Source organism: Mastomys coucha, unplaced genomic scaffold (assembly GCF_008632895.1).
Source record: "Mastomys coucha isolate ucsf_1 unplaced genomic scaffold, UCSF_Mcou_1 pScaffold9, whole genome shotgun sequence".
Taxonomy (NCBI): Eukaryota; Metazoa; Chordata; class Mammalia; order Rodentia; family Muridae; genus Mastomys; species Mastomys coucha.
In genome coordinates this window covers 24,918,221-24,990,309 of record NW_022196915.1, presented here as the reverse complement: position 1 = coordinate 24,990,309, position 72,089 = coordinate 24,918,221, and the positions used below count along the sequence as shown (strand labels likewise).

The 72,089-nt window shown below is 37.6% G+C and overlaps 1 long non-coding RNA gene across 1 annotated transcript; it reads left to right on the top strand.

Moving 5' to 3' along the window:
• Positions 1 to 62,581: 62,581 nt before the first annotated feature.
• On the top strand, positions 62,582 to 68,797 carry LOC116085249. Its single transcript, XR_004116463.1, has 3 exons — positions 62,582 to 62,680; positions 64,365 to 64,589; positions 68,611 to 68,797. It is a non-coding gene; the product is annotated as an uncharacterized LOC116085249 (long non-coding RNA).
• Positions 68,798 to 72,089: the final 3,292 nt, after the last annotated feature.

Here is a 72,089-nt window from a genome sequence, read left to right as displayed (position 1 = left end):
AAGTCAGGATCTTGTTTTTGAGGCATGTTAAGGTATCCATGGCTTGCCTCTTTCGATCTGGTCATCTCTGATGTTAACTGACCTTGGTGTCTTTGACTAGAGTCTGTCCCTTCTTGTGGGAATGTGGAACTCTGTGAGCTTGGTTAGAACATACCTTCTTGGAGGCAAACAGTGCTATGTCTGGTAGGGGGAGGGTCTTCTGTTTCCCTGGTTATGCCAGACCCCCTGAGAGTCAGGCTGTATCTGGGTATGGGTGAGGGTGTGGAGCTGAAGTGCCTGGTCTGCAACAGGCTGAATTGTGGACTGGAAGGAAGATGTGTCTCTGGCAACACAAATAAGTCCACATCTGCTGGGCTCCACAGCAGTCCCAATTATGCCAGATATTGGGGGTACTCACCTGTGAGCCTGGTTATGAAAGAATTCCTGGCTGTGGAATTGTCTTTGGGTGCGGGCAGGTCTGCTGGATTGTCTGAACTGCCACAGGCTAAGTTGTAGATATTTATTCATGGAAAAAGTAAATGATCTTAAAATTCAGATGAAATTAAATAAGATGCAGAAAAACAAAAACAATGTTGAGGATAACAAATAACAAAAAATGAATTTCGTATCACAACAATAGCAGAGTTCCAAATATACTAGGTAGTTATTGTAACTAACACGCCATGACAGTAACATTAATTCAGACTTATAAAACATTGAAATAGAATAGAGGATTCAGAAATTATCTATGTTCATATCTCTAATTTATCATTAATAGTGTTGTCAATAATGCCCAGTGAAGAAGACAATTTTGTTGATAAATACTATGTCAATATGTAGGAGAATGAAAGAGCATTGGTTTTTCTCATTGTATAGAAACCCAACAAAAAATAGATAAAAACCTCAATTCTAAACCTGAAGCTATGTAATTATTATAAAAATACATGTAAGAAATACCTTCAAATTTTAATGTAAGTGATGATTTATTTTAGATATTCCTAAAAAGTTATAGCAACTTATTAGTTTCCACAGCAAAGAATAACAAACAATAGTTAAGATACAACCCACAGAATGAGGGAAATATTTGCAAAGCATTTATCCAGGACCCTTGATAAGAAGACCACACATGGAACTCAAAAAAGATGAGTGCCCCCAAATCCATTGAGAACAAGACAATTCTCAAAAGAAGACATACCAGCTAGGGATGTTAGCACATCTCTTTGATTCTAGTGCTTAGCAGGCTGGGTCAAAAGTATTCGAGGCACTGTGTTAGTAGATGTACATCATTTAGAGATGACACCATTATGACAAAAAGGCAACCACACTCCTATGCTGACTGTAACACTATTCATAGTAGCAAAACCACACTATATTAATCCTGATGCCATTCAGTTAAAAAAAAAATGGATAAAGAAAATGTGAACACACCCATAATGTTCATATGGTGTGTGTGTGGGTGTGTGTGTGTGTGTGTGTGTGTGTGTGTGTGTGTGTGTGTGTGTGGTGTGTGTATGTATGTGAAAAGAGTAAAATGCTGCCATTCAACATGTATGATACTAGATGTTCCTAGGTAAGTGGACAAGCCTATGTAAAATACTACATTTTGTACATCATATGTGCAAACTAATTATCTTTGCTGAACAGCTGAGCAGCATAATTCTCACAACAAAGCAAGAAGAGAAAAGTGAGTATGTTAGAGAGATTCAGTAAGAGGCACTGATATAGAGTGTAGGAATTTTGTTTTTCCTGTAGCTCAATAGCTACCATTGATAAAAGCTATTATACACTTTAAAATGACTATTTATAGTCTATGAAGTTCACAATGCATAAGAAATTATGAACATTTGAAATGATAGAAGTGCTTATTGGTGTGATTTAATTATTATACATGTGATACATATGACTAATCACCATATCACATAAAGATATATAGTTGCATATCAGTAACAACTTTTAAAATGTATCAATATAGTATATGAAGATAATAAAAACAAAAAAAGGGTTTTTACTGAAAATGCTACTTAGGAATCAATGAAAAGAAAATGTATTTTAACAATAATCATAAGATTTATATTATGTTGGAAATTATGAGTCATTAGGGATTATTTAAGGTACAAAGGAAGACATGCATAAGTTGTGTGAAAATACTATGACATTTATGGATTTGAGTAATTACAGGGTTCTCTGCACCAATCATCCATGTATACCAGACAATGACTCTGTGTACATAGTAGTTTATGTAGATGTGCATATATTAAAGTGGTTTAAATCACTAATGCTTTTGAAAAATAAGTTTTCCAATGCTATTCATCTTCATCTTTTGCAAATGTAGGAGTTGAACTCAAAGACTTATGCCTGCTAGACAAGCACTGTTGGCTACACTACCTCATTTATAAATACAACTCTTTTGTATAAGTTCAATTTCTTCTATGTGTAGGAAGGTATATGTCTGGTGGTCTATATCTACATCTCATGTGCGCAGTGTCCATGAAGAACAGAAGAATAAATGACAGCTGTTGAAAGTGGAGTTACAGGCAGTGTGTTTTCTTGTTTTGTTGTTGTTTTAAGGAAGGCAATTCTATGTAGGCAACATTGAAGATTTTTTTTCTCACAGAGTAGGTGTGCTGAGAATGTAGCCCGGGTTCTCTGGAAGGGCACTAAGTACACTAATCCCCTAAGCAACTCTTTAGCTGCATAAATGTAATTTCTAATTACAGACGTGTATACGTCTACACAAACACAACTGATTTTTTCCTTTTTTGTAAGTTAACACTGCTTGCTGTTTTAAACTTTTCTAGAACTTCAAATCTCTTGAAGATACCCCAGTAAGTCCCTGTTGTAGGAGGATGATCAGCTTATCAACACTTCTCAACCAGCATGCAGTTTTATTTTTGCTTGTTGTAAAAAGTAGTACCATCAGCACAACAATAGGTAGAAACAAAGAGACTCACCTTTGTCTTCTCAATATCAACTGGTACAGGCCTCGACATCAATATTACTGTTTTTGATTACTGAATAATATTGATTTTTGTTTTAATTTTTAGAAACTAGTTGTTTTAAACACAGAATTCCCATTTCACCTGTCCCCAATCCTACTTTGGAAACTCTGAATGATTTCTATTCTCTGTTGCTTTTTCAAGAATTACAAAGCTGATGCTCTGTTGCTAAAGTTCAGGTCCATGCATACACAGAACTGAATTAACTTGCTCTACTATAGAGTTCTGTGTGCACCAATAAAATCACCTGTTTCATTCAACATAGCCACTTGTCTATTGGCTTCTATAAATCATTCCCAAAAGTCATTTGCACTTCTTGTTCACATGCTGTAATAACATTTGTATTTTAGGACAATCAGTGGCAGAGAGAAAAGTGAGTCTTACATGTAATAAGGACATATGCTCCACTATGTTCATAGCAGCCTTATTTATAATAGCCAGGAGCTGCAAAGAACCCAGATGTCCTTCAACAGAGGAATAGATACAGAAAATGTTGTACATTTACACAATGGAATACTAGACGGCTATTAAAAAGGATGAATTCATGAAATTATTAGGCAAATGGATATCATCCCGAGTGAGGTAACCCAATCACAAAAAAACACACATGGTATGTACTCACTGGTAAGTGGATATTAGCCCAAAAGCTCCAAATAATTAGGATACAATTCACAGACCACATGAAGCTCAATAAGAAGGAACACCAAAGTGTGGGTGCTTCCATTCTTCTTAGAAGGAGAACAAAATACTCACAGGAGCAAATATAGAGATAAAGTGTAGAGCAGAGACTAAAGGAAAGGCCATCCAGAGATTGTCCCACCTGGGATTCATACCATATATAGTTACCAAACCCAGACAATATTGTGGATGCCAAGAAATACATGCTGAAAGGAGCTTTACATGGCTGTCTCCTGAGAGGTCCTGACAGAGCCTTACAAATGCAGAGAAGGATGTTAGCAGCCAAACATTGGACTGAACACATGGTCCTCAATAAAGGAGTTAGAGAAAGAACTGAAGGAGTTGAAGGGGTTTGCAACCCCATAGGAAGAACAACAATATCAAGCAACCAGGCCCTTCAGAACTCCCAGGGACTAAGCCATCAACAAAGGAGTACATATAGCTCCAGCTGCATATGTAGCAGAGGATGGCCTTGTCATGCATCAATGGGAGAAGAGGTCCTTGGTCCTATGAAGGCTGGATAGATACCCCAGTGTAGGGGATCTATTGAAGCAGGGGGAGGGAAGATGTGATAGGGTGTTTCCAGGAGGGAGGGAAAGAAGAAAAGGGGATAACTTTTGAAATGTAAATAAAGAAAATATCCAATAAAAAATGGAGTCTTAGCTATTTTTCTATTGTGAAGAAACACCATGAGAAAAGCAACTTATAGAAGAAAGAGTTTATTAGGGGAGTACAGTTACAAAGGGTTAGAGTCCATGATCATTATGGTGTGTGTGTTATGTACAGAGAGAGGGCATCAAAGCAGACTAACAGGCATGTCATTGGAGCAGTAGCCTCAAAGACCTGCTCCAGTGATATAATTCTTCCAACAAGGCCACACACCTTCTCATCTTTCCTAAACAGTTCTACCAACTTTGGACCAAGTATTCAAAGATATGAACCTATGCAGTATTTTCATCAAACCAACACAATAGTCTTCACATATACATGTAACTATGGAGAAAATATTACCAAACATTTTTTCTTTATGACCAGTCACAAATTAATAATTTTAGACATACATACTGACCACAGAAAATTTTGTTAAAGAAAACATTTAGCTGAGGCTTGCTTACAATTTCAGAGGGTTTATCCATTATCATCATGCCAGGGAGCATGTTGGTATGCATGGTGCTGGAGAAGTAGCTAAGAACTACATCCTGATATACAGTCTAAGAGAGATATTGGGCCTGACATGGGAGTTGAAACCTCAAGTCCCATCCCCAGTGACTCTCTTTTTCAAATGTATGAGCCTATGGAGTTCATTTTTATTCCAATCACTACAAATACCATATACTTTTAGTAAGCAAATTCTTAACTATTTTATAGTTTTGGTTATCATAGAAATGGGATCATTTTACACATAAATATCTCATTGCCTTTTAATTGTTCAGAAAATTATGAGTATAAAAGTATAGCATGCAATTACTGCTTGCACGTAAAATACTGTAATTATTCCCCTAAATTCAAATGCAACCTCAGAATAAGGGCAATATAAACTCTATTCAAACACCATAAATATTTTATTAGGCATTCAATTTCTCATTTATATTTTTGTATTTCTTTCAGAGACAAGGCCATCAGTACTCACTTTGAAGAAGAAAAGATTTTCTCTAGTTTGTACTGAAAGTTACTCATGCAAGTTAATCATGGAACTTTACCCTCAATTGAACACTTTGCATTTTACAGATGAGATATTTAAACACTGATAAAGATAAGAATACAATATTGCCACTGACATGTAAAATTTGTAAAACTACTAAGTATTTTATTAGCCAATGTGCAGTAGGTTTTAATAATATTGATGGAGGGGGAAAGCCAACAAATAAAAAGAAGAAATGATCCAGCATTCCTGGAAACTAGAACCAAGTGGAACAAGAAGCAATCACAGAACCAGTAGCACACATGCTCACTGTAATTAACAACCAGGAATGACCACTCACTTGCACATTTCTGTGGGTACTTCAGGGACTTGACTGAAACTCTTCTAAGTCTACTGCCAAGATTTATTGCCAGGTGAATTCTAGCAGATATTCCATCAGTGAGAGAGGTTGCCAAGTGATCCAGGAAAAGGAACAGTAGCTTGATCATTGTTACATCTGTAGCAGCTGTGCGGGTGGGATCAGCAGCTGTGCAGGTGGGATCAGCAGCTGTGCTTCTCTGTACCCCTGCAGGGAATCAATAGCTTTTGTTCAGGTTCTACAGATTCACTGGACTCCTTGCTTTCTGAAAATCACTGCATTTTCTGACCTCCCCAATGTCTTCCCATACAAATAAATGTCTAAGTTCTTGCATTAAGAAGTCCTTGAAAGTCTTTCTTTTTTTTTTACCAACTCTGATACAGGATTTGGCATTACAGCATGTCTAATATTCATTAACGCTTGAAACCTAAGAATGATTAGGTGGCAGACAGTCTTTTACTACTATCTTTGTTGCTTCGAAACAATTATATGCTTAGCTGTTCTAAGAGATAATAGGAAGAAGTCATTGACATTGCTTCTACTCTAAACTCCAGGATGGTAAAGGACTACCAAATGTTTTCTTCCCTGCCTACATATTTTCCTATAGGCAACTAGAATTATTATTAACTTGACTCCCTAGAATAATGTCCTAAGTTAGTGAAGTCAGGTCTCAATCCATATCAAGAGTGATTTTATGAATTACTTCATAAAATTTGAATACATACAAATGATTTCATAAGTACTTGCCACATATAATAATATAGGTGTAAAAATAAGACTACAGAGCCTTATTTGCTGTTCAAACAAATCAAAACAGCAAGAATCAGATATCCATGGTTTTCTTTTAAAAATATGTATTTGTTGTGCTTTACTGATGGTGCCTAGTGACAAGGTTGATAAAATCATTTCATTCAAATATATCATGAAATTTGACTTTATTGGTGCTATTTATCATTCCACTTGTTGCTTTTCTTCCCCAGATAGTTTTATTTCAGTTTTCATGTCTCATCCATCATCGTATGTATGCATGAGTGATTTTATATATCTACATAAAATCTGATATATACAAAGTAGAGAAGACAAGGATTTTGTCTGTTTATTCCACAATATTATATTCTCAAGTTTCATCAGTTTTCAATCAAATTTCTAAATATAACTTGCTTATATATAGTTACATTTTCCTCATTCATTCATCCTTTGACACAGACCTAGGCAGATTCTATAACGTGGCTACAACAAGTGATACCATAATATACATGGATGTGCAAATACCTGTGGTGTATATAAACCTTTTACAAAGAGTTTGTTGGAATATAATCAGGAGTGACATAGTTCATAATATTTCCTATTTTATGGAATCTTGTGGATGGCCCTGGTGCTGTGTGTATTTTGATGTTAATTCTGCTTTTCCAGGAGGGGTTGTCTAGACTGAGGGATGAGTCATAAACTCAGGTGACTTCTTCTGAACTTTCCTCTACTGATTAAAGAACACAATCACTGGGTGAGTAGGCAGAACTTTCAGGTTGGACAGAGGAAGAGAGGAGGCAGGAGAGACAGAGTTTTGGACGGGGACATTGGGAGGACAAGATGTAGCTACTAGTGACCCCTGGTTTAGATGGTGAATCTGCCAGGATTTGCCACATGAGGATTTAGATTTAATATGGCTTACAAGATTAGGATTCTAGTTGTTGCGCCCAGCGATTGAGTTACCCATGATTCTGAACTAAGTTTGTGTGATGTTTTCCTTCACACAGTGACTCAACTGGGTTCCAGAGAGAAAGGTGCGGTGGCAAAGCGTGTGTTTGCAAGAAGTGCACTCCAAAGGCCATGGGAATTTTGACTATATTATGTATTAATAAAGTTCTGGACATAGAAGCCTGCCCACACCCATGCCACACAGCACAGGCAGGAAAAGAAGCCCAGAGGCCCACCTGCCAGCACACAGGACGGAAGGGTGAATTGTGGACAGAGACCTGGTTATTACCACACCACATGGCATGGGAAGGGGAAAAACCCAAAGGCCCACCAATAATTTGGCCCAGCCATCGCAGGAGCCACAACAATGTACAATTATGTGGTGCACAGATGGGAGAGAGTGAGGAACAGAACGATTTAAGCATTATGAAGAGAGACGGAACTAGAGATGAGAATATGTAAAAAAATAGCCTATTGTGAGTTGCCAACTCCACCACTTGAACATGATGAGGTTGCAGCCCATAGTGCCACTGAGGGCTATGTGTGGGTCAGCAGCAAGGGTCTGTGTTGATGTCCCTGTGACTCATATTACCACAAGGGACCATGAAGACATCCCTAGTCCGGTTAGCCACCAGGGACCAAGGGCTGCTCAGAACTAACCTCACACCTCACTGGCTGTTACCACTCTGGAGAGCTGGCTCCACTTCTCATCCACTGCATTGCAGCTTGCCCAGCATAGTGGAACTGGCCCTGGTGACGGGGGAATGGGTGAGCCAGGCACCTAGGGAATAAGTACAGGAGTTCTGGCCCCACCACACACCTGCTGTAAGGTAGTGTTGGCATAGGTGTGATGCCCTCCACCCCCTTGCCCCTTGCTACCTGTGACAGTCAGAAAATCTGGCCCCCAGTGTTAAGAGACCAGAAGAGCTAGCCCTGCCCCTTACTCACTTGGGAGAGTGGGCCCTGTGCCTCTACTGGGTAGCACCGTGGAGCTGGCTGTCTTGGCATGAGAGTGTAGGTAAGCTAGTCTTAAAGGTATGAGAGTGGAAGAGCTAGCCCTTCCAACCCTGCCAGTGAGGCATTAAGTGAGCTAGCTGGGACAGTACTGGATGTAGATGGTGGTGCGGATATGGGAGAGCTGGCAAGCTGACCAACACAGCTAGGCTCAGATCTCGGGCTTTGAGTTGGCCGGCCCCCAAAATCTAACTCATTTATGAATTCCTGAAGGATGTGAAGGGGAAGGTCCTGCAGATCCTCCATGACACAAGGAAACAACAGTATAACTGAGAGGAGTCCCAGTGAGGATCCAATATTGATGAGGTGATAGAAACCAGAGGCCTTGAACCAAACCAACGACTAATTGCAATGAACATTTGGAAGTAAAGAAGTGTGGACAAAATGGCACACTGGGATACATTATGACATGCTACAGTTTCCCCCATGAGATGTTTTCTATGCTTTGTTTATTTTATTTATTTATTTATTTATTTATTTATTTATTTATTTATTATTCTTGATTTCTTTTGGGGGAAAGCTTACAACAGCAGAGTGTGCATATTCAGAGCCAGGTAGATGAGTGAGCCTGGGGTATATGATGAGAAACTCATAAAAAATTCAATAAAGAGTTTAAAAAAGAGAAAGTTCTGTGTTTATCATTTCATTCAACATTTGATTATACCAGCTGTTTTTCCAAGAACTAAAGTCTCTCAGAGAATGACAGTCTTGGAGGTTTCAATAGTAAAAACTTTTTCACCCTTCTGGAGATGAGAAGTCACGACCCAGGTGAAGGTCATATTTATTCCATGAGGAGTATCCCTCGTCAGTGGCCAGCTCTCTGTGCTGTATCCCCATGTGACTGCTGTTTGTATTCATGGAGAAAAGCTTTGGTATCTTCCTCTGACTATGAAGAGCTGATCAACCCTGGATTTGAGACTAACCAAAATCCATTTCTTAAAGGACCTATGTCTAAATATAATCAGATTGAGTGCTGAGGCTTCAGACATCAGAGGGTGGCTTATTTTGATCATAATGTCATTAAAGCATAATTATCACACAAGTTTAATTTCTCTAATGAAATTTACATTCGTAGAAATCTAAAATGTTTGGTTTTGAGAAGGAAGCAAGAATTAGAGATTTTAAATTGTTTCAGGTATCTGCCTCCAGTTGCTTCAGACAGACAGTTGGCTTGCTTGTTGCTGTAGCATGAATATCCCCTCATCCTAGAAGCCACTGAGGTGCCCTGCCAGGTGGTCCTCTCAGTAGGGCCTTCAGAACACAGAAGCATGTCTCACTCCAGTCTGCTAAGGGTAGAAGCCAGTGAGAAGGCTTGGCTGGAGCCTATGCTTGCTAGAAAGCTGGAGGATCTAGGTTCAGTTCCATGTACCCACATGGTGAAAGGAGAGATCGAATATCCTCAAGCTACCCTCTGACTTGCATGTATGTACCATGTCACACATATGCCCACACACATGGTGTTGCTCATTCACATATACATTCAAATACATACATTTTTTTAAAAAAAGCAAAAACAACAAAACATAAAAACTATTGCTAGAGAAATAATTCCAAATGCTTAAATTCAGATTTTTAATAATTAAAGAGTATTTGTAGATTATACACTAGGGGGTTTCTGAACTTGATGTAAGTTTTCCTAAATTTTATGCTATGACCCATGATTAATTGTGTCACCAGTATTTGCCTACTTTCAAGATTTTAAAGTGTACCTTCACAGCTGAGTATCTTTAGAGAAAGTAGCTAATTCATTCAACTAGTGGAGTATAAACCAGCACTCACAGGTTATTTGAAAGGTCAGAGGCTTTGAATCATTTATATTAAGCAAGGACTGAAACAAAGTATGTGTGTGACATTTTGTTGGACCAGCAAATGTGAATGAAATCTCTACTCTCTTGACTATACATATTGTATGAACTGGAGTCATTAACTATGCTTACTTTGGGGAAGTATTCAATCCATTCTTATTCTGACACATGCCAAGGAATATATACAATATAACTGAATTGCCAATTTTTTTAGAATAAGACATAAAAAACTGCAAGAAGAAATTTTTTTATTCTCAAAACAGCTGTGATATTTTAATCAGAAAGATTTAGTATAAAATGTAATGGCCCTTAACTCTATAAAAAAAAACAAAGACAAAAATATTTGCTTTCCTCTCAGCTTTTTATTCTATGGCCAAATGATATAAAGTTGAAAATTCAGGATCATCTGCAATCTCTAACTCTTCCTTGAGTCCAATTAAAAACCTTCTCCTTTTACTTTCAATGAAATTTTAGGTGACTTTTTTTTCTATGCTATGCTTAGTGAGTGTACATTCTTTTCTTTGTTACATCACCACAAAAAGGACAAGAAGTGAGAAGTTTTCCATAGCTTATTACCTATTTAGGTCAAAATATGGTGCTTTTTCTCCCCTATACTTTCTCGAGAAGCATCATTTCTCAAATGCTCTGTTTCCCTTAGCAGTAGGCCAAGGAGAAAACATATTGTTCGTCTCTTTCCCAGGAATCTCTATTTCATGTCTGAAGAGAGTTTTCACTTTTTGAGTCTGTCTTGCAGGTCCCTATTCTTTTTTATTATTATATCAGAGTAATTTCTTCACATCCCTCTTCAGATCCATTTTCTTTTATCACTTATATCCTTCAATATATGCTTGAATGTATACCTTGTGCTGTTAATCTTACCAACAAGCTGTACCCTGTGGAGCAGACTCAAGTCCTGTATTGCTCCTGAGTCATTTACATATATCCGCTACAGTCCTAATTCTGGGGACAAGGTCCTGCTTTGTGCCATTCTGCTGTGTATTTCCATACTAAAATCCATCCTATTAGGCTTCATCGATACTGACTTCACCATTCATTGTATTGGCTTTCTACTGCTGTGCATTAAGTCACCTTGGACTATTCATATTTATTTTTTTCATACTTCCCTTGGATCTAGGAACTGCTCATAGTAAGTGCACTCTGATTGGGAACTTCATGACTGCAATCAAGATATAAGATGAGTTTTGTTCTCATCTATAGGCCCGAATGCAGAAAACACATACTCCAAGTTCTTTCAGATTGTCAGTAGTAACTAACTTCCTTGTAGGTAAAGCACTATGATCCTCCTAATATGGAAGGGCCTGGTAGTTCTTGCCAAGAGTCTTTTCCTGATATCAGCCTTTTAATGTCTGCAAAACTTCCTTGCTCAAGTCTTACTTCAGTCTGTTAAGAGAGACTCCCCTGCAGTAAGATAAAATTATAGTATCGTCATTATTCCCTTTGTCTTCATTACAGATTATGATCTATCCAAGGCAATGACATTTCATCTCCTGTGTTAAATAGTCTTGGTTAAATACAAGGCAATTATTCTAATACTGAAAAGGAACCAACTCACTAGGTTGTCACACTATAGAGTCAACAACATGAAGGCTGCCTTGGACTTTACCCAACTCAAAGAAGTTCCTCTAATAGTACCTTTCTGTATTTGGCTCTTCTAGACAAATCCTTCTTTTCATAGAACCCCTGGATATTATTCTGGTTTCTAGAGCACTTGCCAATTCAGATATACTTCTTCATCAAATTTCCATGCCAGTCTAAGGATTTAACCTTAAATCTTTTTAGATCTATCACAACTTGTTCACTGCATCAATACTTCCTATGCAGTGAGAGAACTTCAAAGTTAACAAGCTTATCTTCTCATCCTGGTTTCAAAAATTATAGAGTGTGTGAAAATTTAGAAGTCGTTTGATAATCCTACTTTTAGTGCAAAATCTATAACACGAGGACAAGAAAAACCCAGGAGGATATACTCCTGTCAAAATGACTTTTATAGGTGGCCTGCAAGTATTCCTTTGATAGTTATTCTCCCTTTATTAATATACCTCCTCTATGTATGATGGTATTATATGAGTCTAAATTGGTGTTAGCAAAAAAAAAAGCCACACAAATATCTAGATTTGTTTTCTACCAGTAAGGTGACAGTACTTTCTTTGCTTTTCAAATCAAACTTTGAATCACTAATGCTGCACTCAAATATTTTTCTTCAAGCAAATGCACCTATTGTTGCTTCCTCTACCAAAAAAAAAAAAAAAAAAAAAACCAATTCCAAGTTTTAGAGGTTAATACTACTGTACATTAAGTGGATTATTTGTTGCAATTTTCATCAAGTTAGAAACAGATCTATACTGTATATAAATGTTAAACTAGAAGTCTAAAAAGTTAAAATTACTTAGAAAACTAGGATGATTTCTTTTTATTTCTTAAATGTATGAGCACAGTCGAATTTGAGAATTTATACTACATCAAAATTACAGCTGATGCAACTTTAATTTCAATAAAAAATTATATTCTTACAGCAGAACCTAAAAAAGTGAGCTTCTATTGCCTATTTACCAAATTTATCTAAGAAGGGCAACTGAACCATGTTGTGAGTCCCAAGAGAAAGCCCTCTATTGTTCAGACTGGGCAATCTTTACCATGCTTTATACTTTGAATCATTTTCCCCCTTGCTAATTTTGAGGCTTCATTTTCTCTGTTTAAGTACTGTCTCCTTCCACTGAAGGTTTCTGTCCATTTTGTGATTGCTAAAAAGTAAACAATCTATTTCCTATGTACTATATAGGAAGAAATTCACTCTGAGAGTTAGACGCAGGAGATATTCCAGACACTGGCATGATAGCCATTCTGCTTTTCCAAGTGGATGCTGCCTGGGCCAGAAGGGTTTCTCTGTGGCTGAAAGGGTGGCCACATTGTCATACCTCTTATACAAAATCACTTCATTGTCCAATGTGCCCCCCTGCATTTGTCTTCCAGGAATATGTGTAGAACCACACCACACATTTCCATTGTCTCACAAAGCAAAAGTGGTTCAGCCAGTTTCTCTTATCACCTGTGGGCACATTCCGAAGTTACTTCCCATCCCTTTATCTTTCTAAAACAAAGAGTTAGGCATACAGAAATTCCTAATTCCAGGGTAGTCTGAGAAACAATCATCTAGCTGGTAAATTAATCTTTTTACAAACTGTTACCTCCCCGCTTCAGCTCAGCCTTCGGACTCTGGCAAGCTTTGCTTGGAGGCTACCACCTGGGGAGCTAAGACAAAAGCTCTCTGCAGACTGTGAGTTCTTCCTCGAAGCAGCAGCCTGGAAATTCACACTGAGATAAGGACACCCCTACCGCCTGGAGACCTTCTCAGTTGCTGGGGACTCTGGCACCTGACTCCTTATGCAGTGTTTATGTTATGCAAATATTATGTAACCTAGAGATTCAGTTTTGGTTTTTCGTGTACCTATATATATTCTGGATATTCTAAGTAAAGTATGAAGCCTTGATTGGGACGAAACTTGGCTTTGTGTTTTCTCTTGCATCTTGAACCCTATATTTCAGGTCCTTTGGGTTCTTCGCCTGAGAGAACCCAAGTTCGTGAAACTGTGGGACAGTTTCAGACAACAAACTATAGTCCTCTTACTAAGGAACAGTTTGAGGTGAGAAATTTGTAACAAGCAGTGGCATACAAGACACCACCAAAATCCCTTCAGAATAATACATGAATGAAATGGCTCACTGGAATAATGCCAGGCAGTTAACAAAATCCTTATAGGTATAATTATCTGCAAGAAAGTATAACCTAAATCAGCTAGTCTTACTGAAGAATTAGAAAAATTGATGATATTACAATGAAAGTGTAACATTTGAACTTTAAACCAGGATGTGGCTCATGGTTTCTCTCTCTCTCTCTCTCTCTCTCTCTCTCTCTCTCTCTCTCTGTCTTTCTGTCTTTCTCCTCTTTCTTACACACACACACACACACACACACACACACACACACACACTCACACACTCACACACTCACATACACACACAGATGTCACTGCAGATAAACTGAAAAATCTTGGGGAAATCAAAGGTAATCTCACCCATGATAAACCAAAAAAGGAATATGGCTGTTAGGACAGTAGCTTGGTGGCATCAAATCTTCCTGATACTTATCAGTCAAAGGACAATATTAAATTTCTAATATTAGAAAATAGAAACAATTACTCATCTATTTCTTACCCTCCCTAAGAAGTAATCCATTGAGATAATACTATGAATTTGCTACACAAGTATATTATAGTTGATAGCTTTGGCTCGCGGCGGCGCGCCCACAGACACCAGATACAAGCAGCTCTGTGTTTTTGGAAGTTTAATTAGGAGCGGGGGGGGGGGGGGGGGGTAGTGAGGACTGCGGCGCGTGAAGGGAGAGAGAGGGGAAAGAGGGAAGAGAGAGAGAGATGGAGGAAAGTACCCATATATATATATGTCGTGATGTAGCAGTCCAGGTAAAGGTGGGAGCTGAACCCAATGAATTCTGGGAATATCTGTTGTCTTGACGACAGGTCTGTGGGCCCGCCCACATCTGCCGTGCTGGGTGCTAACAATAGTCACTTCTTGCCCATAGTATTTATATATAGTTTCAATATACCACAAGGAGAAATTAGAGCAATAATATGAATGAAGAAACTAAGACCAACATTGGGCTGTTTCTTATCCCACAGCTTCTGTGGTACCTGTTCATCACTTCTCCTTCTTTCCTGCTTAGCTTTTCATTTGTAAAAGGAAGGCATTTGAATTGATAATTTCAAAGAGTTCTTTTTATTCATCTCTTCCCCAAAGCTAGATATTATAATTACATTGTTTTCAGTTATTTATAAAGATGTGGTCCCTCTGTACTGTAATATTTATATTCTATCCCCTTGTGTGGTGAGAGTGTATTCAGGAGAGTGTATAAATAATCTTAGTGCTGAGCACCATCCCCAGGTAAGTGGCACCTTTTCAGGCTGTTCACTAATTAACTGTGACCTCAGTGAAGCTGAAATAACCATGAGGGATGGGGTGCCCCACAGTGGAGAACCTGAGGTTAGTGTATCCAGGCAGAATTGTGTTGTCTTCTCAGCCACTGTCATTTCCATATCAATGCAATACAACAATAGGCAAAGTGCCTTCTGAGCTTCTAAGGAGACAATGAGGCTACCACTCTGGGATGCCATTTATGTTTATCTTTTGATTCAATTACCTAGGAATTAATGGAGTTTCCTGATGCCTGACCTTTCCCCCTTTCCTTCTTTTCTACATTTTTTTTTATTAATTGGTTATTTTATTTATTTACATTTTAATTGTTTGCCTCCCTTCAAGGTCTCCCTCCTCAACCCCTGCATCACATCACATCCCCTCTTCCCCTTAGAGTCAAATAGGGTGCTCCCCTACCTACCCACTCACTCCTACTTTATGCCTTTAGCATTTCCCTACACTGGGGCAAGACAGGACTAAGGTCTTCCCCTCCCATTGATTCTAGATAAGGCAGTCCTAAACTTCATACGCAGTAGGAGTCATGGATCCAAACATGTACAAACTTTGGTGATTTCATCCCTGGAAGCTCAGAGGTGTCTAGTTAGTTGATATTGTTGTTCCTCCTATGGGACTGTAATTCCTTTGAGCTCCTTCAGTCTTTCCCTAACTCTTCCATTGCAGTCCCCAGGTTCAGTGCAATGATCGGCTATGGGTATCTGCATCTGTCTTAGTCAGATGCTAGCAGAGCCTTTCAGAGGACAGCTATACTAGGCTCCCTTGTGTGAGAACTTCTTGGCATCAGCAATAGTGTAGGGATTTGCTATCTGTGGATAGGATGGATCACAAGGTGAGGCTGTCTCTGGATGGCATTTCTTTCAATCCTTGTTCCATTTTTGTCCCTGTGTTTCCTTTAGACAGGAATATTTCAGAGTTAAAATTTTTGAGATGGATGGGTAGGCCCCTTCCTCAACTGGGGAGGCCATACCTGTCTATTGGAGGTGGTCTCTTCAGATTCTATCTCCCTTCTGTTGGGTATTTTGGCTAATGCCATCCCTGTTGGATCCTGGGAACCTCTTGCTTCCCTGGTGTCTGGGATTTTCTAGTGTTTTTGTCCTCCTTAAAGTCCTCTATCATCTTCATGAGATGGAATTTTATGTCAGAATCTTGCTTTTCAAGTTTGTTAAGGCATCCAGGGCTTGCTGTGGTGGGAAAACTTAGATATGAGGATACCATGTGGCACTGGTTTCTGTTGCTTATTTTCTTGCTCTCGCCTCTTGCCATCTGGTTATCTCTGGTGTTAGCTGGCCTTGCTGTCTCTGACAGGAGTCTGTCCCTCCTGTGAGCCAGGTTATGATAGACCACCTTGGCTCAGGCTGTCTCTGTGTGTGGGAGGGGATCTGAAGCACCTCACCTGTGAGCTTGGCTGTGTTGGAATTCCTGGGAGTCAAGCTGTCTCTGGGTGTGGGTGGGGTAGAGTGGGGGCTGGAGTACAAGATCTGCTCCAGGATGCAGTTGGGGACTAGAAGGTGAAAGACTCCGGCTAGAGTTCTCGCTCAAGTCCTAGGAGGCATGTACCCAAGAAACACGAAAAGCCATCTTGATGCAAATGCAGAGGTATTTTTATTCAGGGCCCTGGTTCATTTCCCAATCCAACTCACACAGGAGTCTAGGGAAAACCAACCATGAGGTCCAGGGGTTTTGGCTTTTTATAGGAAAAAAGGTCTGGGGAGACAAAGGAATTGGTGTGGCTATACATGATTGGCTATTTTGAATGTCGTTCATGCAGATCAGAGTTGAGAATTCCTAAAAAAAAAAAAAAAAAAAAAGAAAGAAAGAAATTCCTAGCAAGAGGGGACAGTGCTATTCAAAGTTCATACTGACCCTTAGCTAACACCAAATGGCCCAGGGTCCATCACTCAATGTCTGGCCAGGGGTGTCTCAGGAGCCCTGGCCAGGCACCTCCTTTGCCTTATCTCTGAGATTTGCACTCCCCTGGTCAGCTTTTCCCTGGCCCAGCTGTCCTCTGGCCCCTGTGGTTTTCAACAATCCTCTCTAACCCTGGTCTCAAATTTAACTCTTTCAATCCCAGGCTTATGTGGGCAAGTTCATGTTGGATTTTTTTATTTTCTTTTTCATTGGAAGATATATCACAGGTGGGAGGTTGGAGGGGATGGACAAGTGCTGTGGAGGGGAGGTCTCAGTTAAGCTAGGGGTTGGGGTGTAGGGGTTAGTCTCAACTGTGATCATGGTGGTGTCAGAATTCCTTAGAGTCAAGCTGTTTGTGGGGGGCAGGGCTGAAGCACATGATCTGTTCCCCACTTTTCCCTCTTAAGTGAACATTCAGAAAGGAAATCTCCAATCACAGCATAAAGCTGACAAGTTTAGCCACCAGGTTCCTTTCATTAATCCAAGTACTAAGAGGTATAAGATATTCAAGTATATAGGGTCTCTTAATTTTTAAGAATGTAGAAAGATAAAGATTCATTCTACAATTTAAAATGAGGTAAAATTAATGTGTCATGCTACTTTTGAAAGAAGGTCATTGATTTTTCTCTTCTGATTCCAAACTACAGAAGGAAATGGGGATGGGGTAATGATAATGATGAGGAGTTTTCAAGCTATTATGGAATTAAAAATATGGGTCAACATAATGTTCTGATATTCTGAGTTGTCTTTAAAGTGACAATCAAGACTTACCTAGAGGTCATGTTGAGAGCATGTTTATGTCCTAACTTTGTCAGGTGAAGTTCTCACACATATTCAAAAGGATCAGGCTTAGGACATGGTGCACATAAAGTAGTTATTCAATAGATAAAGTTGGTGAAATGCATAACTAAGGGAATTGTTTTGCTTGTGACTATTTTTTTTATTACAGATACTTGGATTATTTTGGTTTCTGATTAATCACACATGTGTATAGAGAATTTGTATCTGTAACACTTTAAAATTCATTTAAGCTTCTAGAATGTTAACTGGGATGATCAAAGCATTTGAATATTCATGTAAATTAGGAAGGTTGATTTACTCCAAGAAAATAATAGAAAGAAGCTTAAAGAGACTGAAGTAGAGGGTTGCTGGTCTTAAAACTACTTTAGAAATCTATACACTGCAGCAAGATTCTAGTAGTTTCTAGATATCCAAAGTTTACTTACTGAAAGTTAAAGTCAAACCTATGTTAAGACAGTGCCTCTACGGGGTATCTTTTTAATACTGCAGGAAAAGGAAAGGGCAGAAACCCACGTATTTTCTAGATGATGTGTCTCATTTTCTTAGGGAAAAAATGTTTACTGGAAGAGATGTTTATTTTTAGATTACTTTGTCAATGGCCATGAAGATGTTCCATGCATACTTATTGCATAGCTGGTTCCTAGAGATTGAAACATTATATATTTCAGGGACTCTCATCAGAACAAAAAATAACTCAAAATAGCTTCAGAAGTCCCTGAAATTGTGCAGATTTACTAGGTCCATGCTTTCTGGAAAGTGCCTCTTTACTAAAAACAGTAAAGTTTGCATTGAGTCATACTAAGTCTAGCAAACATGGTGAGACTTTCTAGTAAAATATCTTATTTTTTATAATGGGAAGAAAGTGGTAAACTGCAAGCAATAAGTCAAGATATGCCAGGAAATGTGGCCCTCCTGGGTGGCATCCATTTCATTTCTTATAAGTGTCACTGAAAAATATCATATTGAGTCCAGAGTAGCTATTTTATAATAGTTTCTCTGCTGAAGAAAATGTGACAGAGCTTTCACATCAGTCAATGTGATTAAGTTATTGTCTCCGTGTCTCATGCTGTGTCTGAGAGGCAGATGTGAAAAGTACAATGCCTAGAATCACTTCCAACCAAGAGAAGGAGAGAAAGACAGGTGGTCCTGTCTAGTTTATCGGATAACATTCCAACTTCCATCTCTGAGTGAACAGACTAATTGTATTTCTTAGGAAAAGAGTTCCCATCCGTTGAATAAGAACGGCTTTGACCAAAGATTGCTTCTAATCCTTGTAATGAGAAAGGCGGAAAGATAAAAAAGAATTGTCCTATAGGGCTCTATGAAGCAGGTTTTTATCACTCCAGCCTGAATATAAAATAGAGATGATTCATACATGTTTGTTTTTTGTTTTTTGTTTTTTGGTTTGTGGTATTTTTTTTGTCGTTTTTTTTTGGTTTTTTTTTTTGGTTTTTTTTGAGTCAGGGTTTCTCTGTATAGCTCTGGCAGTCCTGGAACTCACTCTGTAGACCAGGCTGGCCTCAGAGTCAGAAATCCACCTGCCTCTGCCTCCCAAGTGCTGGTATTAAAGGCATGTGCCACTAATTTTAAGAGGGTGCTATCACTGTGCTCTATATTAGGACACATTTTTCTTATAGATATGAACAGAACTTGTGATTGTTTGGTCTTATCAACTTGCGTTTTAATATCTCCAGTGTGAGAGTATAAGCCTGAGCCTCCTGGCTTAGCCCCTGTACTTCTACAATCATTTCTTTTTTAAAAAAAAAATATTTATTTTTATTTATATGAGTACACTGTAACTGTCTTCAGACATACACTAGAAGAGGGCATCAGACCCCATTGCAGATGGTTATGAGCCACCATGTGGTTGCTGGGAATTGAACTCAGGTCCTATGGAAGAGCAGTTAGTGCTCTTAACCGCTGAGCCATCTCTCCAGCCCCTACAATCATTTCATTTTTAAATAAATAATGTAAATAACTTTCAAAGGAAGAGAAAACAAGAAAAAAAAAGTCTCACCATGTTTGTCAGTCATATGACATATTAGCTAGCCAGAGCTTACAAAGTTTCAGCTATTTGTATTTAATTATAAAAACAATTGGTTAATAAGCATGTGCTACAAGCTTGGTTTATATGAGTTCAGGGTTCAAACATAGCTCTCCATGGTTGTATAGATAGCATTTCACCCACAAAGCCATCTCCCCTAACTAACTAACTAATTAAATAACTAACTAACTACAAGTATGTATATAATACATATAAAATATATAAATAATATAGTAAAATGTGTAAGTGTGCATGACTATGTATAGAGATATGCATGAAGATGAGAAGATACCTATTAAGAGTGAATTCTCTCCTTCCACCATGTAGGTTCAGGAGATGGAACTCAGGTCATTAGGCTTCATTATGAATGTCTTTACCTGCTAAGACACCTTCGTGGCTGAAGCCATTTTGCATCATGATTCTTGTTGTAAAATTTTTGAGGCTTTAAAATGGGAAAGTTTGTATAAATTTTCAGTTAAAATTGCTGTGAAACTTGGTTTTAGTTAGTAGTGTTTGAAAAGTTTGCTATACCATAGTATTTTCTAAGTTTTCCAGATTCCTACACCATTGTAAATGTAATGAAATGAGGAGAGTTTGTTCTTATTGCAGGAAAAGAATATATATGCATACATATATATATATATATGTATAAATATATATTCATACTTTTATATGTATATATATATAAAAGTAAATGTATATCCACATATATATTTGTTTTATGATATCTTATATATCTGTCTAGACATATAATTATTTAAGTAATTTAATTTCTATTGTTTTGGATACTAATTTTAGAATAATCTGACCTAATGTAGATTAATACTTTATGTAAATTTCACTTATTTTCTCTTAAGTACTTACTATACAACCATTTCATAATTTTATTATTCCAACCTTTGCTATAGAACCTTGCTATGAAAACGTTCACCTATTTCTTCAAATAGACTTAGATGATTAAGCTCACATTCTAGCATCTTGAAAGTAATGCTATATTTGGACTTTATATCAGAAAAAGACCTGTAATGATTGCCTATATTTTCTTAATTTCTAGCCATACTCATCCTTAGTTTGAAACTTATGGATTGGGGACTTAGTAGTTACTTATTGGTAAGTGATTTCCATTTTTAAAACAATACTGTTGCATTTCTTAGGCTTCTAGAGCCTACAGTTGTCACCTATGATGTTTGAATATTCCATGACAGTATCTTTGGACCTTTCTTATTAATGATATTCTGCCTAAAACATCTAAGTTAGCTTCTATTTATGTTTCTCACTTCTTAATCTCCAAGGTGATATTTGACAGTTATCAGTATTTGATTATTAAGCACTGTCAAGTTGCTTTAGCCACTATTTCAGTCTTTCTTCACAGCATTAAGCTTTGATAATTCCCATTGTTTTGCTGGTCTTCACTACTACAGCATTATAAAAAACCCACAAAGAATAACTACTGAAAAATTCTCTATGTGTATATAAAGCAAGTATGTATTTATTTTATAGCTTTGGGGATTGTTTATTAATCTTAGAGCTGTAGCCTGCATACCTTCCTTGGAAAGGCTGGCACAAGAGTAGATTTTAGATGTAGGATTTTCTGCTTGGCAGATGTTATAAATAATTTCCACTCATAATATTTCAAAGACTAAATACCATTTACCAAAATAGTCTCTGAATAATTTCACAGCATTCAGTGTAGGCCACTGGGTACCACTCTACATGAGATAACGTCAAATTGGGGCTTGAATCATAGCTGACTTATAAATATTTAGTATAAATTTTTCCTTGATCTGGTCTAGAAAGCAATCTGGATAGAATGTTAATTTTGAAACATAATAATTGAAGACATTTTATACCTTGATTTTTTTTTTTTTTGTGAAAAATTAAAAATGTCATCAGTTCACAAACCAACTCGAAAAATGTTCTTGTTTAAGTGGAAAACAGGCTAGAGAGCAGTAGAATGGCTGACAGCAACACCGTGACCTAGGGATTGCTAGTGATGGTAGAGTGCTGTGATGGTTAAAGCAGTTGTACAATAGAATTGAGAGTGAGTGTGTAATAGACTGTCCAGTAGGTGACCAACTTAAGTTGACAGTGGCTAATTGAGAATACTCATTTAGTCTGGTCCACTTACAACTATAGAATGTGTATTATTCAATGGTCATTCATCAAATGGTCAGTATTTGAAACCAATTAGAAATATGAAAATATGAATACATCATGAGATTATTTTTAATCATTGCATTCATCTATGACCTCTTTCACTCAACACAATATCAACAGTTTACTTTGTTGGATTATGAAAAGCTGGAAAAGTGAATCCTATATACCTTGTCACTATAATCTCAGTGGTTGTGCCAAGAAGAATCTCCAAAGCATTTCTCAGATCCAAGCTCAGACCAACAAAGACCACACTCCTGGTTGGTGGTCTGGGGCTGGTCTGATTCACTACAACTATAAGAATCCCTGAGAATTGTGCTCAGCAGAACACTGAGATACACACAAAAAAAAGCTGCAATATATGCAGCCAGGAGCCAGCAGCAGCCCCAGCAAAGGTCGTACCCAATACGTAAATACATACCACAAAACCAACTTTTCAAAGGTTGACAAACTCAGGCTTTCTTCACCCATCATATTCAATACATTACTACTTCTTCAATCTTCTTGAGAGCTTTTTGTAATTAAAAGGCTTTTACAACAGCAGGGTGTAAAAAATGCTTTCCTAGAGTTTGTTGAATCCCAGAACATGAATTTCCTGATATACAAATAAGCAAACATGTTTATCATTCGCAAACGAGATTGATTTATTGTAATAATTTCTATCTTACTTAATGTCCTAGTCATCATTAGCTGTCAAGTTGTCACCACCTAGAGTACCTGAAAGCATCTCAACTGCAGAATGACCCAGATCAGATTGGCCTCTGATCATGTCTGATAGAAATTGTCTTCATTACTCATTGACATGGGAGGGCCCAGACCACTGTGGGAATTACCACTATTGGGCAGGTGGTTTTGGATTGCATAAGAATCTGGATTTAGGGGCTGGAGAGATGGCTCAATGGTTAAGAGAAGTGAATGCCCTTCCAGGAGTCCAGCAACCACATGGTGACTCATAACCATCTGTAATAGGATCTGATGCCCTCTTCTGGTGGGTCTGAAGGGAGCAGCAGTTCACTCATGTATATAAAACAAACTTAAAAAAAAAAAAAGAATTTGAATTTATGATCTGGGGGAAGAGTACAGTAAACAGTCCTTTTCCATGTATCTGCTCTGATTTCTTGCTCTGACTTCCTTCTATTGGCTTGTGATCTGAAAAGGTAAAATAAAATGAAAACTCTCCTCTTTAAGTTACCTTTGGTCATGCTGTTTATTTCAGCAATAGAAAAGGACACAGACAATTAAGACTCTGCTTTAGCCTCGTGACCATGATTCCAAACTGCTATTACTTTTGTATCAACCTTCACCTGGAACAGTCAGCATCTTCCTCTAAAGACTTCCTCTCATGGGATGTTCAGACTACATTCATCTGTAATTACAGGCCAGAGAATGAATTATATTCATTCTTTTCATATAGCCTAACCTATCCTAATTGTTTTGATCTCCCATCAGAAGCAAGCTTTTTTCTCACCACTGACATTCCCTGCCCACTGTGTTTATCATGTTGTAAGGCTATTCACTTATTTAAAAATAAGGGCTATCTTGGTTGTGAATTAGTCCTGTGTTAAGTCTGGAAGGATCCTTCTCTTCTTTCCATGTAATACAGTCCAAGTTTTCAGTGGACTTCAGGGGTCTTGGAAACAGGAGTCAGGAAATTATACTAAGGTATCCTGTGCTTCCACTCCTGTCTAGAGTCCCCGTCATATTCCTTTTTCTCCTGAGAATATGAAAATATAAGCAGAGACTCTGAAAAGCATTCTCTAGTCTAGAAGCATCTGCTTTTATCCTGATACTCTCTCCCAGGCTTTGGGAAAAGTACTTGTGTTTTAGTGAAGCATTAATGAGAAATGACTCCCACTGCTGAGCAGTTCTGGCTCAAGCAGTCTATTTTCTAATGTTGTTGCTGCTGGTAGGAGCTGCTATTTGATCCTTATTTACTTGTTCTGGGTATTAATGCCAGGCCCTCAATATGCCAATTCTACTATTGGGATTCACCCTTAGTTTTATTCCACTCTTTACAAAAACAAAATAAGCAGATAAATTCAAATTTCTGCTAATATTTATATTTTGGACAACACTTTGCATCAGAACATACATTTACTCAAAGGTAAAATTGGGAAAGCCTCTTTTTTTTATGCCAGAGCATAGGAAGAAAAGTAAGAAAAAATAGTTATTGAATTTTATTATAGATTTATGGTGAAATTAGATGAAGAGTAGAAATTTGCTAAAAATTAGAACTAGTTTAATATATTACAACAGTTATTTCCATAAGGTGTTAAATACAATTTTATTTGTATTAAATACCAAAATCACTAACAACTATTACTAAATATTCTGCTGATCTATATTCCTAAAATAAAACTTGTCATTTCTATGATCTACCTTAAATAAAGCTTACTCAACAGTTATCAACAGCTATATTAGTGTTCAGAGGTGCATAAACTAGCCACAGGAGATGGTTTGATGGTCAGGACATTTTTCTCCTGTATATTCCTGTAGGTCTAACCTTTTGAACAGTGGGAAAGATCAGCAAGGAAGATAGAGAACATCTCAGCACAGAAAGTATCTTCTCTACAAGAACTATTCAGTCAGAATCTGGGAGTGGTGGGATCTAAGGCTACTCTTCCTACAAACCACAGGACATTTGCTTACACTACGTACTGGCTGGTTTTGTGTGTCAACATGACACAAGCTGGAGTTATCACAGACAAGGGAGCTTCAGTTGGGGAAGTGCCTCCATGAGATCTAGCTGTGGAGCATTTTCTCAATTAGTGATCAAGGGGGTAGGGCCCCTTGTGGGTGGTGCCCTTCTTTGGCTGGAAGTCTTGGACTCTATAAGAGAGCAGGCTGAGCAAGCCAGGGGGAGCAAACCAGTAAAGAACATCCTTCCATGGCCTCTGCGTCAGCTCCTGCTTCCTGACCTGCTTGAGTTCCAGTCCTGACTTCCTTTGGTGATAAACAGCAATGTGGAAGTAAGCTGAATAAATCCTTTCCTCCCCAACTTGCTTCTTGGTCATGACTAAGACACACTAGGTGGCAGAAATCTCCTCCCCACTTACATGAAGATTATTTTACATCTTAGGTGAAAGAGTTTATCTTTTCCTTTTGAGAGAAGGGGAAATTCCTGGTGTGCTAGGATTCTTGGGGACTCAGCAATAAAAATGAATGAATAAATAAATAAATAAATAAATAAATAAATAAATAAATAAAATCAGCAATCCTCTCTTTGCATGGACTCTCTAGCTTTCAGGGTCTTGGGCAATGAGACACTGAAGGATCCAGCACGTGCTTATTCTGTGAATAAATGAAACAAACACCCTATCTATTCGTCTAGAATGCACACAGAGAGTGGCAATGAACACACTAATGGTATGATATCTCCTATACTTTGGTGGAATCTGTTAAAAGGAAGATTAGTTATCATAGCTTTATTTTTATGTGTCATAAAATGTCCATTTCAACAAATCTAAAAAAAAAAGCAAAGAAAATATTCATACTATGTTCAACCATGAGGCTCCTTAGTTTCAGAATATTTTTTTTACCACTCTAAAAGGTCATCTTTTACCCATAAAGTGGGCAGTCTTATTTATGAGGGGTTATCCCAAGACCAGATTTCATAGGATACGACACAACATCCATGAGTTGGTAAAAAACAAATCTGAATTTAAACTGATATGTCATATCATTTGCTGACAAAATACAAGTCAACTTGATTATGTGGTTGGCTGTTACTTAAGTCTATAGCATGGATTTTCTGTTACTGCTACACTGCCATCTCTAATTGGACAAAGAGAATATAGCCTTTCTTTTTGTGGTATTGTTATGGTTACTGCCTTTTTCTTCTACTTTTTCAGAAACCTGGTATAGAAAATCCTGAAGGAAACCCTCTGAGTTTTCTGCCACCAACTCATTGCATCTTCACTTCTGAGCTCCATCACACTGTTTAAGAGCTGCTTAACTAAAAGTGTGTCTTGAAACCATTATATCTCTACTACACTGACCCAGTCCAAAGCAGAAATTAGGTTCTAAATTTTAAAGTTAAAGCTTAGTCTAACTATATGGGCATGAAAATGTGATCATGAAACCCATTGTTTTTTAATCTACTTAACAAATCAGTGGAGTTCCTCAAAAACAAGTATCATTTGGATCTTTGTTTTCTGACTATATCAGCTTGACCTACTAAGCTACTTTGTTCTTCAGGACTCTGATCATCTCAATGTGTTTATGCAGTTGCTAGAATGACATTTGCTAGATATGGATAGCTTCATGATTTATCTTATGATACTTGCCAATTTCTCACATCCCTGATGACAAATATCCAGTGCTTATCTTCCTAATGTGACCTATGTGAACTGGTCATCCATACTTTCATTTAGCCACTCCCATTAGCATATATATGAGAGCTTTTCCCATATTACATTCTCTTAAATAACTGGAGTGCCAAATGATTATAAAGGATATATGAGGAAATAAGTATTGTCTTTTATCATCAGTCCACACCTGTAAAATTGGCAAATGATTGAAGAGAAATACCCAGAATCCTCCCCCTTCCCAGACATAAGAAGGGCAAAAATAGTTAAGTGTATAGCTGCATGTTGAAATGACTTATCTTAGAGAACACTGGAAATTGACAATAGAAGAAACATAATATTTGGTTCAGACTTCTGGGACAAATAATATCCAGAGAATGACAATAATTCTAGCACATCCCAAGCTGGCTTTACAACCCATAGAGAAGTCCCTCCACTTCCATAGGATTAAGGATGACAAAAAGTTCTAGCAAAGTTTATCAGCACAGATGCTGGTACTGGAAACTTACATAATCCTCACAGTCTTGCAATATATTTAGATGAGTAACCTGAAATTTACACAGTGGTCTGCCGCTGGAAAAGGATTTTATATTATCTCTGAGTAACCACTCAAAATACTGTAATCAGGAGTGATCATATGAAGGGAACTATTGTCTGACTTTCAGTCACTCTAGTAGTGAGGAAATTCCTGCATATTTCCATCACCTGCATGCCAGGCACATCCTGCTGTACTTTCTCAGTGTGTAGTTGCCTGACAAAATTAAGTTGGCCAAAGATAAGGAATGTGAAAAATTCTTCTAGTGTCCTGAAATGTAGGAGACAAGTATTGCCTCAAAGTGGAATGAGAAGAATGCCACAGAGTTCCATCCTCAAGAAAGGTTAGATTGTGGAGACCAGGCTAAGGGCAGCCATGTGTAGATAGATTTCTGCACATGTCAGGACTGAAAGCTTTCACCTATGGAGTTCCTTCTCCCTAGTACTCAAGCATCAGATTCACATGTTTTCATTAATAGGATGGGGGTAAAATCTATAACTCAATGATTGCTTATGGGAGTAGGTAGAAGTAGCCTTGACTAGCTAAAGACCTGGCTGTTACCACATTTGCAGGAAAAAAGTTTCTAAGAAAGCCCATTGGGACCATAGTTTGCTCTTGCTCATCCACAGCTGAGCACTACAAATGTAATATGTGGGTAGTGGGAGAAGAGCCAGTTACCATCTAATCCCTAAGGACACAGTTCCAAGGAGTCCCAAGAAAGGAATTATGTCATGCTTGCACTACATCTATTCACTCCCTGGCAGGTATCATAGCCAGTGAAGTCAGGAGGAGAAAGGCCATCCTCTTTCTGGGCATACATAACAAGGCAATGTGGGTTAAGTTTTGTTTTGGGGAAGCTACTCTACAGTCATAGCAGGAGGGAACACCATACCATCTGCTGTCACAAAACCTTAATTGCTCACAGTGGCATTTCTACATCCTGCCTGTACATTGTGGTGAAGACAGGATGTGGGCCTTACAGAGAAGATCCTGGGGTTTCTGCTACTGCTTTTCCTTATGAAGTACCTAAACTATGATACTGTCTAGTTAGAAAACAGATGCTTCAGACCCTAATTAGTATTGGTGAAATGAGCAGGAGGCATTCAAACAAGTGACAAAACAAACATAAACAGTGTCTAGGGAGACTCCTGACTGTGGATCAGGGCCATAAATCCCATTGTAAGAATAACTATGGAGTGTGTATCTCACACGCTCTGATGTTCCTATAACATCTGAGTTAATTTCTAGAATAGTAGTCCCATTCTCATGTTGGAATTTGACTATAACAGAAGGGGAGGTTCTGGAGAGGTTAGGGGAGGGGATAAACCTTATCAACATAATATATAAAAAATTTAAAGAAGAGAAAAACTGAGGCTGAGGTTGGCACCCTTGCAAGCAACTGCTGTAGTCTTTGGAAAATAACAAGAGACATTTGGAAAGCAACTGCCCTCTAAAGTGAGGATCTTCAGAATGTTACTGAAGTCTCCAGTTGCACAAAACAGGGGTTATGTCTTAAGATGCACACTATGAGGAGAGAAAAATGCATTTTCTTCAGAACATGCACTCAACATCATGTGCAAAGTAAGTACAAATACAAAAGGTTAGAACTGTGACTTAAGACAAAGATGTCTCAGAAAGCACATACTTGCTCATTTTGCTTCCTCTATTAACATACAGAGACACACACATATATATCTAAATGTATACTTATATCTATAACTATACCTATTATATATCTATATCTATCATCTACATATATATGTACACATATATATGTATATGCATACATACGTATATATAGAGAGAGACAGAGACAGAGATAGAGAGACAGAGACAGTGAGGCAGGGAGGCAAGCAGGAAGAGAGAATGATTAATAAGTTGATAGGTTGTAAATATTAAAGATAGGTAGATATAGACATGGACAGGTAGGTAGGAAGATATCTACATGGAGATAGGTAGAGACAGAGGAAGAAAATTGTGGTAGAGATAAATAGAGATAAAAATGAATAAAGCTAGATGATAGAGAGATAAGGACAGACAAAAAGTTTAAGGAGGCCAACAGTGGTATGGAAACTGGGATGAGGTAAGATCAAACATCATAACACTGCAATTATTGATAAGCAAATTGTGAAGTACAAAGGACATAAATATTTTGTCTATATTCCCAAAAGATGCTAGGAAAATCCTCCCTTCCTGGCACTGAGCTGCATCAGGTACAAGAAGTTACTTTTCAAAGACCTGGATAGATTGGTATCTAGGCAACACGGATGTCTAAGCAACTGAGGTGACAAAGAAACTTTATTTTGGAGTCCATTTTGGGGAGGAGAAGAAGAGATGTGGTGGAAGGAGGGAATGTGTGGAGGTATAGCTAGAACTAAGCGGCATTATATGGATGGTATGGAAACAGAATGCAGTGAAAATGTCCTAAAACATTTGAAGGCAATCCTAATGACGTCTGCAAATGATGAAATAGTTGAGGACATAGAATCTCTACTGGCCATCTATTGTCACAAAATGAAGCTTCCAGTACCAAAACTAGGTTTCTTCCAGTTTAATTGTTAGCCCAAGAGGTCCTCTGGAAATCCCTAAGAACCTAGGCTGTTTCCAAGACAATAGATGCTCTCAACAAACTGTCAGCAATGATCCATTGATAAATGCAAAACCTGTACAACTCATTGAACTTGTAGGGGACAAAATGGTACCTATATAGATCCTTCAACCCTACATTATATTATCTTTGGTACACCAAGATACACTATAGGCTACCAAAAGTGAAACACAAACACAAACCCTGCCACAAAACTTTGGAGTTACAATCTGTCCTGCCTACAATATTTTCAAAGGCAGTGGTGGAACAACACTTGTTGGAGTAACCAACCAATATCTGAGTTGATTTAAGGCTCATTCCACTACATAAAAGCTATACTGAATACTGCTTAGGTGACCAAGAACCAAAGACTAGATATCCCAGAGACCTAAAATAAAATAAAAAACTATGCTTCTATAGAAAACCGAACAAACAAACAAGACAAAAACATAACAATAAAATGACTCACAATAATACTTTGATATACTTGTAGGTCCATCCATGCCTTAATCACCATTGTCAGAGAAGTGTCTGTTTGCATCAGCTGAGGTGAAATACAATGACACAGCCAGGTATTACACAGGATGTAACTTCAGCACACAGATATAAATGGGTTGTCTCCATCAAATCCCTCCCTTCTGAGCTCACAAAACGCCTTGGAAGAAGTGGAAAAGTGTAAGAGACAGAAAGAATGGAGGACACCACAGAGAGAAAACCTTCTAAATCAACTGAATAAAACTCATATGAACTTACAGAGCCTAAAGCAGCAAGCACAAGGTCAACGTTTGTCTATACTAGGTCCTCTGTATACATAGTACAGCTCTCAGTTTAGTATTTGCATGGGGCTCCTGAGTGTGTAAGCAAATGGTTTTCAGATTCCTGTGCCTATTTGTGGAGATGTTTATTTTTATTTTTTACTTTTTGATTAGATATTTTCTTTATTTACATGTCAAATGTTATCCCCTTTCCTGGTTTCCCCTGTGAAAACCCCCTATCCCATCCCCCTCCTTCTATGAGGGTATTCACCCACCCACAAAGCCCTGCTTCCCTGTCTTGTCACTCCCCTACACTGGGGCATCAAGCTTTCACAGGACCAAGGGCCTCTCCTCCCATATAAGTCCAACACAGCCATACTCTGATATACATGCAGTTGCAGTCATGGGTCGGTCCATGTGTACTCTTTGGTTGGTGGTTTAGTCCCTGGGAGTTCTAGGGGGTCTGGTTGGTTGATATTGTTGTTCCTCCTATGGGGTTGCAAACTCCTTAGTCTCCTTCAGTTATTTCTCTAACTCCTCCACTGGGGACCCCATGATCAGTTCAATGGTTGGCTGAGAGCATTTGCCTCTGCATTTGCTGTCTCTCAGGAGACAGCTATATCAGGCTCCTGTCAGCAAGCACTTGTTGACATCCACAATAGGGTCTGAGATTGGTAACTATATATGGGATGGATCCCCAAGTCAGGCAGTCTCCGGATGGCCTTTCCTTCAGGCTCTGCTGGATTCTTTGTCTCTGTATCTCCTCCCCTGAGTATTTTGTTCCCTTTTCTAAGAAGGACCAAAGTGTCCACACTTAGGACTTTCTTTTTCTTGAGCTTCAGGTGGTCTGTGAATTGTATCTTGGGTATTCCGAGCTTTTGGACTAATATCCACTTATCAGTGAATGGATACCATGTGTGTTTTTTTGAGACTGGGTTACTTCATTCAGGATGTTATCCTCCAGATCCATCCATTTGCCTAAGAATTTCATGAATTCATTGTTTTTAATAGCAGAGTAGTGCTCCATTGTATAAATGTACCACATTTTCTGTATCCACTCATCTGTTGAGGGACATCTGGTTTCTTTCCAGCTTCTGGTTATTATTAATAAGGCTGTTATGAACATAGTGGAGCATATGTCCTTATTACATGTTGGAGCATCTTCTGTGTATATGCCTAGGAGTGGTATTGCTGAGTTCCGAGGTAGTACTATGTTCAATTTTCTGAGGAACCACCAAACTCATTTCCAGAATGGTCGTACCAGTTTGTAATCCCACCAGCAATAAAGGGAGTGTTCCTCTTTCTCTACAACCTCACCAGCATCTGCTGTCACTTGAGGTTTTGATCTTAGCCATTTTGGCTGGTGTGAGGTGGAATCTCAGGGTTATTTTGATTTGCATTTCTCTGATGACTAAGGATGTTGAACACTTCTTTAGGGGCTTCTCAGACATTCGGTATTCCTCAGTTGAGAATTCTTTGTTTAGCTCTGTACCCCATTTTTAATAGAGTTATTTGGTTCTCTGGAATCTAACTTCTTGAGTTCTTTATATATATGGGATAGTAACCCTCTATTGGATGTAGGCTTGGTAAGATCTTTTCCCAATATCTTGATTGCCATTGTCTTATTGACAGTGTCTTTTGCCTTACAGAAACTTTGCAATTTTATGAGGTCCCATTTGTCAGTTCTTGATCTTAGAACATAAGCTATTGGTCTTCTGATTATGAAATTTTCCCCTGTGCCCTTGTGCTAGATGCTCTTCCCCATTTTCTTTTCTATTAGTTCCAGTGCATCTGGTTTTATGTGGAGTTTCTTGATCCACTTGGGCTTGAGCTTTGTACAAGAAGATAAGAATGGATCAATTTCCATTCTTTTACATGGTAACTGTCAGTTGAGCCAGCACCATCCATTGAAAATGCTGTCTTTTTCCACTGGATGGTTTTTAGCTCCTTTGTCAAATATCAAGTGACCACATGTGCATGGATTCATTTCTGGTAACTTCAGTTCTATCCTATTGATCAACCTGCCTGTCACTTTACCAATACTATCCCTTCTGAGATCTTCTTTGATTTCTTTCTTCAGAGACTTGAAGTTCTTGTCAAACAGATCTTTTACTTGCTTAGTTAGAGTCACACCAATGTATTTTGTACTATTTTTGATTATTGTGAAAGTTTTTGTTTCCCTAATTTCTTTTTCAGCCTGTTTATCCTTTGTGTAGAGGAATGCCACTGATTTGTTTGAATTAATATTATACACAGCTACTTTGCTGAAGTTGTTTATTAGATTTAGGAGTTCATTTTATTAGTTCCAGTGTATCAACCAGATACACTGGAACTAATAGAAATCGATATTCATAAGGAAAATTGGTCAGAAGTTCTCTTTCTTTGTTGGGTCTTTGTGTGGTTTAGATATATGTGTAACTGTAGCTTCATAGAATGAATTGGGTACTGTACCATCTGTTTCTATTTTGTGGAATAGTTTGAGGAGTATTGGTATTAGGTCTTCTTTGAAAGTCAGATAGAACTCTGCACTAAACCCATCTGGTCTTAGCCTTTTTTTCATTGGAAGACTATTAATGACAGTTTCTATATCCTTAGGGGATATGGAACTGTTTAGATCTTTTATCTGATCTTTATTTAACTTTGGTACCTGGTATCTGTCTAGAAAATTCTTCATTTCATCCATGTTTTTCAGTTTTGTTGAGAATAGACTTTTGTAGTAGGATCTCATGATTTTTTGGATTTCCTCAGTGTCTGTTGTTATGTCTCTCTTTTCATTTCTGATCTTGTTAATTAGGATAATGTCTCTGCGCCCTCTATTTAGTCTGGCTAAGGGTTTATCTATTTTGTTTATTTTCTCAAAGAACCAGCTCCTGGTTTGGTTGATTTATTTGTTCTTTTTGTTTCACTCGGTTGATTTCACCCCTGAGTTTGATTATTTCCTGCCCTCTACTCTTCTTGCGTGTATTTGCTTCTTTTTGTTCTAGAGCTTTCAGATGTGCTGTCAAGCTGCTAGTGTATGCTCTCTCTAGTTTCTTTTTGGAGGCACTCTGAGCTATGAGTTTTCCTCTTAGCACTGCTTTCATTCTGTCCCATAAAATTGGGTATGTTGTAGCTTCATTTTCATTAAATTCTAAAAAGTCTTTAATTTTTCTTTATTTCTTTCTTGACCAATTATCATTGAGTAGAGCATTATTCATCTTCCATGTGTATGTGGGCTTTCTGTTGTTTTTGTTGTTATTAAAGGCCAGTTTTAGTCCATGTTGATCTCATAGGATGTAGGCGTTCATTGCAGTCTTCTTGTATATGTTGAGGCCTGTTTTGTGACTGATTATCTGGTCAATTTTGGAGAAGGTACCATGAGGTACTGAGAAGAAGATGGATTCTTTTGTTTTAGAATGAAATCTTCTGTAGATATCTGTTTAATGCATTTGGTCCATAACTTCTGTTAGTTTCACTGAATCTCTGTTTAGTTTCTGTTTTTATGATCTGTCCATAGATGAGAGTGAGGTGTTAAAGTCTCCCACCGTTATTGTGTGAAAGGCGATATGTGCTTTGAGCTTAGAGCTTAATAAAGTTTCTTTTGTGATGTGGGTGCCCTTGCATTTGGAGCAGAGATGTTCAGAATTGAGAGTTCTTCTTGATAGATTTTTTTCTTTTTATGAGTATGAAGTGTCCTACCTTGTCTTTTTTGATAACTTTTAGTTAAAGACAATTTTATTCAATATTAGAATGGTGACTCCAGCTTGTTTCTTGGGACCATTTGCTTGGAAAATTGTTTTCCAGTCCATTACTCTGTGGTAGTTTCTGTCTTTGACACTGAGGTGAGTTTCCTGTATCTAGCAAAATGCTGGGTACTGCTTATGTGTCCATTCTCTTAGTCTATGACTTTTTTATGTTTTCTTTCTTTCCTTCTTTCTTTCTTTTTTTCTTTCTTAGATATTTTCTTTATTTACTTTTTCAAAGATATCTCCTTTCCTGGTTTCTCCTCAAAAAAAAAAAAAAACAAAAACAAAAACCAAAAACAAACAAAAAAAACAAAACAGAAACCAAAAAACAAAAAGCAAAAAAACCTGTTCCCTCCTCCCCAGTCCCCCTGCTCACCAACCCACCCTCTCTCACTTCCTGGCTCTGGCGTTCCCCTACACTAGGGCATAGAACCTTTACAGAACCAAGAGCCTCTCCTCCCATTGATGACCAACTAGGCCATCCTCTGCTATACATATGCTGCTGGAGCCATTAATCCCACCATGTATACTGTTTGGTTGGTGCTTTAGTCCCTGGGAGCTCTGAGGGCAATAGTTAGTTCATGTTGTTGTTCATGCTAGGGACTATAAACCCTTCAGCTCCTTAGGTCATTTCTCTAGCTCCTTCATTGGGGACCAGTACAGTGCATTGATATTAGGAAATATTAAGGAAAAGTGATTGTTGCTTCCTGTTATTTTTGTTGTTAGAGATGGAATTATGTTTATGTGGCTATCTTCTTCTTCTTTTTTTTTTTTTTTAAAGACGGTTATTTTCTTGCTTTTTCTAGAGTGTAGTTTCCTTCCTTGTGTTGGAGTTTTCCATTTATTATTCTGTGGAGGGCTGGATTTGTGGAAAGATATTGTGTAAATTTAATTTTGTCATGGAATATCTTGGTTTCTCCATCTATGATAATTGAGAATTTTGCTGGGTATTGTACCCTGGGCTGGCATTTGTGTTCTCTTTGGGTCTGTATGAGATCTGCCCAGGATCTTCTATCTCTTAGAGTCTGTGGTGAGAAGTCTGGTGTAATTCTGATAGGTCTCCCATTATATGTTACTTGACCATTTTCCCTTACTGCGTTTAATATTTTGTATTGTGCATTTGGTGTTTTGACTATTGTGTGATTGAAGGAATTTCTTTTCCGGTCCAAACTATTTGGAGTTCTGTAGGCTTCTTGTATGTTCATGGGCATCACTTTCTTTAGGTTAGGGAAGTTTTCTTCTATACTTTTGGTGAAGATATTTACTGGCTTTTTACACTGGGAATCTTCACTCTCTTCTATACCTGTTATCCTTAGAGCTATGCAACAGCCTTAGCTTTTGCATGCAGATGTAAACTGGAAGGATCTTATCCCCAGCTGCTCCATTGTTTCTATGCTCTGTGTGATCCTGGCTGGTACACTCTCTTAAAGATTTTTCCCTTATGTTGTTTTCCTTGTCTAATCTTGTGATTTTGTTTTATTTTAGTATGGCACTTTGTTATGAAAAAAAGGAAAATACAAAACAAAACAGATGCCAAACACTGCTAGCAAGCATACAGGGAAATTCCCATTATGTGCTGGCTGGAATCTAACTTGATTTAGACTGTGTCAAAAGTAACATGGAGGGTTTTCAAAAGGATTCTTAAAATTTCATCATGTTTCACCTGGGAATATCACCAAAGGATTGAGCAGGCATATCATAGGTATTCTTAAACATCCAATCTTACTGAAACAACATTCACAATATCTAAGCTATAGAATCAGCATTTGATTAATTTGAATTAAGAAAATGTCCCATGTATTCTCAATTAACTTCTATTTGGTTCCAAAATATAACAAAAATATATGTTTGAAGGAAAATTAGTTGAACTGTAAACTATATTGATCCAAGTAAGATATATCCATGAAGATTTGTAAGTAACACATGTTTTCTTCTGTATGTTGGTCTTAGACATCGTATGTTTTTATTTGTTTTGATTATGAGTGTGAGAGTGTGTGTGTGTGTGTGTGACATGAAAGTAGGTAGACATTCTTTGAAAATAGAAAGAAAGGTGAAGTATGGGAGGAATGAATGTGGCCTAAGATGTACATGAAACCTATCACACTGCACAACTGAATATGATACCAATAAAAATAACAAATACTGGATGCTAAGAGTAAGGGTAGAAATTATTGCAACCCCTAAACAGAACACTAAGGAATTCCTTAATACACTAAATAGAAATTATATATAATCTAATTATCCCACTCTTGCATATCTACACAAATGAAGTCAACATACAAAGAAGATTCCTGTCTGCACATGCTTATTCACTATAGTTAAGACATGAAATCTACTTACAAATATGTTGATAATTGCATAAATAAAGAAAATGGGGCAAAAATCCAAGGAATACTATTCATGAATAAAAAAATATATATATACCCCTTTCCTTTAGCAGGGACGAAGGTGAAATTAAAGATATGTTTAATGAATTAAAACAGAGACAAATACCGGATATTTGATTGCATTTGTGGAAACTAAAAGGAAAACTTTACCTGAGTAGAGTGTGATTATTGTGGGATGGGAAGGGTAAAGGAGGAGTGGAAAGAAGAGTGTGAGAGAAAATGGAATGCATGTGATCAATGCAGGCTGAGTACATTGAGAAAATACCACATGGAAACCCATTATTATGTACAAGTAATATGTTGACAATAATTATAATTGTGTACTTTGGTTACCATAATTAATGACTAAGCAGAAGGAAATTGTAAACTAATAAATTATGGACATTTGGATAAATACATAGACACATATATATGCATGTATGTGTGTGTACATGTATGTATATATCATCTCAGGAGGTATTATTTAAAGCCTAACAACTAAGCAGTTTTTGTTTCATGTTAAAGGATCCTTGATATCCCTATCACAAAAGAACAATTTACATTAAAAAAATTAAATAGCAAAAGTTTATAAATAATATTATGCTCCCTGTGTCCTAGGAATGGCAAATATTACAGCTGAGTCAGTTCCCTTGGATCAGGATTATCTTGAGTATTTTATGGTGAAGTTTTCTGAAAGAATTTATTTGGAAGTGAACATCACGGGTACAGAAAAGAGATATGTCAAATATTAATCATCTGTTTATGGTATGTATGCATCTATATATGTATGAATGCATGGTAAACATTTGACCTTTTATTCTAGGTTTATTTTAAACATATATATATATATATGTATGTATTTATATGAATCCTATAAATTCATTGAAATTAGTTTCTTTTAACTCTTATTTTCTGTATCTCGTGTGTGGGTTAATAGCTTAATAAATACTATGAATATATCAGTAAATAAATGATTAAATGAATGGACAAAACCCACAGTAATCAATCCCGAGAACTTTATTAGGTTGTATGTGAAGTTAAACAAGAAAATTACACACAATTAATTTTAAAAGATGTTTACTTTATTTACAATATCTCCTTTCACAGGTTCCCCTCCAAAAAAAAAAAAAAAAAAAAGAAAAGAAAAAGAAAAAAACAATAACTAAAACAAACTCCTGTTCTCTCCCCCTTCCCCCTGCTCACTACCCCACCCCCTCCTGCTTACTGGCCCTGGAATTCCCCTACACTGGGGCATAGAACCTTCACAGGGCCAAGGGCCTCTCCTCCTATTGAGGACCAACTTGGTCATCCTCTGCTATACATATGCTGCTGGAGCCACTAGTCCCCCCATGTGTACTCTTTGGTTGGGAGCTCTGAGGGTACTAGTTAGTTCATATTGTTTTTTGTCCTAAGGGGCTGCAAACACTTCAATTCCTTGGATCCTTTCTCTAGCTCCTTCATTGGGGACGCTGTACTCAGTCCAATAGATGGTTGTGAGCCTCTACTTCTGTATTAGTCGGGTACTGTCAGAGCATCTCTGGAGACAGCTATATCAGGCTCCTGTCATCCAGCACTTGCTGGCATCCACAATAGTGTCTATGTTTGATGATTGAATATTGGAAGGATTCCCAGGTGGATCAGTCTCTGAATTGTTCTTTCTTTAGTCTTTGCTCCATAGTTTGTCTCTACAACTCCTTCCATGGGTATTTTGTTCCCTCTTTTAAGAAGGAACGAAGTAACCACACTTTGGTCTTCCTTCTTCTTGAGTTTCTTATGGTTTGTGGTTTGTACTTTGTGTATTCTGATCTTCTGGGCGAATATCCACTCATCAGAGAGTGTATACTGTGTTTGTTCTTTTGTGGTTGGGTTACCTCACTCAGGATGATATTCTACAGGTCCATTCATTTCCCAAGAATTTCATAAATTCATTGTTTTTAATAGCTGAGTAGTGTAGATGTAGATATCTATATTGTATAGATGTACCACATTTTCTGTATCCATTCCTCTGTTGAGAGACATCTGGGTTGTTTCTAATTTCTGGCTATTATAAATAAGGCTACTATGAGCATGAGTGGAGCATGTGTCCTTATTATATGTTGGAGCATCTTCTGGGTATATGCCCAGGAGTGGTATAGCTGGGTCCTCTGGTAGTACAATGTTCAATTTCCAGAGGAATTGCCAAACTGACTTCCTGAGTGGTTGTACCAGCTTGCAGTCCCACCAGCAATGAAGGAGTATTCCTCTTTCTCCTCAACTTCGCCAGTATCTGGAGTCACCTGATTTTTTTATCCTAATCATTCTGACTGGTGTGAGGTGGAATATTAGGGTTGTTTTGACTTGCATTTCCCTGATGACTAAACATGTTGAACATTACTTTAGGTGTTTCTCAGCCATTCAGTATTCATCAGTTGAGAATTCTTTGTTTAGCTCTGTACCCCATTTTTTAATAGGGTTATTTGGTTCTCTGGAGTCTAACTTCTTGAGTTCTTTGTATATATTGGATATTAGCCCTCTATCAGATATAGGATTGGTAAAGATCTTTTCCCAATTTTTTGGTTGCTGTTTTGTCCTATTGACAGTGTCTTTTGTTTTACAGAAGCTTTGCAACTTTATGAGGTCCCATTTGTCAATTCTTGATCTTAGAGCATAAGCTATTGGTGTTCTGTTCAGGGAGTTTTCCCCTGTGCATATGTGCTCGAGGTTCTTCCCCACTTTCTTTTCTATTAGTTTCAGTGTATCTGGTTTTATGTGGAGATCCCTAATCCACTTGGACTTGACATTTGTACAAGGAGATAGGAATGGATCAATTTGCATTCTTCTACATGATAAGCGCCAGTTGAGCCAGCACCATTTGTTGAAAATGCTATCTCTTTTCCACTGGATGGTTTTAGCTCCTTTGTCAAAGACCAAGTGGCCATAGGTTTGTGGGTTCATTTCTGGGCCTTCAACTCTACTCCATTGATCTACCTGCCTGTCACTGTAGCAATACCATGCAGTTTTTATCACAATTGCTTTGTAGTACAACTTAAAGTTTGAGATGGTAATTCTACCAGAGGTTCCTTTATTGTTGAGAATAGTTTTGGCTATCCTGGTTTTTTTTGTTATTCCAGATGAATTTGCAAATTGCTCTTTCTAAGTCTGTGAAGAATTGAGTTGGAAGTTTGATGGGGATTGCATTGCATCTGTAGATTGCTTTTGGCAAGATGGTCATTTTTACTATATTAATCCTGCCTATCCAGGAGCATGGGAAATCTTTCCATCTTCTGAGATCTTCTTCAATTTCCTTCTTCAGAAACTTGAAGTTTTTGTCAAACAGATCTTTTATTTGCTTAGGTAGAGTCACACCAAGGTATTTTATATTATTTGTAACTATTGTGAAGGGTGTTGTTTCCCTAATTTCTTTCTAAGCCTGTTTATCCTTTGTATAGAGGAAGGCCACTGATTTGCTTGAGTTAATTTTATATCCAGCTACTTTGATGAAGTTGTTTATCAGGTTTTGGAGCTCTCTAGTGGAATTTTTGTGGTCATAAAGTATACTATCACATCATTAGCAAATAGTGATAATTTTGGCACATGCAGGTAGGATTTGCTGAAGGAGGCAGAGGCAGGAGGATTAGGAGTTCGAGGCCAGCCTGGGACACACAATTATTGTGACACAGGAGTGCTTGAACTTTGGTAGCTATCAGAATCAGAATGCAGTACAGCAGGCACTGGTGTCATTGTACCTTGTGCCACATTCCAAAGCCTTGCTAAACTCAAGTCCCAGAGGGTATGACTCAAAGGTTAGGAATGAGGTCTGAATTTCCATTTCAGAAGATGGAGCTGCTACTGAAAGTTGCTCAGAAGACATGGTATAAGCCTAGCTGATGGCAAGTGAGTTGGGTACAAGAACAAGAGGATCTAAGAGGACAAATTATTTCATGAAAACACAATTTCATTACTTTCATCTTTTGACTTTGCTGTAAACCTGTCCTGGGGCAAAGACTGCAGAATCTTCTTTTAGTTCAAATGTTCTTCACAGCTGTGTACCTCAGAGAAAGAGGTGTACATTCTTCCTAACATTAAAACAAACTCCTAGGGCTGGACTTTTTCCTATGCTCAGATAACATACTACACCAGACAACTGACAACAGTATTAGACAAAAAACAGTTGTAGAACTTCATTAGGAAATATTAGTGGACACAAAAAAAATGACATATCTTTCATATTTCATTTGAAATAGGGTTCAAAGGCACTGGGTGGGGCCACAGCTTAACCACATGTGTCCCTGAAAAGATTAAATTAAAGGTTTATTTCTCCCAAACTAGACTTTCTTACTATGTCCTAATTATATCCCATTCTTCTCTAACTTGAGTTTGAAAGAGTTCCCAGATCCTGCAATGGAAATCCATTATATAATAACATCCAGTCAGAAAGATGTTCATTAGGAACACTTACAATTATTTTAGCTAAATGAAATGAAAAATATTAAACATCCATTTGACTTTATCCAAACAGGAAGGCACAGATGACTGCTGTCCATGTATTGAGCAGAAATTGAATTAAAGTGCTTTGCTTCCTTATAGAAAAATTAATAAGTAAGAGCACAGTAGGAATTTCTATTTTATAGACCAATGTTTGCTTTTAATAAAATAATTAAGCACACTCATGCAATGATGGGACTGCACTTGCTACTTGCCTCAAGATGGATGTAAAGTCTCTCCCTCTGTATAATTATGTCTGTCATGTTAGAATTGAGTAACAGACTGAAGAATTACGACTAGTAAAAATGGCATGATAAAGTTCACACCTGTTGTCTTCCATTGTGTGCTGACAGGAAAGGAAGAAAAGGCATGGATTGGTACTTTCTTTAACCTCCAGTTCCCATGAAATCCCAAGGAGCCGAGACATCTCTCTTTCCCAGGTGATTCTGGGTTTCCCCTGTTCACATTGGTGTTAAGGTTATTTTCTGTCTACATTTCCCTAATTAATTATCTTCTATTCTTAGGTCTTCCTTTCTTGTACCTGTAAACATTTTGTTTTAGGCTGCTGATGTTTACCTTTATGAAAAACCATATATAAGACAATTGTTGACATATGGGGACCAATGAGTAGAGAACTACGTAGCTTCTTATGAGGGTAGTGGCATTGTTAGCCTTCCCATCAGGAAGTATGGGGGTTCTTAATTCTATATCTGTAGTATATATGCAATATTGACCAGCCATATTGCCCAGTATTATGTAAGATTTATTGTCTCATTTAGTTTCATCATGAGGCCACATGTTTTCATTACAGATTTAAAAGATCCTTAGAGAAATAGTTATAAAAGAAAATCACCAACCTGAAGTGAACACTTCTTTTATTTATTCATTTATTTTTCATTAATTAATTTATTTATTTATTTATTTATTTATTTATTTATTGGGGTTTTCGAGACATGGTTTCTCTGTATAGCCATGGATGTTCTGGAACTCACTCTGTAGACCAGGCTGGCCTCGAACTCAGAAGTCCATCTGCCTCTGCTTCCCAAGTGCTGGGATTAAAGGAGTGCTCCACCACTGCCCAGCAACATTTCTTTTCCCAAGGAGAACTTACACAATTAAAATTCATTTCATTTTCCAGTAATTATTCAGAGTGATCCTTACTACTCTTTTATTTTGGCATGAAAAATTTTGGGCACAGAGAACTGATTTAACTAATTGTTCAACAGTACAAGTGAGGACAATTGGTTAAGTTGTGCAATCTATATTAAATTCTATGAATGCAACTATTTAATTCCATAAACATTTGGTAATTAGTTATGGAGAAAAGGTCAAAAGAACTTCCAGATACTCCTAAATGAATAATGATGATAGCTTGTCAACATATTTCCTAAATGTAGGCAGAGTGAGATTCTATTTGCTCTAAGGATGATCTATGTTATTTAAAAATATAATCTCCAGAATCTCTCTCTCATTGCAGGACTTATTTTTCATCCCTCTGTGGTAATGAAAAGAACACAAAGGGGAAAAATTAGGACATATCTATGAGCCAGACTTTACGCCAGATACTCATGTTCCCCAGTGAGCTCTCGGCAACATAGCCATACCTAACTACAAGTACATGTGAAGCATAAATGTGCTCAGGAAAGAAAAATGAACCCTAACTTTCTCTATTGCAGTGACTTCTAGACGCCATACCAATAGCATAAAATGAAAAATTAGAAGTTGAGCTTCTTGTTTGAGCACATAGACACACACACAAGCACGCGCGCCCATGCGTGCGCGCGCACACACACACACACACACACACACACACACACACACACACACACCAAAACAAAAAAACCAAAAACATCCCAGGAGGCAGAAGCATAGGACCATATAGTAAATATAAGTTATACAGAGGGATTATTACAACTTTCTTCCCTGCCCCCTTTTTAAAAATATATTTTCTTTATTTACATTTCAAATGTTTTCCCCCAAGCCCACTATCCCATCCCTCCTCCCCCTGCTTCAATGAGGGGTGCGTTCCCCCCCACGCACCCACCCATTCCTGCCTCATTGCCCTGGCATTCCCCTACATTGGGGCATCAAGCCTTCCCAGGACCAAGGGCTTCTCCTTCCATTGATGCTCGACAAGGCCATCCTCTGCTACATATGTAACTGTAGCATGGGTCCCTCCATGTGTACTCTTTGGTTGATGGTTTAGTCCCTGGGAATTTACAAAATCACACAGGTTCATGTTACTCTAAGTTTTATTCTAAGATTGCTTTCAACTTCCATGAAATATGTTAATGTGTAGAACTAGGTAATTTGTACCCAGAAAGTGCAAATTCCTCCTTTGTATGAATGACCAATTAGCTCTGTTAATATAATTTCCCTATTATTATTTTAAATACTCACAAAATAAAATCATGCATTTTTGAGGATTATCGATTTCTTCATTACGTGACATGTTTCATACTGTAGTAATAATGAGACTTGAATGCTGCACTGTTACACAAAATGAAGTGCATGATATGCAACATTTTTCCTATGTGCAGTGGCCTTTCTCTTTAAATAGCTCTTCATTTGTTATTAAGAAGTATTATGACTTATGCCTTAAAAAAGAATTCTAATTAAGGAGTCATTTAGAAATTCATTTAAGAGCTTGAAGTAAAATATTTTATAGATGGTTAAAGTAGGACAGTATTGATTGGCTAATCAAATTGCCAATTACTGACTGATAAGGTGTTATCTCTCCAGTAATAGATATTCTCCACATGCAATTGTTAGGACTGAATCTCTTAGTATCCATTTCATACTCTCCTATTAATTAAGTTTTCCTTGCATCTCTCCCATTTATTTCTCTCCATGCCCCATGTTTTTCTCATAATCTTCTTTGGTATGTGTCTAACATGCTTCATCGGTCAAAGCACTATTGATTATTGCATGTATGCATGTTAGTTATTAACAAGATAGTTGCTTTTCTGAGTGATTTCTGGTCTTACATCCATGGAAGGATGAGAGAAATGTCTGATGAAACTCTGTGCCACACTTATGAAATCACAGTCCAATAAACCAATGGGAACATTCCTGGTGATGAGTGAAATGTATAAGCTTGGTCTTCTAGGATCACAACTGTCTTGCAATCTAAAGCCATATCCTATTTCCTTTGTAATTAACTGAAATTAGAATTAGCCAGAGAAAGAGAGAGAGAGAGAGAGAGAGAGAGAGAGAGAGAGAGAGAGAGAGAGACAGAGACAGAGACAGAGAGAAAGAGAAAGAGAAAGAGAGAGAGAGAGAGAGAGAGCCAGATATAACACCAAATATCAGGGAAAATCCAAAGGCTATAAATTATATCTGTGTTTTAGAGATAGAGATGGAAATTCAGACAAGCTAATTAGTTTAGTGTTTATCTGTGCAAGCTCTAGATTTACTGATTTCACAAAACTAACAAGTGACACCTGAATGCATTGTGATTTAATAGTGTGCTAATAAGAATAATGACAATGTAATAGGCCATAATATTAAAAGGCTACACATTTGACGTAGAGGGAGGCAGACTTTCTTAAAAAATAGGGCAATAGAACTAAGTTGAAGGGAGTCAATGATGCTTTCTTTATATATATATAAAAACATTTTAAATGCCTACTGAACAATATTTGAAATGAATTATCTAGATCAGAATTTATTTCTAAAACTATTTATATGCCTACCAAACTCATGAATGTTACCATATTTGCTTCCAGTAATACTCACTGAATATATTGTTATATTGTTTTATACATAAGATATTTTAAAATTTAAAGAATCATTACTATAGAAAAGTTAAAAGTATATACACAAGTAGAAGGTATTTCTCAAATACAGCAACATGTGAATCAAGTTAAATCTTAGCTAATGACCAAAGCTATGAGTCTAAGATCTTTCTCTCAGGTAGAAAGGAATGTTTGTCATCTATGGAATCAAAACTTTTTCACTGATATACTCTATTATTTGATGATAATTGCAATTATATTAGAAGAAAATTATCCTTATGTAATTATCCTTATATAATACACAGTGGAAATTGGACAGTCTTCTTATTTTGTGGATTGTGTATCCCACAGATGTAAATATAAACATGAACTCATAAGAAAGCAGAATTTTGGATTCAGGTGCAGATCAGGAGGAATTGTACCTTGGAGTAGTAATCCAATTTTAGGGAACAAAGTGCCAGAATTAGAAGTTGTGTGATTCTATTATTGGGAACACACACAAAAAAAATCTACTTATCCCAGAAAGAGAATAAATGATAGATCAAAATAAATATGGATACTAGCAACATCCAATATGAGTTTTCTTGGAGATGCTTATAAGAGTACAGACAGAGTTACTTATAGAAGCAGAAATGACTTTAAGACAACATTATCACCAAAACATCACCCAGAATAGATACCATCTCATGAAACCTGGAACCTGGGAGCACACTAAACAATTTGTAAGCAGTTCAACAAGTCATAAAATAACTTTTGGGGTAGCTCAATTCATTACTGCCTCTTTCAGGTTGTTCAGCTGGTCTTAGCCTCTTCTAGACAGTTCTCTTGTGTTAACATGTTTTGAGCATTCCTTAAAGCTTATATATGCTTGGAGAAGGAGTGGCCTAATGCATGTAAATAGTTTTAGGGACTTTCTAGAGCTTTAAAATTGTCTACTTCCTAATTATAACAAATTTTCCTGCAGAAAGGAATGTTTCACCTTGAATGAACATCCTTTGTCATAATGAGCTCCAAAACAGATGGTTTTATCCCCGAAGAAAGTGCTATACAACAGAAATACAGATGTAAATTATGCTTGATAGTACAAGGCTTCTAAAACTGCATTCAGAGTCTCCTTTCCCATTCATTAGTAGAAAGAGCAGCAAATTTCTGGTTAAGTTAGGTTGGCTGAGAGCATTTTCTCAAAGCTTCACAACATGTCAGTCATTACTATTCTTGCTTTGGTCATGCCATGAGTCTTTGATTAATGAGTATAACTTTTGTAATCCATTTATCAAGTGATGAATACTCAAGCAAAGTATGTAGAATTAATATGCTTGAAACATGAACCTAGGCAAAGAAGCATTATTAAACATCACATCATTGAAAAATGAATAGGCTCATTTAAATCCAAATTAAGACTATCAATAAGAGGGCATCCTTTTCAAGGGCAAAAGACTCGCAGTACTCAGTCTTAAGACAATTAAAATTGGATATTCGAAAATACAGTATTTACAAGGGAAATGAGTTAAGGTCTGAGAATTATTTTCTTTAAAGTGTATAATATTTATTACTTTAATATATTCAAATATCTAGAAAAAAATGAGCTACCTGCTCTTTTATTCCTTTTTGATGTATGTATTTTCACTCCTGGGGAAAAATTTTTTAATAGCCTTGGACTTTAATGAAGAGAATTCAAATACTACGTCTCTTGTCAAAAATGTGTTAGCTGGATGGCAATTGAAAATAGTAGTTATATACCAAATTTTATTGGTGACATTGAGCCATTAGAAACTAACAACACAGAAGCCTTGCCTTAGAAGTTCTATTGAATATAAAACTGAATCACTCAGTAGGGGTTCATTTGGTTGCAAGAGTAGGAAATATGTCTGAAGCTTTTAAACCTGTATTAGAAGTCATACCTTAAGGGGGTGGAGTGATTGCTTAGTAATTAAATGTTCTTTCTTAATACCCTGCAGGAAGATATGAGTCATCTTTCCAGCATGCATGTAGGGTAGCTTATGACTGTAACTCCAGATCCAGGGGATAGGATACCCTCTTCTGATCTCCACAGACATGTGGACTTACAGAAACATAGTCATACATAGACAAACAGACAGACAGGTAGACAGGCAGAAGTGGAGGGGGGGTGGATAGGGAGAGGAAGGGGGAGACAGGGAGAGGGAGAGGAAAAGGGAGAGGGAGAGGGAGAGGGAGAGGGAGAGGGAGAGGGAGAGGGAGAGAGAGAGAGAGAGAGAGAGAGAGAGAGAAAGGTGAAGGTATAGTTTCACTTATAAAGCTTTACCTATTCCCAATTATTAGAGGCACACCATGTATTTGTTAAGTGATCATATAAGTGTATATAAATTATTTATGATATGACAAGATAAAGATATTTGCATATACTAGCACATTTAACTGAAAAAAATTGTCTATCAACAGCTTTCAAGTATTATGTCCACAACTCACAATATATGTACTATTTAAGGAAGACAGATAATCTCTTCTGTAACAGTTGTCCTTGATCCTTTATGTTTTTTCATATACTATTCCAAGACTAGAAATCAAAATGACAAAGTAGGGCTGTAGGTGAAAAGTATCGTTGTTTAAGAACAAGACATCTGTGTATTTCATTTCCCAAGTGAATATGCAAACATGTGTTTATTTAAAGCTTATGAAATAACAGCATCTCCTGTGTGTGCTTCTGTGTATATGATATACTATGTTAATTGTTATGGTTTTATCTCAGCTGGCTTAATTAACAATGCTATCAAGACAACTGGCTACACTTTTGGCAAAAAATATTAACCAGTTTCACAACTTACTGTGAAATGGAAATTAAAATAACAAAAAGAAACATTTATTTCTACTTTTTTTTTCACTAACACCTGGTCTCTGCTAGAATGATTTTAAAGTGTACAAACGCTATGCAGGGTAATTTGATAATATATATCAAAAGCTATAACAATATGTATAAACAATGAACCAAAAATTCAATTACTAGAAATTTATCCTAAGGAAATAATTAAGCATATGGTCAAAGTTTTCACATAATTAACTTCAAGGCTGTTCAGTTTACAGTTGTTGGTGGTAGTGAGAAAAATCGAAAAGACCAAAAATTTGCAACAATACAGAAGTAATTAGAATACTACTAAACATTTTAGGACAGAGTGAGAGTGTCAATGAAATGTCCTTCACAAGATGGACAAGGGTCCCTGTTTTCAACCTTCACATGAAAAGATGTATATGATGGAAACAGATAACACAGACTAGACCTGTAGGACTTGGAAAAAGAAACATGATAAAATAAAATAAAATAAAATAAAATAAAATAAAATAAAATAAAATAAAATAGAATAAAATAGCTTCTGCACTCCATCAGAGAATTCTGTCAGATCCTGGTTGGAATCCTGGTTATACGGAAATAATGATAGAAGGAAGGTATCTCTAGAAATGAACTTTTTCTTTTAAGAAAATATTTATTTTCATTATGTATTTGTGTGTCGGAAGGTATGTGCCCTTGATACACGTGCTCACAGATGTCAGGGTTCCCCTTGCAGTTGGGGTTAGAGGCAATTGTCAACCACCTCATGTGGGTCCTGGGAACTGAACTCAAATCCTCAGGAAGGACAGTGTGTGCTGCTAACCACTGAGGCGTCTCTCCCACCCCTTCCCATCCCGAGACTTGTTCTTTTAATCAGAAAACTGGAAGGAGGAAGGGGAGACTGCTCTGGTACAATAGGAGCTTGAGGTTTTGTATGGCTTGAAGTGGGAAAAGGAGTATTGGGGTTGGGGTTCCATGGATACCTTTATGACCTTAGTTCTGCCTCTTCAATTTCATAGAAGAATTGTGCTTGTTGACAGTTATTGTTGAGAAGAGGGAGGGATAGTTTTCAAGCAAGCATTTTCCAGATTGAGACATTTTCCCCTTTATTATAAATGATGAGGACAAATAAAGGGAAAAAGAAGATGAAGAGTGTCTCTTTGGATACTTCCAGCTGCGTAAGATCTTCAGAGAGCATTGGCAAAAGGGAACAGGAGAAAATAGCAGGCTGAGGTAAGGAATTGAATCTAGTGTAGTGATGGAAGGGATAAAGCATGCTTGAAACCGAAGCTCAAGATCTTGTTATTTCATGGGTACTGCAATTCTAACCACAGATGGAGTTCTCTGATGAAACAACGCACTACAAATCAAACCAAAACAAAGGGAACAAACAAACAAATAAACATACAACAACAAAACAAGAAATTGAATTTTCTGTTCCTTAAGCCCAATCTTGAGCCAAATATTGTATGAGAAGTTCTGAGAGGGGCATGGGGGTGCACATTCTTAGCCACAGTCAGATACCTAAAAAATCGAGTTAGTCCTTAAGGATGTTAAGCTGATCTGGAAAAAAGAAATTTAAGATTTTATGAGTGTTGGTGAGAAAGAGAGTGCAAGTGGTACAAAGAAGCCTTATGTTCAGCCTTGAGAAAAAAGAGTCATAGCAGTAAAAAGAAGGATATATTGGATGGTCTATTAGTCTCCGTCTCAGAGGTCACTGGATCTGCTCTTAGGGGTTTTAGACACAGATACCTCTTAACTGCTTCAAACTGACAAAAGGGAAACACAGAAAGGGCATCAGTTAGGGTGACTGTAAGGAGAATTCATCTAAGAAGCCATGATAAAACAACAGAAAGCAATAATCCAGAATATAACATAGCCATTTGGTGATACTCAGTATTTTTGAAACATACTATTTAAGGGATGTAGTATCTATACAATAATAAAAATGGGACTGTTAGTACTAATATAATTCCTTCTGAAAGCCCAGTTAAGAAAGTAATTAAGGCAGTTTTGCCTTTATTGGAGGAAAGGAAACCATTTAAAGCATCTTTGGCCGGCAAGACTGATGATTTTTGTCACTGTTATTGGTTACAGGATAGAAGACCATTGGTTTGGTGGAAATGCTTGAGACGTTTTTCATTGGCCAGCATAGGTATGCAGAATCAGCCACTGATTCTCCTCTATTACCACCTTGTGGGAAACAATATGAGTTTAACAACAAGATTAATGCAAGTATTGTTTAGTAAGGTGAAATGTAACTGTACAACTGAGTAGACCATGTACCAGAGCCCTGCAGGAGGATAAAGTAGCTGTAATCTGCCATTAGTGCTACATCAGACTCCTATATAAGGCACAAGCACCTGGAACCTTTAAAGAGAAGTCAGTTAAAGCCAGCCTACGTGACAGTTTAAAAGAGAAGTAAAACTCTACTGGGTCCTTTTAACGGGTTTCGTATTAAAGTTCCAAAGACACCTCTTGGATATATTGAATCATTTCTCAAACTTCTGAATTTGATGACAGAGTATTTGACAGCCTTCTTTAATCAGAAAACAAATATAGTTAAAGTACAGAAGGACACATTATAGCTCCGAGGAGTACTCTTCCAGAATGAGATTGTGTTTCATGGTTGATAGATAGAGCTTTTAAATTTTGCCTCAGTATTTAAGAAGGTAGGCCTGTTTTACTCAGCTGCTGTGGATAGTGGCTACAGAGCTGAGATGACATGTGTGTGTGTGTGTGTGTGTGTGTGTGTGTGTGTGTGTGTGTGTGTGTGTGTATAATGTGTACACATAAAGGTGTATATACATACATACTGAACACTGGTTAGATTTCACTGAATGTAGTCCTCATGGCCTCCCTGATCAAGAGAGTAGGTGACTTTCCACAGTTACAGAACTGTGGTGGTTTGAATATGCTTGGCCCAGGCAGTTGCCCTACTAGGAGGGATAGCCTTGTTGGAGTAGGTGTGGCCTTGTTGGAAGAAATGGGTCACAGGGTCTGTTCACAAGAGTAAAATCCTAACTAAAACAAGAATATTTCTCGAGATGAAATGCAGTTCCCCTTATTAACTTTGGGGAGCAAGGAGAAAAATATTCAAACATTTTCCCTTTTAGTCCTTCTGACCATATTAGAACCTCCAAGTGTGGTTATCATATACCCAGAAGATCAATTACACTCTGTACACTCTGGTACTTCTCTATAACTAATCTGATTATTTATTTATTCATTTATTCATTCATTTATTTATTTATTTGGTTTTTCTTGAGACAGGGTTTCTCTGTATAGCCCTGTCTGTCCTGGGACTCACTCTGTAGACCAGGCTAACCTCGAACTCAGAAATTCGCCTGCCTCTGCCCTCCAAGGGCTGGGATTAAAGGCATGCACCACCACCACTGCCCGGCAAGATGATTTATTTATTATATGTAAGTACACTGTAGCTGTCTTCAGACATCCCAGAAGAGGGAATCAGATTTCTATTTACAGATAGTTGTGAGCCACCATGTGGTTGCAGAGATTTGAACTCAGGACCTTCAGAAGAGCAGACAGTGCTCTTAATCTATGAGCCATCCTTCCAGCCCATACTTTAACTCTTATGCAGTATTTTAATAGCTAGATATTCCTAAGTATACTTTGATTTGACATAAATTTTAGCCAGCTTTTGTAATTGTGATCTTTGACCTTAGAAACTTTAATATTATGTGTATTATTCTTAACCCTCAAACTCTGTTTACCTGAAGTTACTTATTTGGGCATTCATACCTTATAAAAGCTTTCTATAAAATCAGATGGGATGACTTATTAATCTCCTCTTTTGTTTAGGAATAGTGATATTTTTCCAAGTCCTGCTGCTACTATTTTAGGAGAGAATACTGCTGAAGGGATGCAAATGGCACTTGCTGACCTTAACAGATAGGATAATGACTATCCAGGTTTTATCTTTTTTTACTATCCAGGTTTTAAAACATCCTTAAAATCCTTAAAATGTTTGAGTTGATGAATATATTCATTTATACATAAAACACATGTAAAGGCACTGACATCAGTTATTCTTATTTAGGCTATAGGGACCATGTTGTAGAACCACATTTGAGATAATGATCAATGAGATAACATTTCATATTTCAGGAGATAACATATCATGGAGGTAACCAGAATTGTGGTTATAAATATCCTGTTCTTAAAAGCAGCTTTACATATATATATATATGTATATTTATTCAAAAATTCATATTAATTGTTCCAAAGAAAGATTCATGATCATTAGACATTAACCTCCCCATCTTCCTCCTCCTCCTCCTCATTATCACCATCACCATCATCACCATCATCATGATCATGATCATGATCATGATCATCATCATTATCATCATCTTAGTTTTAGTTTGACTATGAAGAAAATGAACTTGGGACAAGTTAACAATTTTTACTTTACAGGAGCATTTACTTACAAGTCAATTTGTTACTAAGTACATGATATAAGGAAACAAATCATTGCCAAGAGCCATCTAGGAGAAGCTGAAAATTAGCAGGTGATCTTCCTAAGCTGGTTCTGCCATGGACTGTAAAGCTATGATGGATTCACTTCTTTAGGCAAGGCTGAGGAGATTACATTTGAGGAAAGATTTCTGCTATTAACATGATTTTCCTGGTATTATTAAATATGTAACAGTCACTAGGTATCGATCCATCCTTTGTGCAGATTTCTGCAGACCTATGAACATGTATTTAATATCTTATAGTGACGCTATATAGACAAATAGATAGTGATTCTATAGCATTCCTGATTTGATTCAAATAATATCAGGAAGAAGGTTTTTAGAGATGTCTTAGTTGCCTTGTTGGAAAGAGGTAATGAAACTAGAATCAAGAATAAAATGTGCCCACTCCCCATAATAAGTACAGGCTGCATAATAAGAAATATGGTGAGCTTTCATAATTACACTAAAAAGAGAAAGAGATGTGGGACAAATTTGTGTTCCAGGAAATACATTTAGCTCCAAGCCTAAAGTTACAGGCATGTACTATGATAAGGCAAGGCCATGTAAAACCTGTTTCTATAAACTTATGTGTATATAGAATGAAATACTGCTATTTCAATATCCTTCTGTAACTCCTTTCTGAGGAGTGTTTGTCTAAAAAGGTATAAAAAAAGAAAGAGAAAAGAAATAAAGTTGCTATTTGAATTGTATGGCTTGGGGAGCTCTACATCATCCCTTCTTCCCTCTTTCCCTCCCTCTCTCCTTCCCTCCATTCATCCATCCATCCATCTATCCATCCCTCACAAAGTATATGTCTGTTAGTCTAAATGTATGTGTGTAGGTATATGTGTACATATGTAAGCATGCATGAACACTGTGGAGCTGATTGTGACAGATGGTCTGGCCCGGCTAGACTGTGGGCGTATGGATGTATATGTTTCTATGCACATTTGTCTGTATGAAGCATCTTAATTTTTTGTTTTTGTTTCCTTCCTTTCTGGTTCACAAGAGTTAACCAGCTTACTCCGAGAGGCTACTTGCTGAGTTACCAGAGAAAGGGGCACTAACAATAAATCCTTCACTTAATTCCCTGCTGCTAAACAGCATGTGTTAATCACCACATATTAGCACTTATTAAAGCACAAGTAACCAAAAGTTAAGTATCCCCAGCACTTAATGAAGCACAGAACAGTAATGAAGAGTTAAGTTTTCAGTGCTTAATGAAGCACAGAACAGTAAGAGTTAAGTTTCCCTAGCACTTATTTAAGCATGAAGAGTTAAATAAAGCACAGAGTGTTATAATTTTTAATAAAACACAGAGTTAAAGAGAAAAGAAGCCAGGGTTTTTAAGCATAGAATGACTAGAAAGTGTTTAGGATTGTTAAGAAGTTATGCATAAGTATTCAATATAGATAGAGGGCTAGAAGGTCAGAGACCACCAGTCTTTGAAGCTGTGTCAGACACCGTGTCCCATTTCAACCCATTCTAGGCCTTGCAGGCTCCCAGCAAACCATGATTATACAAAAACAATCATATATACATGATCATACTTAAGACATATTTTAATAAGGCAAGATTTTGAACATTTTGTTTTTAGGGATTACGTGTTTATTTTTTTATTGTGAAAAGGAAACAACATATTGTTAGATTGAGCAGAAATCAAAGCAGACATATGTGTAACAAAGGAATATTGGAGCAGGTAGTGGAGAAACATTTTATCTCAAAAGATACTGGACATGGAGATCCCAAGTAGAAATATCAGGCATTTAGATTCAGCAAACCTATCACAAAAATAATAAAAATTAAAACAAAACAAAAAATATTAAATTATAAAATAAATGCCTTCTCAGCTCAAGGAAGCTGATCCCGTAGACAGCTAGTGGAGTGCTTGTAATCATAGTGTGAGCTTTCTTTCTGAAATGCAGACGAGATGAAGGGCAAAGAAAAACAATAAGGCAGTAATTTCCTAGGTCTCCCTGAGGAAAGCTCCCAGTTCGGTTCTGTTCCAGGATGAGGCAGGAGGCCAGCAGCTCCCTGTCACAGACAATTGGGATAGATTGTACTTTTGTATCCTTTTATAGATGTTGCTTTTATTATAGATGCCTCTGTATTGCAAGATAAATAATAATAACCTATGCTGGAAATAGTGTCTCCTTAAAGACATGCCTTCATATTTTGGTTGTTGCACTCTTCTTTTAAGCCTGAGATCCTTCAGAAATTAAATGCAAATTGAGTAGTTCACCAGTGTCCAACTCTGCTGCCACAAGTGAGCACACACTCATGCGGGCACACATATACATCTGCACCCACATGTATGTAGATATGTACTTACACACATATGGACCCATACACGTATGTACCCATACAACGCCAAACCACAAAAAGTTGAATACAGTGAGACACACTTAATATGTGAGGACTACTGTAAATCAAACACATTTCTTGCCTTTTATGACATTCCCATTAAAAAGTTATTCAGTCCCACTGCACTCTTTTGTCAAATGAGACAAAAATCAACTCATAGGAATCACTTCCAAGAAACATATTGCCAGGCAGCATTGTTATGATGCAAAGATTATAGAGGGAACTTTCAGAACTAAATGGTTTAGCTTCTATACACTGTGGTTATCTGGTACAAGCCTCATCAGGACAGTCTGTACATGACTGAGACCCATTGGACAGCATATGACTGCATTTGTCTCAAGTGCTTATTAAAATTTATCTGGGATGTTATACAAGTATCACACCTTATATTCATGGTGCATGCTATTACTTTAATTGCTTTTCTGTAGAAATATATCTTTCTATAATTTTTATAAGTAGAAAAGGGAACTTTTACTATTGCTTTCAATAGAACTTTTTGTGTAACATTGCATTTAATACCTTGTAATTATTCATACATATCCATTACTCCCAGTTTGCCTGTAACCATTCAGGGTTTTCTGTGTCTACTCCAGTTCCTACAAATTAGCACGGGGGCTAATATTTATTTACAATGCTTTTGGCCTTAGTTTAGGCTTGTTCCCCAACTAGTCATTACCTTAATTAACCTGTTCATCCTATCATATGTCTGTCAAAGACTGGTTATCTCTCCTTATATAGCTACCTCCTCTCTTTCATATGTCTGACTCCCTTTGTGTCTATGTGGAGAATTCCTCACCTCTGACTCTTTCCCAGAGTTCCTCTCTCTGTATGAAAGTCCCACCTTCCTATTCTGCCTTTTGCTACAGGACGTAAGCTTCTCATTTTAACCAATCAGAAGCTGCCTTCAGTAGGCAAGGAAGGGCAGTGCTGTATCTTCAGGTAGTATACAAACATATCACTCCAACATTTATCTTTATTACTTCCATGTTGCTCAGACTTTAATTCAGTGGATTTTTTTATTAGATGTTTTCTTTATTTACAATATGTCCTTTCCCAGGTTCTCCTCCAAAAAAAGAAATAAAATAAAATAAAATAAAAAAACTAAAAAAAAAAACTGCTCTTCCCTCCCCCCTCCCCCTGCTCACCACCCCACACCCTCTTGCTTACTGGTCGAGGGCCTCTCGTTCCATTGATGACCAGCTTGGCCACCTTCTGCTATACACATGTTGCTGGAGCCAAGAGTCCCACCATGTGTACCCTTTGGTTGGAATTTTAGTCCCTGGGAGCTCTGAGGGTACTAGTTAGTCCATATTGTTGTTCTTCCTAAGGGGCTGCAAATCCTTCAGCTCCTTGGGTCCTTTCTCTATCTCCTTCATTGGGGACCCTGTACTCAGTTCAATGGATGGCTGTGAGCCTCTACTTCTGTATTAGTCGGGTATTGTCAGAGCCTCTCAGGAGACAGCTATATCAGGTTCCTGTCATCCAGCACTTGCTGGCATCCACAATAGTGTCTAGATTTGATGATTGAATATTCCCAGGTGGAAAAGTCTCTGAATTGTCCTTCCTTTAGTCTCTGTTCCATAGGTAATCTCTTCAACTCTTTCCATGGGTATTTTGTTCCCCCTTTTAAGAAGGAACAAAGTATACGCACTTTGGTCTTCCTTCTTCTTGAGTTTCTTGTCATTTGTGGTTTGTATTTTGTTATAATGATCTGGGCTAATATCCACTCATCACAGAGTGCATACCATGTGTGTTCTTTTGTGATTAGGTCAGGGTGATATTCTCGAGGTCCATCCATTTCCCTAAGAATTTCATAAATTCATTGTTTTTAATATCTGAGTAGTACTCCATTGTGTTTAAGTACCACATTTTCTATATCCATTCCGTTGTTGAGGGACATCTGGGTTGTTTCTAGTTTCTGGCTATTATAAATAAGCCTGCTATGAACATAGTGGAGCATGTGTATTTATTACATGTTGGAGCATCTTCTGGGTATATGCTGGGTCCTCTGGTAGTACTATGTCTAATTTCCAGAGGAACTGCCAAACTGATTTCCAGAGTGGTTGTACCAGCTTGCAGTCCCACCAGAAATGAAGGAGTGTTCTTCTTTCTCTACAACCTTGCCAGCATCTGCTGTCATGTGAGTTTTTTTATCCTCGCCATTCTGACTGGTGTAAGGTGGAATCTCAGGGTTGTTTTGACTGGCATTTCCCTGATGACTAAGCATGTCGAACATTTCTTTAGGTGCTTCTCAGCCATTCAGTATTTGTCAGTTGAGAATTCTTTGTTTTGCTCTGTACTCCATTTTTAATAGGGTTATCTGTTTCTCTGGAGTCTAACTTCTTGAGTTCTTTATATATATTGGATATTAGCCCTCTATCAGATATAGGATTGGTAAAGATCTTTTCCCAATTTGTTGGTTGCTGTTTTGTCCTATTGACAGTGTCCTTTGCCTTACAGAAACTTTGAATTTCATGAGGTCACATTTGTCAATTCTTGATCTTAGAGCAAAGCAATCTACAGATTCAATGCAATCCCCTTCAAAATTCCAACTCTATTCTTCACAGACTTAGAAAGAGCAATTTGCAAATTCATCTGGAATAACAAAATACCAGGATAGCCCAAACTATTCTCAACAATAAAGGAGCCTATGGTGGAATCACCATCCTGGACCTTAAACTGTACTACAGAGCAATTGTGATAAAAGCTGCATGCTATTGGTACAGTGACATGCAGGTAGATCAATGTAATAGAATTGAAGACCCAGAAATGAACCCAAAAACCTATGGCCACTTGATCTTTGACAAAGGAGCTAAAACTATCCAGTGGAAAAAAGATAGCATTTTCAACAAATGGTGCTGGCTCAACTGGCAGTGAGCATGTAGAAGAATGCAAATCAATCCATTCCTATCTCCTGTACAAAGCTCAAGTCCAAGCGGATCAAGGACTTCCATATAAAACTAGATACACTGAAACTAATAGAAAAGAAAGTGGGGAAGAGCCTTGAGCACATGGGCACAGGGGAAAATTTCCTGGATTATTTTTTTTTTTACAAAAGCCGTTTACATTTCAAGAATTCTTTTAACTTTTGTAATTGCTATTGGGCTAACTTGATATTAATAATATTCACAAAACATTTGAAATTTCAACTTGTAGCCCTAAGTGAGCAGCCGTTTTGATTACATGTTCCTTCTATGACTTCTTGCCATGAAGTCAACTCCACATAACAACTGATTGTGAAATCAAGAGTCACAATAATCCATTTCCCTTATTATGTTGATCATCTCAGGATAAACAGTGAAAAATAAGCTAATGAAGCACAGGAATAGACACTTGTGATCTTTTATATTTATCATTTCAAGAATGCTGAGGTGGAAAATATCAAGTATCATCCATATATGAAGTACAGCGACTTTCATGTTTTACTCTAAATATCTTTTTAATAGGTATTTGCTTTTTACTCACTATTAAAATATTGCTTCTTGTGAAGATTTTTACTTTTTTAACAGATGGTCTAATTTTCTAGTTCAGGCCATCTTGGAACCTATGATCTTCCTGCTTCTGTTTCACTGATGTTTGGATTATAGTCATGTACTACCATGCAAAGCCCTGATAATGTTATTCAAATAAGTCCTGAAAATGGACTGGAGAGACAGTTCAGTGACTAAAATGTTGCTGTGCTGGCATAAAGATCTATATTTAGATAAACATCACCTATATAAAAGACAGGCATGGAAGAGTTAACCTTTAACCCCAGCACTGGAGGGGGAGGAAAGGAAGATAGACAAATACAGGAAGATTGCTAGGCTGGGATGTTTAGACAACATCATATTTGGTGATATACCTTGTCTCAAAAATATCAAAAGAGACAAAGGTTACAAATAGTTCTATTCAACTGTAAAGCAAGATAGCCATAGCAATTGAATTGGTACAATAACGGCAATAGAACCCACAGCATTCTGAATGGACCTAAAATCCACTTAGTTGGAGGAAATCATGTCTGGTATTATAAACTTAGCCAAGAACCTGAGACTGGAAAGAGATCCTAGAGCATGACTGATACTGACCTGTTACTAAGGTCATTTAGTTTCTAACTACTTTCTAAATGTTCACCCTTGTACCCAGAGGAGTGCAGTTCTCATATCCTCTTAGAGAATTTTTTTGTATAGGCAGAGTCTGTTACAGAGATGCAAAATGCAGAGAATAAGGGACTCTGGGGGTACCTAGCCCCAAATGTGACAAACATATGTTGTCATAGTTACTTAATCTCCAATCAGGGTTTCTATCCTGCCATTGATCATTCACTTACCAGACGAAAGACATACAACTTTTATTTTTATGATAAGCCTTAATCAGCACTAGAGTTGGGCAGATATTCACACTGTATGCTATTAAAATCTATTTTTCCCACAGCAAATTATAACTTGCTATGTTCCATCTGGGGTGCTCTTAACTCCAATTGGTCAGTCTTCATGTCCATATATTCATAACTCACTTACCTTATGGCAGCTTCCTCCTTTCTGCCTCTTTTCTTGGTTCTCTTCTGTCTTCAAGTTCAGTAACCTGAAACCCTACCTATTTTTCTTCTGCCCAGCTATTAGCTCTCTGCATCTTTATTTAACCAATAGGTTTAAGTTGAAGAACAAGGTCACATTGTACTTGCATGAAGATTCCTTTCTCCATGGGGGCAACCAGGCCCTGGGGGCCAGTATTAGGCATAACAATACAAGCAAAAGACCAACTCTCAACATACATATAAGAAAACCCCTACATCTAAGATTCAGAGAACATCTTAGACAAGAGGAGATAAAGATGGTAAGAGCTGAAGAGTGCTGAAGTCTTTTGCTAGATAGTGTTTTCTGGACAGGACATGAGTATTACACCCAGGAACTTCACAAGACCTCCAAAGCCTACACCATTTGACATGCCAACATGGGTAGAAGAAAACGTTACAAGGCCCATTCCTAAGTGAAGAGATGCTAGCAGTAAATGGCTGCTGAGGAAAGCAGCATCAACTTTCCCCACAGATGAGCTCCTAATCCTAAGCGATGAGTTCTAAACACATGCACATACAGACAACACTAATTGAATTCAACAGAAGCCATGAGTTTGATCAGTTCTAAACACATGCACTTACAGACAACACTAGTTGAATTCAACAGAAGCCACGAGTTTGAGAAGGGATGTGAGGAGTAGGGGAGGGGTAAGAGGACTGGAAATGATATAAACACAATGAACTCATATAAAATAAATTTTGAAAAAGCATAAGATGCTAACATCTGAAGTCAATCTTTGATTTCAGCATGTGAACAGAGAGGCACATATAATACATACATGCTTACAACATGAACACAGACACACACACACACACACAATTACATACAAATAAAATATAACCAGGAATAGCTAAAAATATCACCCAACATTTTTATTACTTATGCAAATAAGATAATGAAAGACAAGTCTCAGTAATTTAGAGAAAAAAATCACAAAACAAGTATTTATCTTCATAAAAAAATTAAATTATCAGAACAAATTATATAGATATACTCCTCTTGACACATAAATACAAAACTGCTTGATATATAACATTTGTATCAATATTTTGATGTAACAAGCAATGACTGCATTGCAATGTAGGAATGATTATAGCTATAACACATTGAATAGTACATTAACGAATACTATACAGAAAAGTATGTGTTTCCAGAGCAAAATTATATCAATTCTAATCAACAATTCAGTAAAACATTTTAGAAATTTGAATGATTAAAGATACTCTCTATGTGAAATGCTCAGATGCTGTCATAACACAGAAGAGATGACAGGGCATTTCTTAAGATCATGTTAAGAGCATGAGGAACCATAATTATGTGCATTAGCACAGAGACATATAGTATAAGGAACTATGAGCATAAAATGAAGAGAAAAGCTACTGTCACAAAAGAAATAACTCCAATAGCTCAATCCTATGAGGAAAAGACTGTTACAGTGAATAAATTAATGGGGAAATCTCTCAGCCATGTTATTTTCACTTGGAAACCTAAGAAAGATTAGTTAAGAAATCAGCAATAGGGAGTTGGGTAGATGTTTAATGGATAAGAACTCTTGCTATGCAAGCCCAGAAACCTGAGATCAAATTTCCAGCACTCAGATAAAAAGCCATGTGTGGCAACACCACACACACACACACACACACACACACACACACACACAAATCTTAGCCCAGTATACAGTTTACAGAGACAGGGATTGTTCTGTCATGTTGGCTGCCAACCTCATGCCCAATTCAACTGCAGATGCTGATTTAAGGGAATAAGGTGAGAAGTGATATAGTAGGACATCCAAGATCCTGATGCATCTGCCTATATGTACCACTCACATACACACACATAAATGTACACTCACCACACATTTACAACAAAATAAAGATATTGTCAATGGACATGTAACAGGAAAACATCCACTGGATATAACAACACCAACAAAATATCCAGTGGATGTTTTGGTCACTTTCATTAAAAAAATCAGGTACAGAGAATGGGATGAGTATTTTAAAACAGTGAGGGTCGTTGCATTGTGCTGGTAGAAGTATAATTTAAATTTGTAATATATATATAAAGATAAAACCATTAAAATAAAATAAAGCATATAATCTATATCCACATGCACATGAAGATATGGGTATAAATACAGAATAAGTATATGCATCATATAGAAGTATTCTCCAGAATACATGACTCATGCTGACATATAAGTAGGTAGTGTTACACACTGTAAATATCATGCACAATGTGGTCCAGGGAGCAATATACCTAGTCTTGAGACTGATGGCCAGAGGGTCAAAGTCCTGACGAGGAAACCTGCCTGACATTCTTCTCTATACATTAGTAAAACAATGTGAAAAAGTTTGGATGGAGTATTAGTGAAATAATAGGTCCCAAATGTATTTTCTGACATGGATAAGTTGGCTTTCCTAGAACTGTATATCACTTAGAGCTCATTGCTTGATATTAACAGCTCCTTCTTCAATGGAGGTGGTGACCTGCCCAAGGGATGCTGTGCTCAACATATGTTCCGAGGATGAAGAAAACAGACTTTCATGGTACCCAGCTCTGCCTCTGTTCACACTATCCTAACAGTAGTAGTAATTTGTGCAGAAAGGTGAGAGTAGCTTTTGGGAGATTATGTGAGGGGTAGTGTGGAAAGCATCTGAACACAAACCTTAACTTCATTTCATACTCTCTGTTTCTCTGAGGATAAATGTGATAGAAGAACCAAATCATTCTATCACGTATCATTCAAAATTAACTTGAAATAAGGGAGTTGCCTCAATGTGAAAGAGATAAAAGAATGCCATACTTTCAGCTGACAAAGGACATGAGTTCAAAGAGAGCCATAACCTTGGGAGAAAGGCTGTTTCAGTGTACGGAAACTCAAACACTAAGCTTTCTCAGTACTTTACATGGACAAATTCTTTTGTTCCTCCGGACTAGAATTATTAATCAAAATTATATAATGCCATCAGCTCACATTCCTAATAAAGCAATTAGTCACTGTGTAAATAGTCCAAGCCTGTGTAAATGACTTGTAAATTCATGTTAAATATTTGGCTTCTTGCCAACAGAGACTCCACAGTTGAGAGGAGATGACAGCAAATAGCCCTGAAACAGATAATCAAATTGTAGCCTTTTTGCATCTGGGCAAAAATGTAGCAGGCTTGTTTATTAAACGTGGAAGGTTGTAAAGCTTCTGCTGGCTTGCTCCAAAAGTTGTGTGGAAGGTCAAATGTTTGCAAACATAGATCTACTGCTTCAGACCTGTGGCTCAGCTATTTAGGCAGCTCCTGTTGTCTCCCTGCCACATCAGTCCTCAGACACACAAAACACCTTGTTTTCCTTGACATTCATCTTCTGAAAGGAAATCTAATTAATCCATAGCTGCTGCATTCATTTTGCGGGTGGAACATCTATTTTGCTTCATGAGCCCAGCAGTTGTTAACAATGGGGCTGTCACCTTGCTCAGCAAATGGGGGAATCTCACAAACACCATGAAAGAAACCCAATTTTAAAAAAATAATAATATAAACCTTACAGCAAATGCTCTTCTGCTGCTGGAGATGCCCAGGTAAATTTTCTCCCAAGTTTTATCTGCACCCCTGACAACTATGCTTTCTGTACCTTTCTAATACACTATGTCCTTTCCTTTTTCTAGATGTTGGCTTATAAACTGTTTACTGTATCAAGGAACTACAATGAATATAAACTGAGGCAAAGACATGAAATCCTATAATGATTCCAACTCTGAAGGCTTGAGCTTAGCAAAGTATATAACAGACAAGATGTGATAAACTGACACTAATCTATTTCATTAACAAGTATTTAGCAATACAGAAATAGCAATGATGTGCTATGGCAAATGCCACTGCTGATTGCTCTCCTTCAATTTCCTGCATAGGTTTGTAACAAATAATTTTCCTTTTTCCTGTGACATTCCCAGATAAGCTTCCTTAGCAATGTGTCTGTTACTTAAATCTTGATTATAAAACCCTGGCTTATCTCCCTGAAATGTGTCCTTTACTTTTTAGTGTCTTCTAAACCCTATGTCTTCCATCATCCCACTCATAATGACAGCTGGCCTCATATATTTCTTCTGCCCCTCCAGAACCCTTTTCATTCTCCAGCATACAGAAAGCCAATGTGGGTAGACTATAACAAAGATGTGCTTTCTGGAAAGCACTGGCAATTTACAAGTTGTGAAAAAAAAAAAAAAAGAAAATGAGAGGCCCAAGGTTTTAGTTTCTATGGATCCCTCCTTGGATATCCATGGTTTCACTCAATGTTGTCATGTCAAATCAGTGCCTCTTTCAATGTGGTTTTCTATACATGGCCACCTACTCTATGGTTATTCTAATTCTTTTCATCCTTTCAATATGGCAGTTGAAACAGATCTGTTCAGTACTTTCAGCCTATAACTTGGCTGCTTCCAATCATGTGTCACTGATATTTATGTAAACAGCTCCCTTTCAGTGTAACATTTCTCAAATGTAATGATTTCATCAAAATGCCATTTTATTTAAGTGGTATTCATTCTTCTACCTAGGTTCATTCTTTGAGTTCATTTATCTGTATTTAGGTTGAGACAAAATCAAGTGGCAAAATTTCTGGGAACAGAGAGAGCAAGATGGACCCTTATCCTTTCCCATGTTGCCTCAGAGTGTCTTCACACAGCCTTTAGGACAAGTAGTGATACCTTTAATGTATAGTAGTGGATATAAGTACTTGGAAAGAGTCTTTCTTATCAAGCTAGAATAGAATAAGACAGAAGCAGGTATTCTTAAAAACTATGCTGGTGCATGGTTATACTTGGTACAGACAAAATTATCCATCAGATTTAGATCTCACATTTCATTCAGGACAGGGTAGAACTCATGGGTATCATTTTGGAAGCTTGGTAATCATAGCTTTATGAGGAGTGTCAATTAGTCATCTTCTTTCCAGTGAGTCTCAAAGGTATTGTAGTGTTATGTCAAATCCATGAACTCACTACACAAAACTAATATGGGGGGAAATGAAACTCTTAGATGTACTGTTAGGTAGGTCAGGGTCTAGCAAAAGTAATCTCTCCATCTGTTCTCTTTTAATACTCCTATCATATAAAGATGTTACTGTTTAGATCGAGAGAATTCATTCTCAACCTGTGGGTCTTGACCCTCACAAGGGTCACAAATCAGATATCCTGTATATCAGATATTTAAATTAAGATTCATAGGAGCAGAAAATTACAGTCATATAGTAACAATAAATTAATCTTATGACTGGGTATCACCACAACATGATAAACTGAATTAAAGGGTCGCAACATTACAAAGGTTGAGAACCACTGGTCTAGAGTGTTCTCCAAAGTCTTCTGTCATAAAGAGCTTGGACTTTACTTAGTAGCATGACTGGTTGGTGGCAGAGCCTTTGGAAGGTGTTGGGGATTGTTCTTATGCATTGTGTATTTAGATTCAGATTTCTGTGCCCTAAGATCTGATTTCTATGCCCAGACATTTATCTATAGCCCAGACTATGGCATGATCAAGTATTATCTGTCTCTATGTAAGACTTGTTTACCATTGTCTCTGATGGTCAATAAACAGCTGATTCAGCCTATGACTGGAAAGACGAGATAGAAAGACTGGACTTTTGAGATCAGCCTGGGGTCCTAGGTGAAGAGAGAGAAAGAAGAGAAGACCCATGAAGAGGAACAAAGAGGAGTGGAGAAATTATGCAGTGGCACCAGGAGGATTTGCCATAAGGTCCCAATGAAAGAATTGTCATAAGGAAAAACATGAACCAGATGGAGACAAGGGAAGACAAGATCAGTAAGTAACAGGGTATTTGTATAGGTATTAGCAGCTTTAGAGGGTTAGAATAGTTTATAATCTGCCCAGCATAGTACCAACAACAAATTAATGAAAACATAGTTTTCTGTGTCATCTACTTGGGAGCTAAAACTGGCAAAGAAGGGCATAGAAATTGCCCTTAAGTTATTTGGGAGCAAAAAAGGTGTACACCACCCAACAAATTACATTTCCAGCAAGTTAGGTCATAGTGGAAGGAAAGTAGACTGGTATACCTTCCAAGTATATATTAGCTTCTCTCTCTCTCTCTCTCTCTCTCTCTCTCTCTCTCTCTCTCTCTCTCTCTCTCTCTCTCTCTCTCTCTCTCTCTTTCTCTCTCTCTCTCTCCTTCTTCCTCTCTCTTCCTCTATCCCTCTCCCTCTCTCTCTGTGTTTCCCTCTCCCTCCCTCTATGTCTCTCCATCTCCCTCTCTCTCTTTCTCTCTCTCTCTCTTCTTTCTGACAACAATGACATGAAGAGACTGCTTCAATCTGCACATCTATAGTGGTGTGCTCTGCTGCCAGCTGCCAGAGACCCAAAGCAAGATCAAGTAAGTGACCCCAGACTGAAAACCAAAACTGAACAAAAATATTCCCATCTTCCTTTAAAGTTGAAGTTTTCCACTTAGTGATGGAAAGCTAGCTAGCACACATGGTGAGACCAGTAAAGGATAACAGTAAGAGATCACTCAAGGGAGGAAGAGAAAACAGGAAACAGAAGTAATTGGTTCTCAAAAGCTCTGAAACAAAGCTGGGTAATTGTTTATTTTTTTTTTTAATATTTTATTTATTTACAGTTCAGATGTTATCCCCTTTCCCAGCTTCCCCTCTGGAAATCCCCTATCCCATCCCAAGAAATCTCTGGCTCTCCAGGCTCAGCACTCTGTTTTTTGTTTTTCTTTTCTTTCTCCACCTCAAGAACTTCTTTCCCTTCTTGTGACAGCAGTGAGTGTTTGACACAGAGTATTGTTATTAGCTTGCTAGCTGCTAGTAAGCACTTAGGTTATCTGAAAGAGTCCTTCAGTTTTCTTTCTCTCTGAACCCTGAGTCTAAGCTAGCAGCATTTTTCCTAGGAAAAAAATCCCAATATCATTGGAGTGGAAGGTGTTTTCAATGGATTTGACTTAGTCTCACTCCATTAAACAAAATCGAAAATTCCAACTCACCTAAATTTCAGACAATTTAGCTATACTTCTTAGTTATATTATCACTGTATTTATTTTTTCTATAATTATATTTTTACATATTAAAATCTCCTAGGCTGAGTAGAGAATGATCCAGAGGGGTGAGTAATCTAAGGAACTAAGGAATCTAAGGGGTGAACTAACTAAGAAGCATACATCATTGCTATGCAAATTAATCTACCCTAAATCTTCCATAGAACTGACTGCTACCAGCCAAGAGGCCAAAGTTCAAGTCCCAGGCAAGGTTTGCCTTCCCTGTGAGGAGCCATATAAAGGCTCTTGCCAAGGCTTTCTGGTCCCTCCTTTTTGACTACCTGACCAGTGTATTTCAAGCTTTATGACCCTGATGGCATATGGTAATCTGTAGGCCAGAGTGTAAACAGTAACTTTCTGAGTATCTCTGTCTCCTCTGTGGCTGACCTCAAACCATGGCAATTCTTTATCCACCCATTTCCTTCCTTATGCTTCATTTATAGCACTTACAAAAAAAAAAATAACCTTTGATAGTTTGGCTATCTAAAGAGGCTGGAAGCCTTAAAAATACTAATCAAATTTAGGTTTGTTTTCAACAATCTTCCCTTACTTTATGCTTCCAATGCATTCCTCTACTAGCAGAATTAATGAGATAGGCAGAACGTTCAGGGCTGTCCAAATGAGCTCATTTTCATTGTCACGTGCATTTCTTGTGATATATGTATGCCACTGCAAGGTACAGTTCTTTGAAGTCTTTAAAAGTTATATACTGAAGGGTTTTCTTTTGCTCTGCCTCTGATAACCTGCTCCTTATCGTTATCTCCTCTGCTACTATTGGCAGTATGATTCCCTGATGACGGTGCTGCTTGTGAAAGTTTAGGTGGAGGGAGTACTTCACTGGGAGTGGTCCTTGAGAATGAAAAGCCTCACCTATATCTGGATTGCTTGCTCTTCCTTGTGTTTGTGATTCAGATACGAGCTCTTCGCTTCTTACTCCTGTTCCACCATGACAGCTGATGCTGCCACTCTTCATGTCATGATAGACTCTCATCTCTCCAGAACTGTAATCTAAAATAAGCTCTTTCTTCTTCAAGTTGCCTTGTCATGGTGTTTTATCACATCAGCAGAAAAAAAGATAAAAAAAAAAAAGAAACCTAACACAAGAAGCATCTACAGCATCTGCTGAGAGTCTGTTCAAGGGACTGAGAATTTCTTTCTAGTATCTGATCTCTATGTTCTGTGTAAATGCAAGGTTGCAAACAGTTTCATTTTTAAAAATAGCAGCAACTCATTCTGATCCCATGATGTAGACTAGGTTTCTAGCACCGTGGAATAAAGCATGAGATGGATATCCATACAGTTCACTTGTGGCCCTTAGATTGGTAGCTCAGAAGGTAAGGTGCAGAAAGCCCGCGTCTGCTCAGAAGCTTGCTAGGCTAAATCCAAGGCATTGGATAGGATGGGAGTCTCCTTTTATTTACCTCATGGATCCCTTCTCAGGCTCATGCAGACTTCAATCCTTATTTTCTTGTTGTTTCTCATTCAAATATTATCATCAGTCAGAAACTCTCATTGCTCTGCCACCTTTTGTATTAAGAGCCACTTGCGACTTAGCTCTTCTCATCTTCAAAGCCATACAGGTAATTCATTATTTTCTTGGTCTTCATACAGGACAGGTTCAGTATATTTTAGATTTGTCTGGTCGAATAAATCTTCCCACAGGTAATTTTCAAGCATGCAGAAAGTATTTGCTTCCTTATGAGGAGCTTCAGAGGTCACCCCACTTTGATGTTGGTTTAAAGCTTAGGCCTTATCATCTAAGTTAATTCTAGGTAACTGAGACTTTTGCATGCTTTGCTATGAAGGTATTTTTTGGGAAGGGGGATGAAGCTTTTCCCAAATGCTAAAACTTAGGAAGATGTAGAAAACTGCCATAACAGAAAATTGAAGTGGAAACTTCTACTACTTTGGAAAGTTGGTTATGCCAAATGGTATTTTGCTGCGGCACGCAGGTGAAAGGATGTCTTGCTAAAGCAAGCACATGAACGACCATTTTCCTGAAACAGACACAGGTGAAAGAATGTTTGGATACAGCAAACACTTGAAAGGATGCTTGATGAAGGAGCATAAATATGACCCCACAGACAGTGGGAGACAAGCACTGATCCTTGGTTTGGTTTACCATTCCTTGGCAAAAGACACACATGTACTGTTGAGCTCAACTTGTGAATAATGCACTGCCATTGAGAGAAGAAACTTGCCCAAGAACTGCTTGAGAGTTTCCTGTGGCAGTTTGCCACTTCCACAACCTCACCTTAGGCTGATTGGCAAGCCTGGAGTTTCTTAAGTATTAAACTACAGCTACTAGCTTGTGCCTAATGTCTGCTTGCTGAAAGAACTGGACTGTAGCTGATGGTTTGTGCCTGTTCTCTGCCTGACTAGAGGCCTGGACTGCAGATACAAAGTCATATTTGGTGTTTGCACTGAACTGCTGCCCAAGATGATCAAGCTCACCCCCCAAAGTAGTATTGCTGAACAGGTCCAATTCCCACATATCCTACTAACATTTATATCTACAGAAAACTCTATTCCAAATGGAGGAAAATAGAAACTTGTGCTTTAGGTATCCATTGGTATAAGGATTGGCTAAGTTTGCAGATGGGTAGGTTTCTTAGCTATCTTATATTAGTACCCTACTATGTTAAGAACCTTGTAGTGTGTTTGTGTCAGTCCCTAAGTGAAAAACTGTTGTCTTCAAGTTTGACAAACTCTAATTCACTTCCTTCAATAAATTTATCATATCAAAAATTTTTGTGGTAGCCTTTCCTATCTTTGACTCTTTGTTAGGCAAATATGAACACAGAGCTACCCTAGTCACAGAGCACAGACTGGATATTAGAAGGATGGAAACTTGTCTCTCAGTTTTGGAAGCCAGAAGTCCAAGAAAACTGTCTTAGTGAGTTGGTTCCTCCTTGTGACTGTAAGGATGGCTTTATTCCATGAAAGATACAAACAAGAATAGATGCAACTTTACTGGAGTCTATGAGTGAGAAGAGGTAAGCCATTAGATGGTAACTTATATTGAGTGGAAAAACATGAAAGAAAAGAGTCTAGTAACATATCACTTAATAACATATCTAAAACTCATGGAGGATTTGAATAGTAATAAGTAAAGGAAAATACAGCTAATATTTTATTATAATGACCTCAAAGCACAGGAAACAGGAGGCTTGAAAAATGTATTATGAGTCAACAGAGTTTTGCAGCCCTTGCAGATGATCTGAGTTTTAGGGAGCTCACACCTGCCTATAGCTTGAGCTCTAGAAAAATTTCATGTCTCTGGCTTCACAGGCATCTGTAGTCACAGTCATATGTGCACACATACACACACACACACACACATACACACACACACACACACACACGCATGCATGTTCAGAAACATGTTGGAGATTGGTTCTAATGCTTTGATTTCTTCATGAATCTGCATGTCCAAATGCTAAAGGTCCTTTTTCCCAATTGGTTTTCTGTCAATCAGTAAAGATGCCAACCATTAATGACTGGGCAAAGGGAGATGGGAGGGATCCTTAGACTTGTGCAGGCTAGGATGCAGTTGGAAGGAGCCAGAGGATCTCCAGGATGTGGGTGGGAGGGGAGAGATGGAGGAGAAGAGCAGCAGGAGAGAGAACCAATGAGCCAGATAAGAATTCATTTGTTTGTTTTTTGGAGGGGAAATTGGGAAAGGAGAAATTTACATGTAAATAAAGAAAATATCTAAAAAACAAAAAGGATAGTCAGGATTTTCATTTTATTTTAAATATATATTTTTGTCTAATATTCAAGAAAAAAATTATCTTTCAAGTTATATCCTATTTCTGTGTTGATTCTTTCTCTCCATCTTTTAAATAAAAAGTCCTAAGACTCAAAAAAAACAAAAAACAAAAACAAACAAATTTGTGTGGGTGGCTACTTGCCACTTCCCCAATTGGACCTAGGGTAGCAGGGGGAAGGTTTAGAAGTGCCCAGTCTTTGAGGAGGCCAAGGTATTTTAGAAGTAATGTAATGTGTGTGTGTGTCTTTCATTGGAGGATCCAAAGATAATTCCTGGTGGGTTTCGTTTGTGTGATCCTCCGGGAGCCAAAATAGTGCATCCAAAACTCAAACACACATACCACATAACTTAAAAAAGGTAAAAGAAGTGGAAACAAGCAAAAAATAATTAAATGGGATTCATCAATCAAATATTGTGTATCCAAAAGAAACAACACAGTGAGGACATAACCTACAGGTATAAACTTCCATCTGACCATAATATTGTCTACACAATATATAACAACACTAAAGACTCAGCACAAAAATAACTAAAATCTTAAAAGAGGCCATAGGTCTTAGAAGACATTTTTCAAAAGAAGACATGAAATGATCAACAGCCATGAGAAAAAAATGGTCACCCTCACCAATAAGGGAAATTCAAGTCAAAGTCAATATTGTTATCTTTTTTTTTCCTTCATAGAAATGACCTTTCACAAAGACTGAAGACAGTAAGGTAAAGATGATCAGAATGAATCACTAAAGGGTTCGATGTGAACTTGTCAATTCATTACAGCAGTTAGTGTAGAGACTGCATGAGTAACAACAAATAAAAGTAGTATTTCTGTATGCAATTCTACTACTGAATCTATATTCAATCCTAGGAAGTCACTGACTGTATGGATGATATATCTGCCCTCTCTGAGCAATCCTTCTTTTCAAAATTCTACTAACTGTACCTCACTCTCACTTGGGTAATGTCCTGTTACTTTTTCAGCAGGAGACAATACTATATTATTCAACTATTCTTGTTTTCACTGCCATTCTATAGATGGTCCATTGGTATCTTATCTTCCACAATTTAATTCTGCATATCTTCTTTTCTGGTAGTCATCACCTCATTCAGCTTTCTATGTGTTTGATACTGCAGCCCCTGTATTGCTTGACTACAAATATATAGAAAATAATGCTATTCGTAGGTCTTTTATTAAAGTTAAACCCAATACAAATGGTCAAATAACTGAATGAAGTACATAAAAATATTCCAGAATGGCTGCAATCAGTGTCAGCAGGAAAGTTAACAAAGATGGACGGAAGTTTATTGCCTCAGGCGCTGTATAGCATTTTCTATACCCTAAGAGCCTACCTGCCTGTACATTCATTCTTTTTCTTTTCTTTTCTTTTTTTCTAGAGAATTTTTTAAAAGATTTATTTATTATTATAAACGAGTACACTGTAGCTGTCTTTAGACACCAGAAGAGGGCATCAGATTTCATTATGGGTGGTTGTGAGCCACCATGTGGTTGCTGGGATTTGAACTCATGACCTTCAGAAGAGCAGACAGTGCTCTTACCCACTGAGCCATCTCACCAGCCCCAGTCATTCTTTTTATATATTCTGTCTTCCTGAATAATTACTACTCATGTTATCTAAGATTCAGCAAGCTTACCAACTCCAACAGGAGTGGTTTATAGTAAAAATTATGCAAAACTTCCATCACTAAAAAAAAATCCCAAAATAAGGAGCCTGGGAGACTGGCCCCTGTAGCCAGGCAAGGACCTTGGTGGGTGAAGAGATAGGGTCACCAACTCACTCACAAAACTTTCTACACAAAATGTACTTTGTCTATAAGAAATGTAAGGATTGGGGATGGAGCAGAGACTGAGGCATGGCCAATAACCTGCCCAATTGAGACCCATCCTATGGGCAAGTATCAATCCCTGACACTATTAATAATACTGTTTTGCTTGTAGACATGGGTCAAACATGTCTATTTTCCATGAGGCCTGACCTACCAACTGACTCAGACAGTTATACACCCACAGCCAACCAGTACATGGAGCTTGGAGACTCTTATGGAAGAATAGGAAGAAGGACTGCAGCCCCAGAGGGGTCTTCAAGTGAGTCTTAAACAACTGGAATGGGGGCTATCCCAAAAGATCTTGCATGAGTTATATTCTTCTATCTGGGCTGCCTTGTCTGTCCTCAGTGAGAGAGGAAGCACCTAGCCTTACAGAGACTTGAATTGCCAGGATAGGGGAAAAACAGAGGGCCTGAACCTGCTCAGAGGAGAGTGGGAGATGGGAGGGGGGAATGGATTGTAGAGGGGTGACTTGGGAGGGGATCAGTGAGGAAGATTTAAAGTGAATAAGTAAAAAAAAATAATTAAGAAACAAAATTTTGATGAAAGACATAAAAGAATTGAGTAAATATGCTGTTCATCACCCCTGTCCACCCAAAATATCCCTACTAGTAAGGTAAAACATTCCTATCTTTACAATGCTATGGATGTGTAT